Source organism: Triticum aestivum, chromosome 7B (assembly GCF_018294505.1).
Source record: "Triticum aestivum cultivar Chinese Spring chromosome 7B, IWGSC CS RefSeq v2.1, whole genome shotgun sequence".
NCBI lineage: Eukaryota > Viridiplantae > Streptophyta > Magnoliopsida > Poales > Poaceae > Triticum > Triticum aestivum.
In genome coordinates, this window is record NC_057813.1 from 189,025,625 (window position 1) to 189,097,713 (window position 72,089).

Below are 72,089 nucleotides of genomic sequence, written 5' to 3' on the forward strand. Positions count from 1 at the left end.
CTTCCATTTAGCTAATAATTTCTTAAGATCATATCTATCATTGCAAGCAAAGATTTCCCTAGCACCTTCGTCATTCATAACATAACCCTTAGGAACAATAGGCAATACATAATCATTGGGAGAACTTTCATCATCACTATCATCAAGCATCTTCAATATTTTCATTCCCCCTAACTCTAGCAAGTTGTTCATCAAGAAATTCACCTAATGGCAAAGTAGTATCACGCACAGAAGTAGTTTCATCATGCATAGCAGAAGTGGCATCATCAATAACATGCGACATATCAGAATTCATAGCAGTAGCAGGTTTAGGTGTCACAAGTTTACTAATAACAGAAGGAGAATCTAGTGTAGAGCTAGATGGCAGTTCCTTACCTCCCCTCGTAGTTAAGGGCAAAATCTTGGTTTTAGCGTATTTCAAGTTCTTCATAGTGATCAACAGATATAAATCCCAAGTGACTTAGAGAATAGAGCTATGCTCCCTCGCAACGGCGCCAGAAATTAGTCTTGATAACCCACAAGTGTAGGGGATCGCAACAGCTTTCGAGGGTGAAGTACAACCCAAATTTATTGATTCGACACAAGGGGAGCCAAAGAATATTCTTGAGTATTAGCAGTTGAGTTGTCAGTTCAACCACACCTGGATAACTTAGTATCTGCAGCAAAGTGTTTAGTAGCAAAAGTGGTATGATAATAAAGGTAACGGTGGCAACAGTAAAGATAATTGTTTTTGGGTTTTTTGTAGTAGTTGTAATAGTAGCAACAGAAAAGTAAATAAGCGAAGAACAATATGTGGAAAGCTCGTAGGCAATGGATCAGTGATGGATAATTATGCCGGATGCGATTCCTCATGTAATAGCTATAACATAGGGTGACACAGAACTAGCTCCAATTCATCAATGTAATGTAGGCATGTATTCCGTAAACAGTCATACATGCTTATGGAAAAGAACTTGCATGACATCTTTTGTCCTACCCTCCCATGGCAGCGGGGTCCTAGTGGAAACTAAGGGATATTAAGGCCTCCTTTTAATACAGAACCGTACCAAAGCATTAACACATAGTGAATACATGAACTCCTCAAACTACGGTCATCACCGAGAAGTATCCCGATTATTGTCACTTCGGGGTTGTCGGATCATAACACATAATAGGTGACTATAGACTTGCAAGATAGGATCAAGAACACACATATATTCATGAAAACATAATAGGTTCAAATCTAAAATCATGGCACTCGGGCCCTAGTGACAAGCATTAATCATAGCAAAGTCATAGCAACATCAATCTCAGAACATAGTGGATACTAGGGATCAAACCCTAACAAAACTAACTTGATTACATGGTAAATCTCATCCAACCCATCACCGTCCAGCAAGCCTACGATGGATTTACTTAGGCACAACGGTGAGCATCATAAAATTGGTGATGGAGGATGGTTGATGATGACGACGATGACGAATCCCCCTCTCTGGAGCCCCGAACGGACTCCAGATCAGCCCTCCAGAGGGAGATTAGGGCTTGGCGGAGGCTCCGTGTCGTAAAACGCGATGAAACTTTCTCACTGATTTTTTTCTCCGTGAGACGGAATATATGGAGTTGGAGTTGACGTCGGTGGAGGTCCAGGGGGCCCACGAGATAGGGGGGTGCGCCCTAGTGGGGGCGCCCCCCTGTCTCGTGGACAGGCCCTAGGCCCCCTGATGTATTTATTTCGCCCAGATATTCTAATTAATTCCAAAAAGTGCCTCCATGGATTTTCAGGACATTCCGAGAACTTTTCTTTTCTACACATAAAACAACATCATGGCAGTTCTGCTGAAAACAGCGTCAGTCTGGGTTAGTTTCATTCAAATCATGCAAGTTAGAGTCCAAAACAAGGGTAAAAGTGTTTGGAAAAGTAGATACGTTGGAGACGTATCAAGGATCACGATGAAAAATTTTAACAACAGAGCCGCCCATCGTCAGGTGGTGCGGACTCTGCAATCTGGCCGACGAGCAGTCCAGCCGAGGAGACATTGCGGAGCAGTGTGCCCGCAGGAGTTCGGCTCGGTAGAGCACACATCAGGGAGATTTTCGTTTCCTTTTTAAATTCTGCTCCTAGTCAGCTTCTATACCTCCACAACTTTTTTCTAAAAAGGCATGCAGAGCAAAAGTAGTATACTAACCCTTTTGAGTACACACTAATTTTGCAGCACATTACTCAAAATCAAGTCAGCTGTTAGTATTAGTACTCCACGTATCGGTGAATTCTCATAGTTAAGCCGATCCGGTTCTTGTTACCAATTCAGCACGATATAGTTCATCTGTTTACCTTGATCCGCTACTGCCATCGTCATCCAGAGATATTTTGCTGACGCACGTACATGCGTTTTCTGTTCAAAGAGTATTCTCTGCTGGTCAGCCTTTTTGTGCTGCAGGTTTTGCAATCAGGTCTACACTTCGGCCGCCGTTTCAGGGCAATCCGATATGCTGTCGCTGCCCTGTGCGCATTGCGTCCGTAACTCGGGCGCCCGTGCGAATTCGGATTTTGTCACCCCGCCACGCCAACGCCCAGTGTCGACAATGGCCTCGCGCCACGCCACATCTCTTTTAATAATTTATTTTACAGAAAGAATTTTGTAAAGAATGTTTATTTATTTATTTTTGCTATCTGCTTTATGCTACTTCATGCATGCAAATAATCGGCCTCCACTACGCCACGCCGCTGGGTGACGTCGTCGCCCACCTCCATCGACCAAATTGTGTCGTTGCCTTGGAGCGTGTCCCTGTGTTGGCAACCCCGCATCATCGCTTCATCAACCTACTCAGCCGGAGATTCCAGTGTCACCCGGAGACCTGCTCCATCACCTCGGCTAGACTGGGGGCTTCACCTCTTCGGAGTGCCGAGCTCTTCGCTCGGCCACATCGGGCTTGGGGGCTGAGACCTCCTCCCGCATCAAGCTCGGACCGCGTCATCAATGCCGAACACATTAACCAGCTAAGTCCCTTTCATGCTCAAAGTTTTAAAATTTTAAATTTTGTTTGGTCCGCCAAGCATTATACTTTTTTTAGCAAAAAGTTGTTTGTGAAAAACTTCCTTGTCCAAACTTTGTTTGTGACACACAAATTCAAATACCCCGTTTACTTGGGGGCTTCCTTTATGAAGCCTTTCCTCTTGCAAATGATTATACTTGTATGCCTTCGTTCCTTTTTCGTGTATTACGCCACAATATGCACCATGTTGACTTAAGCGATTTGCAAGCTGGGTTGCCTTGCTCCTGTGTTTACCCCTACGTTCCCGATTGTTCGGCTAGGGAGTAAAGGGAGCACCTCTGCGATTGTCACGATTGGGTCATCCGAGCCGGACCTCAGCCTGGGTGAAGCCAAAAGCTAGCGCTCTTACTGTTTTCAATAATGGTCGGCACACAACGGAAGTCATGAGTACAAAAAATCTATTGCACAAGTCTCACAATAATAATGAGCAACCGAAGAAAGGTATCGGCGGAGGTACTATTTTCTTCGAAGATGCTTCTTACACTTCATCGGTAATATAGCATAAGTTCCCTGAGCACGCTTTGTCTGTTACAGCCTTATGGCATGATTGCCTGGTTATCGGAAACACCGTCGATATTCTCGACAGGTGGAGTACATAACACTTTTCGGTCCTTGACCGAAGAGGGAGAAGCCGACGGTCGGTTAAGACGCGTATAAAGTTCGAGTGAACACATATATGATACAAGTACTTCAGTACATACAATCATTATACATAAAATTCTTTTACCCAAGTCACTCGAGGGCTCTTAAATTTATGTGAGTTGTTTTATAATAAGTGTTCTTCTTCTTAGTCGTTGCAAAGTCTTTTTTCTATCACTCCTTTTTTCGATGCGAGTGTGTGGTCAATAGCCGGGGAGCCTAATTTCTCTCTCAAAGCCGCTAAAGTTTGCTAAACTGGCCTAACGAGAAGTACTCCGCCTTCGGGATAGGAGGTTGAAGCCGTAGGCTGACCCGCTTGAAGTCTTGAGATAGGATGTGTCATGTTAAAGCACGACAGAAGCACAATTTTTTTCTAAGACCAATTTTCTGATTGGCACCGAACAATTGATCTAGTTCGGACATCGAGTTTTTCTTGACGTTTTTTTGGTTTTCCAATCCTATGGCACTTTTCAACTATTTGTGTGTTTTCCGCATAAGTCTCGCAGTGCAACCCGGACACCTTTAGAGATTCGGCAAAAATTCTCGGATATTGCTATATATGCATCAGTTTTGAATGTTGTCTTCGTCAATAGCTGGGTTGCCCGGCTCCTGTGCTTGCCTCCTATGTTCCGCTTTGTTCGGCTAGGTGTGCAAAGGGAGAACCACTGCGATTGTGCTTCCAGCTCGCATGGTTAAGCACCGCAGTGGAGAAAGCCGAAAACTGACTGTCATAATAAGCGTAAATTGGTCAGCGGTCCGATGACTGTATTAAATGACGGGCCGTTCATAACATTTGCCGAAGTGTTTACGGCTTGACCTCGGCTGTCGCCGAACACTAAGCGGGGGTCTACTTGCTGGCCTCCCAAATTAAGCTCCTATGACTAAGTGAAAGTTATAAACCCCGCATATCTGATTGCCTCGTTTCCGCCAACACAACCGCCTTCGGGCACCGAGATGTCGGCTAAGGGTTGTTTTGTTATTATGGAAACACCATGCATAGCATCTACAAGGGGGTAGAAGCCGACGATGGGCCACTTTCAGATTATAAACGGTCGCAACGGAAGTGAAAATTTGGGTTCATTTAGACCACAGAGTTTGGAATCTTTCCCCGAACTAAATCCTCAGTATTTTCCTCCCACATTGATCGGAGCTGAGGTTTCATGATCATGCTTACCATGACAACCCAAAGAAAGGAACCGATAGCGGGACTATTTCCTTTGGACGATGTTTCTTGTGTTAAACAATAATATAACATGTCGCTCTGCATACCTTTGTTTATAAAACCATATGGCCGGATTGCCTTGTTTGCCATAAATCTTTGTCCTCATAAAGGCTTTATAAAGTAGGATAAACACTCCTCGGCTGCTGGCCGAGGAGGTTGAAGCCGATGCTCGGTCAACAAAGTTTTGTACAATGCGGATCCGAGCATTAATGATGTAAAGTACTTGGATACATAGAGTCATTACACATAATTTGTGATTTTATTATGGATATCGATCCTTAATTCGGCCTCCCGCGCCCGCATTAAGACTCGAGGGGTACTAGGCTTCGGGCTTATTATTTACAAATATAAAAGGGCACATCGATCCCCTGATCTGGTGTTGCCACCCGACCAGTGTCTCGGGGGCTACTGCATTGACAATCCAATGCATAAAATTTAAAGTGCAATATAGTTTTCGAGGAGATTATTATCCTCAGGTTGGTCGGCCGCACCCAACCTGAGTCTCGAGGACTTTGCACACCGCGTTTCTATTCCTAAGTATGTTGCCGAGCTGGGAATTGATCCTCATGCTGGTTTTATGAATCGACCTGAGTCTCAGGGGCTACTAGGATCAGCGATTTGATTTTTCCTTCAGGTGCATCCCGGATATTAGGCCAACACGCACCTTGAGGGCTACTGGCTATACATCTCGCCAGAGATTATATTGCATAATTCGGAATTAAATTCATAAAAATCAGCCCATGGCTGAGGTGGTGCACCACCTCGGATACAGTCCGGTGTTGGTGCTCAACTACAATAGACACCCCGGAAGCAGTCCGGCATAAAGCTCGGACGCTAGTGGCTGGCTCTGTAGAGGGCATTTCTGGTATTAAGCTCGGCTAAACTCCTTCAACTTTTTTGAACCAAGGTGATCTATGACACCTCGGATACAGTCCGGCGTTGGAGCTTGGACACAGTCCGGCGTTGGAGCTTGGACACAGCCCGGCGTTGGAGCTTGGACATAGTCCGGCGTTGGCGCTCGGATACATTCCGGCGTTGGAGCTCGGAAGTGGTCCGGCGTTGGTGCTCGGCTGCTAAAGATACCTCGAATGCAGTCTGGCATTGGAGCTCGGACGCAAGAGGACGCTGCCGCCCGGGAACAACTGCAAACTCGAGGTGTGGCATAAAAATAACAAGGCATTGATAAAGGCCGGAAACTTAAAGGGGCTCCTTAGATACCCGACGTGTAAACTCTTCGGATGCAATTCGGCGATCCTCAAGATCGAAGATGAGAAGATTTGTTGAACCAGTTTTCAAGACCGACAACCGAGGATGAAGAACAGTTCGGAAGAACCAAGGAGCATCCCCAACTTGAAGACCGGTTCAGGGGGCTACTGACGGTGTCCTGGACTAGGGGTACTCACCACGTCGTCTCCCGGTCAGTTAGATTGGGCCGAGGACCCCCATGGCCGTGTACTCATGGGCCAGTTCGGACAGCTCCTGCCGCATACAAGGAAGACTCCACAAGACTTGGCGTCCAAGACAAGGACTCTCCTAAACCCTAGGCCTCCGGTGTCTTATATAAACCGAGGCCAGGCTAGTCAATAGACAATCTCATATTCATATGCAAACAATGAAATGTAATAGCAATCTGTCGAAACAGAATAGCCTATAAAGAATGCAAGAGGAATCATACTTCCCTAACTCCAAAAATTCTGGAAATTTACCAAACTGTATATAATTTATCATAGCTTTCTATGCAAAAATTTCAACATTTTATCACATTTTGACTTTCCTTGGGAATTGTTGCAACAACGATAAACTTTCTGTTTCCAAACAGCAACATATGGACTTGAAAAATAAGCATGGTAAATGCTATACTTGAACTTTTTATTGAACTAAAGATAGAAAAAATGTCTCTGAATAGCAAAAAGGAAATATAAACAAAATAAAATGACGCTCCAAGCAAAACACATATCATGCGGTGAATAAAAATATAGCTCCAAGTAAGGTTACCGATGAACGAAGACGAAAGAGGGGATGCCATCCAGGGCATCCCCAAGCTTAGTTTCTTGGGTATTCATTGAATATTACCTTGGGGTGACTTGGGCATCCCCAAGCTTAGGCTCTTGCCACTCCTTGTTCCTTAGTCCATCGAAACTTCACCCAAAACTTGAAAACTTCAAAACACAAAACTCAACAGAAAATCTTATGAGATCCGTTAGTATAAGAAAGCAAATCACCACTTAGGTACTGTTGTGAAGTCATTTTAAATTCATATTGGTCTTATATCTACTGTATTCCAACTTCTCCATGGTTCATACCCTCCGATACTACTCATAGATTCATCAAAATAAGCAAACAACACATAGAAAACAGAATCTGTTTTAAACAGAACAGTCTGTAGTAATCTGGAAACTTTCCGCACCTCTGTAACTCCAAAAAATCGAAAAGTAGGAAAATATAGAAAATTTGTATATCAATCTCGTGTAAAAAAATCCTATAAAAAACACATTCCAGTGAAATTTCAAAATTCCTATACTGAGAGCAAAAGTTTCTGTTTTTGCACAGAATCAAGTCAACTAGCATCCACACTATCGCAAAGGCTTTACTTGGCAATTTATTGAAACAAAAGCTATAAAACATGATTACTACAGTAGCCTAATCATCTGAACACACAAAAACAGTAGGTAATGATGTTGGGTTGTCTCCCAACAAGCGCTTTTCTTTAATGCCTTTCCAGCTAGGCATGATGATTTCAATGATGCTCGCATGAAAGATTAGAATTGAAACATAATGGGAGCATCATGAAGAATATTACTAGAACATTTAAGCCTAACCCACTTCCTATGCATAGGGATTTTGTAAGCAAACAATTTATGGGAACAAGAATCAACTAGCATAGGAAGACAAAATAGCATAACTTCAAAACTTTAAGCACATAGAGAGGAAACTTGATATTATTGCAACTCCTACAAGAATATATTCCTCCCTCATAATAATTTTAGTAGCATCATGAATGAATTTAACAATATAACCATCACATAAAGCATTACTTTCATGATCCATGAGCATAGAAATTTTACTACTCTCCTCATAAGGAAATTTCTTCCGATTCATAACTCAACAAAAAACTATCATGTGAGGCATAATCCAATTGAAAATTAAAATCATGATGACAAGTTTCATGGTTATCATTATTCTTTATATCATACATGTCCTCACAGTAATCATCATAGATAGCAAGCTTGTTCTCATAATCAATAGGAACCTCCTCCGAAATAGTGGATTCATCACTAAATAAAGTCATGACCTCTCAAAATCCACTTTCATAATCATTATAAGATTCAACACCCTCCAAAATAGTGAGATCATTAACTAAAGTTACCACTCTTCCAAACCCATTTTCAGCAATATAATCATCATAAATAGGAGGCATGCTATCATCATAATAAATTTTCTCATCAAAACTTGGCGGACAAAAAATATTATATTCATCAAACATAGCATCCCCAAGCTTGTGGCTTTGCATACCATTGGCATCATGGATATTCAAGGAATTCATACTAACAACATTGCAATCATGCTCATAATTCAAAGATTTAGTGTCAAACATTTTAATGCATTCTTCTTCTAACACTTTGGCACAATTTTCCTTTCCATCATTTTCACGAAAGACATTAAAAAGATGAAGCATATGAGGCAACCTCAATTCCATTTTTTGTAGTTTTCTTTTATAGACTAAACTAGTGATAAAACAAGAAACGAAAAGATTCGATTGCAAGATCTAAAGATATACCTTCAAGCACTAACCTTCCCGGTGACAACAACAGAAAAGAGCTTAATGTCTACTAACTTTATCCTGGTAGACGTTGTTGGGCCTCCAAGTGCAGAGTTTTGTAGGACAGTAGCAAACTTCCCTCAAGTGGATGACCTAAGGTTTATCAATCTGTGGGAGGTGTAGGATGATGATGGTCTCTCTCAAACAACCCTGCAACCAAATAACAAAGAGTCTCTTGTGTCCCCAACACACCCAATACAATGGTAAATTGTATAGGTGCACTAGTTCGGCGAAGAGATGGTGATACAAGTGCAATATGGATAGTATAAATAGGTTTTTGTAACATGAAAATATAAAAACAGCAATGTAACTAGTAACAAAAGTGAGCGAAAACGGTATTGCAATGCTTAGAAACAAGGCCTAGGGTTCATACTTTTACTAATCCAAGTTCTCTCAACAATGATAACATAATTGGATCATATAACAATCCCTCAACGTGCAACAAAGAGTCACTCCAAAGTCACTAATAGCGGAGAACAAACGAAGAGATTATTGTAGGGTACGAAACCACCTCAAAGTTATTCTTTCTGATCAATCTATTGGGCTATTCCTACAAGTGTCACTAAGATCCCTTGAGTTCGTACTAAAATAACACCTTAAGACACACATCAACCAAAACCCTAATGTCACCTAGATACTCCAATGTCACCACAAGTATCTGCGGGTTTGATTGTATGATATGCATCACACAATCTCAGGTTCATCTATTCAGACCAACAAAAAGAACTTCAAAGAGTGCCCCAAAGTTTCTACTGGAGAGTCAAGACGAAAACGTGTGCCAACCCCTATGCATAAGTTCACAAGGTCATGGAACCCGCAAGTTGATCACCAAAACATACATCAAGTAGATCACATGAATATCCCATTGTCACCACAGATAAGCACATGCAAGACATACATCAAGTGTTCTCAAATCCTTAAAGACTCAATCTGATAAGATAACTTCAAAGGGAAACTCAATCCATTATGAGAAGGTAGAGGAGGAGAAACATCATATGATTCAACTATAATAGCAAAGCTCACAGTACATCAAGATCGTGCCATATCAAGAACACGAGAAAGAGAGAGAGAGAGAGAGAGATCAAACACATAGCTACTAGTACATACCCTTAGCCCCGAGGGTGAACTACTCCCTGCTCATCATGGAGAGCGCCAGGATGATGAAGATGGCCACCGGTGATGATTCCCCCCTCCGGCAGGGTGCCAGAACAGGGTCCCGATTGGTTTTTGGTGTATACAGAGGCTTGCAGCGGCAGAACTCCCGATCTAGGTTCTTTTCTGGAGGTTTCGGGATTTATAGGAAGTGTTGGCGTTGGGGATAAGTCAAGGGGGCCCACGAGGTGACGACAAGGACGGGGGGCGCCCTCCACCCTTTTGGTGGCCTCGGGACTCTTCTCCAATATCATTTCGTTCCAGTATTTTTTATATTTTTCAAAAATAATCTCCGTAAATTTTCAGGTCAATTGGACTCCGTTTGATATTCCTTCTCTACGAAACTCAAAAACAAGGAAAAACAGAAACTGGCACTGGGCTCTAGGTTAATGGGTTAGTCCCAAAAATAATATAAAATAGCATATTAATGCATATACAACATCCAAAACAGATAATATAATAGCATGGAACATAAAAAATTATAGATACTTTGGAGATGTATCAAGCATCCCCAAGCTTATCCTGCTCGTCCTCGAGTAGGTAAATGATAAAAATAGAAATTTTGATGTGGAATGCTACCTAGCATATTTATCCATGTAATTTCTTTATTCATATATGTATGATTCAAAACAAAAGTTTAATATTGACATAAAAACAATAATACTTCAAGCATACTAACAAGACAATTATGTCTTCTCAAAATAACATGGCCAAAGAAAGCTTATCCCTACAAAATCATATAGTCTGGCTATACTCCATCTTCATCACATAAAATATTCAAATCATGCACAACCCCAGTTTTAGCCAAGCAATTGCTTCATACTTTTGTATTCTCAAAAAAAATTCAACTTTCACACAATACATGAGTGTGAGCCATGGACATAGCACTATAGGTGGAATAAAATGGTGGTTGTGGAGAAGACAAAAAGAGGGAGATAGTCTCACATCAACTAGGCATATCAACGGGCTATTAAGATGCCCATCAATAGATATCAATGTGAGTGAGTAGGGATTTCCATATCCAACGGATGCACTAGAGCTATAAGTTTATGAAAGCTCAAAAAGAAACTAAGTGGGTGTGCATCCAACTTGCTTGCTCGTGAAGACCTAGGGCAATTTGAGGAAGCCCGTCATTGGAATATACAAGCCAAGTTCTATAATGAAAATTTCCCACTAGTATATTAAAGTGACAATATAGGAGACTCTCTATCATGAAGATCATGGTGCTACTTTGAAGCACAAGTGTGGTAAAAGGATAGTAGCATTGCCCCTTCTCTCTTTTTTCTCTCATCTTTTTTTCTTTTTTTGGGTCTTCTCATTTTTTGGCCTATTTTTTTATTTTTCGTCCGGAGTCTCATCTCGACTTGTGGGGGAATCATAGTCTCCATCATCCTCTCCTCACAAGGGACAATGCTCTAATAATGAAGATCATCACACTTTTATTTACTTACAACTCAAGAATTACAACTCGATAGCTAGAACCAAATATGACTCTATGTGAATGCCTCCGGCGGTGTATCGGGATGTGCAATGAATCAATAGTGACATGTATGAAAGAATTATGAACGGTGGCTTTGCCACAAATACGATGTCAACTACATGATCATGCAAAGCAATACGACAATGATGGTGCGTGTCATAATAAACGGAACGGTGGAAAGTTGCATGACAATATATCTCGTAATGGCTATGGAAATGCCATAATAGTTAGATATGGTGGCTGTTTTGAGGAAGGTATATGGTGGGTGTATGGTATCGATAAATGTCACCACAAGTATCCCAGGTTTGATTATACGATATGCATCACACAATCTCAGATTCATCTATTTAAACCAACACAAAGAACTTCAAAGAGTGCCCCAAAGTTTCTACCGGAGAGTCAAGACGAAAATGTGTGCCAACCCCTATGCATAAGTGTAACATCCCAAAATTTTCCAAATTGTGGAATGTTAATAATAAGATATGATTGAGTGAGTTGTTGTGATTGTCAAGTAAAAAAACAAATTGGATTTCTTTGTTTTGGACTCCTATAAAATATTCTGAACCACCTTTAGATTTATGGAGTGAGAATAAAATGACTTTCTCAAATGTGGTGGATGGATATTTCATTTGAAGTTCTTTGAAATTATGAGTTTCAGTGATGTTGGATCTTATATGGAATTTTAATACCATTTAACTATTGCAAAGCATTCAAGTAAAAAATTAATGAGAGGAGATAATGTGACTTCTCCATAAGAAAAAGTTAGAAAATATTTAATAGGGCTCATTTGAATATTTGATTGAGTTTCAAATCATTGTGGTTCTTATAGGGAATTTATAATGACTTTAAAGTATTAAAAAACATATAAAATTGAATTGGGCCATTCCCCAATTTCTCGCACATTGTTTCTATCTCTCTCCAACCGAATTGGGCTAAGTCCACCTCACTTCCGTATTTACTTTTCTTTCTCTTGCTCCTTGGGCCTAGTATTTTCCACTAAAGCCCATCTAGCTTTCAACCGCCAAGCCCATGCAATGCTTCTTCTTCCTGTGTGCATGAACTAAAACAGAGAGTTACAGAAAACCTTCACCATGGCGCCTGTACCTCTTCCTCCTCCTCTAGAATTTCATTATTTCACCTTTTCGACTTGCCACCAGCATGAATAGTACAGAGGAATGTCAGGAGAACTCATTTAGGGAATTAAAACTCAACTTCGGTTCTTTAATTGGACGAATGGATCCGTGAAACGTTCCTGCACAATCAGCCATTAATGGCCATGGTGAGCTCCTTTGATCTCCCCATACCTACCCCCTCCTCCCCTATAAAAAGGACCCCGGAAAGCACATCATATCTCTCCATCCCTAAGCCCGAAGCCCCTCTCTATCTCGCTCTCCTACGCGAGCAATTGCTCGCCGGAGTTCATCATTCGCTGCTGCTTCCGACGAAGGTGGACCTGTCTCTGGTGAGCCCCTCGTCCCTCCAATTCTTTCTCCGGATGTGTATGATCCGTGTGAACCTCCTTGACCCCTTCAATCTCACGAATCCGCAGCCGGAGAGTGCCAACAACCACGATCACGTCCAAGGAAAACTCCGGCGAGCTCCAGCCGCGCATCCCCGACATCAGTGGAGAAGATCGAGCGTGTCTCCATCTCCAACATTTTCGCCTCGTTCACCTCTACACGGTGCACTACCCCATCGTTCCCGGAGCCGCCCGAAGCTTTGGAACCAAGAACGTCCGTACGCCGCCAATCTCCGGCGAACCCCACGGTGAGCACCCAGCCCGTACGTGCTCAAACTTGTTTTTACACCAAGGGGGTATCCACCAACCACGTGATGACAGATGGCATACAATATATAATCCCGTAATACATTTTCAGAAAAATAACCAAACTTCAAAAAATCGTATCTCTCAAACCGTATGTCCGGATTCGATAAATTTTATATCCCCAGATTCGTTAGAACATGTATTTTCTCACGGAACTGAAATATTTCACTTTTGAGCAAATTCAAATTTAGTTCTGATTTAAATAAGAAATTGAGTAATTTTGCTATATCTTTTAATCTATAAACCATATGAAAATATTCTTTGTACCAAAGTTGACCCTTGAGACCATACCTTTCAGTTAAAACACTTTCCATAATTTTTTAGCTACGTCTAGCTAGTCTTTTGTCCTCAACACTCCAAACTTCCTTTCTTTTATCGTACTTCAACTCCATCATTAGTTTAATTTTATTTCTTGTAACAATCTTCTTGAGTAGACCATCATGATTGTTCTCTGATCATATACCCATGGGATTTAACCGTGCACTTATAAAAGTTTAGTTCAATTCTTTTAACATGGACCTTTATTCCATCAAACTCCATAAACCCTATTTCATATGCTTTAAATCTATGATATATTCCCATTCTTGATATTATCTCAACCCGTAATCAAGTCCTAATAACTTCTGTAGGAATGTTATCCGCTAATTATTTTGTATTCTAATCTTTTTGGTACCTTTTTGGATGTTGTTGTGTGTTGAAGTATTTTCTTTGATCGTTAGATATGACGTAAAGTAAAGGAGTGACAATAACAAGTAGAGAATCAACTTCAAGACTCAGCCAAGTTGCAAATTGACCATGCTTCGACCTATATTTTCATACTACGCATATCTCCTTAAATTTTAATACTATGCATGTGAAAGGATCTAGAAGAGGTGTCTAGAGGGGGAGAATCAACTTCAAGACTCAGGCAACTTGCAAATTGACCATGCTTCGACCTATATTTTCATACTATGCATATCTCCTTAAATTTTGATACTATGCATGTGAAAGGATCTAGAAGAGGTGTCTAGAGGGGGGTGAATAGACCCTCAACACACAAAGTTGGCAGTTTTTAAGTTTTTCAAGTTTAGGTGGAGTTTAAGCACAAGTTTCATCATTCACAATACATATCAAGCAAGCATGCAAAGAGTATATGAGCAGCGGAAAGTAAAGCATGCAACCTGCAAGAAAGTAAAGGGATGGGATTGGAGTGTTGAAATGCAATTGGAGACACAAAGTTTTTTGAGCATGGTTTCGATAGGTGGTGCTATCGTACATCGACGTTGATGGAGACTTCAACCCACGAAGGGTAACGGTTGCGTGAGTCCACGGAGGTCTCCACCCACGAAGGGTTCACGAAGAAGCAACCTTGTCTATCCCACCATGGCCATCGCCCATGAAGGACTTGTCTCACTAGGGTAGATCTTCACGAAGTAGGTGATCTCCTTGCCCGTACAAACTCTTTGGTTCAACTCTACAATCTTGACGGAGGCTTCCAAGTGACACCTAACCAATCTAGGAGACACCACTCTCTAAAAGGTAATAGATGGTGTGTTGATGATGAACTCCTTGCTCTTGTGCTTCAAATGATAGTCTCCTCAACACTCAACTCTCTCTCATAGGATTGGATTTAGTGGAAAGATGATTTGAGTGGAAAGCAACTTGGGGAAGGCTAGAGATCAAGATTCATATGGTTGGATTGTAATATCTTGGCCTCAACACATGAGTAGGTGGTCCTCTCTTAGAAAATGAATATTGGAAGTGTACGTATGTTCTGATGGCTTCCCTCATGAATGAGGAGAGGGTGGAGGGGTATATATAGCCTACACACAAAATCTAACTGTTACACACAATTTACCAAACTCGGTGGGACCGAATCATAGAACTCGATCGGACCGATTTAGTTCATAATGTGACTGTTAGGCCATTTGGTGGGACCGATATGATCAACTCGGTGGGACCGATGTGCAAGGGTTAGGGTAAAACCACATCTCGGTTTGACCGATTACACAAACTCGGTGGGACCAATTTGGTAATAAGCAAAACAGAGAGTTGGCCAGGCAAACTCGGCAGGACCGATTGCATAATTTTGGTGAGACCGAAATTATTGCAATGGACAACAGGGAGATTGCAAGCCCATCTCGGTGAGAACAAGATCCCATCGGTGTGACTGAATTGATTAGGTTTTCTGGCAGTGGCTATGTCAAATGAACTCGGTGAGGCCGGATGGTTCAAATCAGTGGGGCCGAGTTTGACTTTTGGTTTGGGACATATGTGGATATGAGAGAGTGATAGAGGACTTTGGAGCATATCACTAAGCACTTTGAGCAAGCAAGTCATTAAGCAACACCTCATCCCCTTTTAATAGTATTGGCTTTCCTATGGACTCAATGTGATGTTGGATCACTGAATGTGAAATGTAGAGTCCTGAGCTTTGAGCTTGAGCCAATCCTTTGTCCTTAGCATCTTGAAGGGGTTCCACATCCTCTTGTCCAAGCCACTCCACTGTTGGACTTATCTGAAATATGCTAGATAAAAGTATTAGTCCAACAAGAGATATGTTGACATTAATTACCAAAATCACCCAGGGAGCACTTGTGGTTTCAATATCCCCCTTTTTGGTAATTGATGACAACATACATCAAAGCTTTAGATAAAGATATAGAGAAAGGCAAGTAAAGCTTTGGAAGGACATGTAACATGCATAGGCTCCCCCTACATGTATGCAATCATGTAAATATGGAACATAAGATTATGTGAGTGCATAATCATGACAGAGCAAGCAATGAGTTACATGTATCTTGGCTATATGCATCAGAGCAAATAATGTAAATCTAGGAGATGTACCTTCATGCTCATGAGTCCTTCTTACAAACAATATGTACATCAGCGCGAGATCCTCATGCACATGAGTGTGATGCATATACTTACCTTGTGGTCTTGAGCTAGCTTTGGAAGAGATGAACCTGAGTAAACAAGGTTAGACAACACAGAAATATCTACTAAACAGAACAAGAGCAGCAAACCACAAGAGTACCAAGATTGGGATGACATGTAGAGAATGAGTACTAGGTACTCTATTTGAGTGTAGACATGTCCCCAAAGGTAAAGATATGCAATGAATTCGAAGATTTCCCTCCCTTAGATGTCTTGCTCGCCCTGAATCTTATGTGGGATACTGGGAGAATATAAGGAATAGAAAATCAGAGCAAAGCAAACACACAAACAAAATGAACATGTCTTTCCCCTCTAAAGACATGTAACTTCTCTCCTCTTTGAATACCAAGCAACTGGGGTCTTTCTTTGATGTGATTATTTATCTCCCTTTCCCCCTTTTGATATGATTAAGCTTTGATGTGAGCTCTCTCTCCCCCTTTGACATGAATTTCCAAGAAGGGTCTTCTAGAGTGTGAGTCAAAATAGGTTTGGTCCTTGAGTCACATAGCAAAGTAGCAGGGAAAAATAAGGTGCTGGTAGAGGATAAGAATCATCGAGTGGAGCTGGAACAAAATATGCAGGATGCAAATGTCAAAGTGTCTCCTTAGCATGTGAATTCGGTAACACCAAGTTGTGATCTTCGGTGGCACCGAGATAATTTAGTTTGACCGAAAGTGACAAACCGGTGTGTCCGAGTTCATTGCAGAGAAAGGCACTTGTCACCTCAGCTCACTTAGGAAAATAAAATCTCACAAGAATTTGCAGGGAATGATCTAAAGGATTTTCAATGAATTGGATGCAGCAAATGCAGAACAGAAATCAAAGGAATAGAAATCTAGATGAAGTTTTTTTTTGAAAAGGAAAACAAATATGCATGAGACATATGCAAGAACACGGAGAAAGACTAGAGAACTTCATCTAGAATTGGTCGGCGACAAAGTCACCTATGTTAGAGTATATTGACTTAGGAGTCAAGTGAAGACACTTGATCATAGGTCATACTCATCGTTTAAGCTCAAAATGGGGTTGCCATTTTTCGTGTAAGCATTTTGATGTATTCACATCTTGTTGAGCTGCTTTGACCCAAGACTTGGGGTAAAGCTTCTCTAAGATGGAATAACATACCTTGGGTGGTGGTGTTGATCTTGATCATGTAGTTGAACTTGTGTGGGATGCCCAATGTGTTGGGATCTACGGTAGGGTGCGTTAACTGCAAATTAAAATTTTCCTACACGCAGAACAACAGGAACATGCTACGGGAGATGGATCACAGTTTGTTACCACTAGACGCGCAGTGCCGTGCAGCGGAAGAAGAGTTGGGGCAGCATGTTCGCATGGATCGTCTCCTCCTCATCCGATCTCCCTCGAACAGCCGGTTGTCTGCTCCCACGTACAAGTTCGCTGGAGCGGTGCAAATGCACCGCCTCTAACGGTATCCTCGTGTGCAGGAGGAACACCGTGCGGCGGACTGCTAGGTCCAATCACACAGTCGGCGGTGAGTGGAGGTGGCTATTCGCAACACATGCAAACCCTAGTCGCAGCGCCGAAGCGATCAACCTTATAAGTGTGCCGCACCTCCACTTTATATAGGCGTCCGTCGCAGGCTCAACACTTGGGCCTCGCACGGACCCTAAAGCCCAAAGTTTACTCAGCCACAATCCGAATACAGCTCGGATCACATCTGACCAGTGTCTTCGGATCCGACCTCGTAGGTTCCTTCCCTTAAGCATGCGACCCCTTAGGTTCAAGTCAGCTTGGTCGCAGTTCGGATCACCTCCGACCTGCACGGTTGGTAGCGGCCTCTAGCAAGGCGTGCCGACCACCAAGCAGACTATGAAGCTGGTTAGGCGAACCTGTACAACATGTCACACTTGTGTTCTCTTTGCCTCACGATATATGTTGTCGGGCTCAAGGCGAGACTGTCATCCTTATGCTAGCCCGACCTCTTTCTCGTTCCAGTGATACTGATCACAAACCAGATTATCTCATAATCCCTGTCGCATGGCCATGCTTATCCTGGTCGGATCACACGAGGGGCCCAGAGTATATCTCCTTATCGGAGGGGCAAATCCCATCTTGCTCGACCATGTCTCGCAGCATGGGACTAGACAAACCCGAAACCTACCTTTGTAACTACCCAGTCACGGAGTAGCGTTTGGCCGGCCCAAAGCAAGTCTGTCACCATCCCAAGTACATGCGTCAGCTCAGGTCTTAGGACATAAAACATATGTTGTACTAGAGACTCACAGATGACATATCGCTGCGTCTCATAGTTGGGTCTGTCCGACTCGGACCTTATCTCGACTCGGATCCGACTACGTCGAACCCGACCAGACCTTTCCAAGTCCATATTATCCGGTTAGCATCCAATGCTCCATGGCTAGTGAGACCAAGCCATCGACCATGTCATGTGCTAGTCTAGTCGGCTGCGCGTCCACACAGCCCTTTCGACTAGGGACCTTTTAGGACACTAATCATACAATGCATAGTCCCACAAACAAGTCACGTACTTGCTGATACACATCATTGATAATGTCCAAGGACTATCTTTATTCATAAACACATAGGAAATATCATCATACATGATTGCCTCTAGGGCATATCTCCAACACAATGTTGATGTAGTTCATTTGGAGCACCACTTGTAATTGGAGTTCATCTACCTACATGAATTAGTTTTGCAAGGAATAGCACTTGTGTATCCAAAGTGACAATCATGAAATTTGATATAGGAGTTTGTCAAAGGATATATTTGAAGGGTTTCATGCTTCCTTGTCTTCAACCACCATAATGTAGAGACTCGGTGATGTACAGATTGCTCAAGATGTGAGTGAATTGCAATCTCATAGATTTTGATTCATCCAAGTACCTACAATCACTACAAAAAAATACACTTCCATGATGATACGTGTTTGTCACAGTAGGTCGCGTTTTTTGTCATGCATGTACATCCATGACGATTTTATGACAGAATCAAGATAGTCATACCTGTGCTATCGTAGAAGTGTTCCATGACATTACCAAAATTATCATCACGGAAGTGTCCACTTCCATGACGATAAATCGCGTGTCACAGAAGTGCTTTCGTCAAGGGTGACCGACACGTGGCATCCACCGTAACGGAATGCCGTTAAGCTATCGGGTCGGGTTTTGGATCCGATAACCCGTTAAAAGCCCAGACCAATGGGAAATTTCCACGTGTAAAATTCTGATTGGCCGAAGGGAACATTTGTCAGCTCGTCAGTGGGCCAGATGTCGCCCGTCCATTGGAGGAGACATGCCTATGATACGTCGATACGTGGCTGGGCCCAACAGAGGCCCATATAGGTTAAAAAGGCCGACCCAGTCAAAGGCACGTAGTACTTAATCAGGTACTAGTGGGCCAGCCCAATAATGGCCTGCTTAATAAAGGCCCATTTACGGCCCAAAACCAGATCTGGCCTGTTAATTGTTCGCCCAATATTTGGGCCCATTTACGGCCCAAAGCCAGATCTGGCCCGTTAATTGTTCGCCCAATATTTGGGCCCATTTGCGGCCCGAAGCCATATCTGGCCCGTTAATTGTTCGCCAAATATTTGGGCCCAACTACAACCCAGTGACTTTCGGCCTGTTAGAGGCCTGATGTCCACATGGGCCCATTTCAGCCCAGTGTGACTTTCGGCCTGGGAATGGCCTGTGCTGCCCATGGGCCATATATGGTCCGACGGGACATCGGGCCCACTAACGGCCCATGCTAAAGGTGGCAACAGTTAAGCCCAGCGTGACTTTGGGCCTGTTAAAGGCCTGTTGCGTAATTCGGCCTGTTGATGCCTGTACTAAGCTTTCGGCCTCTTAAAGGCCCATGATATCAGTGGGCTAACTAAGGCCCGAGATATGTTTCGGCCTGGTAATGGCCCGTGAGCTAACTGGACCAAAAAGGCCCGGTCTACATTTTAGCTTGCTGAAGGCCCGTCGACGATTAGTGAAAATTGAGGCCCAACATGCACTTTGGCCTGTTAATAGCCCGTGGTTTCATCTCGGCCGTAACAGGCCAGTACAATATTCAGCCTGTTAATGGCCCAATGCTACCTGGGCCAAACTAAGCGTTGGGTCGACAAAAGGCCCAACTAAAATATAGGCCGGTGTAAGTTTGGGCCTGGCGCAATGTGTGAAGCCCCAATCATTCGGGCCCAAGAAAGACGCAGGCCGGCCCAATTGTGGCCCGCTAAAAACCAGGCCCGTTAGAGTCAAATGTTTCGGCCCGATCGACTACATCTGATTTTTTTTTCAGATAGCGAATGATGGTAGTAACTAGTAGGAATTAAGAACAAACTTACTCTATACAATAAAGAAATTACGACATAGTAACTAAGAATAAACCTACACTATACAATAAAGGATTTAAGGTATATTACATCCATTGGGCATCGAAGTTCGCCACCAGTGATCATAAAGCGCAACGAAGAAGCAGATTACAAAGACTGGGCACCATTGCAGCGTAACAAAATAATACTGAACCGAGACCACTTCCAAGACAGTTCAAGAAAGGTTAGCCTTGCGGGGGAACTGCTGCGCAAGCTGCTGAGCAAGGCTGTGCGACCGGCCTAGCATGTCGGTCATAGCTTCCAAGTGTAGCTGTTTAGCGATGAGGTTCTCATTGGTGTTCTCCGTAATCTTTCTTAGAGATAGGACTTCAAGTCGAAGTTGAGTTGCAGAATGCCTTTCTGCTAGAACTTGGGACTAAAGAAGTTGAACTGATTCAGACAACAAATTCTGTGAGCTTGTCTGACTGCTAGTCTCAAGTAACTTGAACACTGCATCAAGACAAGACTTTGGGGTTGTCTCGCTATCTTCAAGATGTTTTGCCTTCTTTGCTGCAATATATGTTGGGTTTGTCTCACAGCCTTCAGTAGACTTGTGCATGCCATCAGGCATATCACCCTAAAACAAAGCAGAGAGATGACAGGTTTTGCACGTGTATAAATAGAGATGATAACTATGCTGTCAATTCCATCCAATTTCAAATTAGAAAATAAAGAGTAAGTTCAAAATATCAATAGCATAATTTGGCATTGTTCATAATGCAGGGAGCTTCACCACACTACTGGATTACCATGTCAACATAACAAGCATAGATGAAGGGCAAAGAAAATCATTGTATCTATTTTGGATAATGTGCATGGCATGTTGTTCATATCATCAGCCACATCAGTAAGATAAAATAGAAGATGACAAGGTGCAAACGTGGGCTGCTTCACCACACACTGGATTATAGATCCACAAAAACAAGCATACATATAGGGAGTATTAAGTAATGTGCATGGTATGAATAAGGAATTTGGTTTTACAAGTAAAACTTAGAACTTACAGTTCTTGCGAACATGCATTTTGGTAGAAACAGCAAATTAAACAGTAGTAAACGATAGGGAGTATGAGCAAATTAAACAGCAGTTGAGGATAAAGGCTTTAGAAGGACTGACTTACATTAACAGTTAACACCAGCTTTATAATGCCCTTCTCCATGTCAAGGGAAGGATAACTCAAGAATTTCAGCACATAATTTTCTTCATAAGCATTGCCTGTACTCTACATTTTGTAGAGAGTAATTATAGATATGATAATACTGGAAGGGATAGAGGATAATGAAGATAAGATGCAGATTGATGCTACATAATCAACTACCAATCCCTGGAAGTACAAGTGTTACAGGACAAAATGTACTGACGAGAGCAATGGGCTACACTTTTGCACTGGCATTGTCTGTGTATTCTACTTGTTGGTAAGATTAAATATAGATCTGATCTTTTTTAGTATATGGTGGGCGAGGGAGATAAGATGCAGAATGCTACACAATGAACCAATCCCTCTTCCCATAATACAAGAGTGTTTTGAACACCGGTGTACTATACAAAACGTTCTTATATTATGGGATGGAGGGAGTAGCTGTTAATGTAAGTACAGTGATAGACCACGTTCAGTCCTTACAAGAGGACTACAGAGCTAAACCTCTTCAAAAGCATTGGGTTGATTCTAAATTTATGTAAGAGTCCATATGGATCTTATAATGTCCACCAAATGGACGATTATGAGGCTAACATGTGCAGTGATGCTACATAATCAAACAACTATGAAAGTAAGTATGGTCATACAGGGCAAGATGTACTCACAAGAGCAACGCAGTTTGCAGTATAGTTGCAAGATTCTGTGGTCCCTTGAGAATGAATGTTCTTCTGCTAACAGTTTTCGTACAAGTCAGACATTAAGGCAAATGCAGAAATGTAGTTCAAATTGTGATGTGATATCATAGACAGTACCTTACGTTGCAGCCGAGATCAATGTGTAACAAGATTATTCCAGTCACTATCGGATAAATGTAGCACCGGAGACTTTACAGAAATTTGTGCAGTATAGTTGCAAGATTCTGTGGTCCCTTGAGAATGAATGTTCTTCTGCTAACAGTTTTCGTACGTCAGACATTAAGGAAAATGCAGAAATGTAGTTCAAATTGTGATGTGATATCATAGACAGTACCTTACGCTGTAGCCGAGATCAATGTGTAACAAGATTATTCCAGTCACTGTCGGATAAATGTAGCACCGGAGACTTTACAGAAATTTCGTTCAGAGGCTTGCCATCAAGTGCGTTTGCCTCAGGTAGGAATGATACTTCATCAACGAGTGCTTGAAAAGCACAACCAACCCTTGCTCATCTTCACAATCTAGTTTGCTCCTCACCTATTTAAAAGAATGAAATCTCGTGTCTTCTGTCAGCAGAAACATATGCAGTAATGACCATGAATAACATTAGTACATTACTTACACGTAAGTTGCGGAGGAAGACTGGAAATTGTTCTATGTCTGCGGTATAATCTTCCCATGAAGAAAAGATGCGCACAAAGTTCTTGACAACAACATCAGCTTCGTCTTCTAAACTGGGAAGAAATGGAACCGGGGTCCTATTTGCTGCAATTGGGGCTCTCTCTGGTTCGAAAAGGGATTTGGCAACTGGATTTGGTGTACTCTTTGCTGGAATGGGGGTTTTGGGTCGTAGAATTGGTGCTATGTCAACTGGCATAATCATACGGTTTGCTGCAGTTGGGGTCTGCTGAGTTGGGGCATCAGAAATGACCAGTGTAGTAGGGCTAGAGTCTGCTAGAGTTGGGGTGTTTTGTGGGTCAGATGATATTGCAACTACACCTAATGGGCTATTTTATTTATCAGGTGCCACTACCTTTTCCAAATACTTTGCTTGTGCTCCTCCACGATCAACAATCGCCCTCTTCCTTTTGAACGTCTGATACACAAGAACAACATTTGAATGGATAAATATGGTATGATGACAGATAGAATATGTACTGAAAATGGATAGGCAGGGCGTATTCACATACACGATGTGTAAACTAAGCTAATGGCAGTTCAACAAAGTAGAAGCAATGCAAAGCATCAGTTGCAAGATATGTGCGAGCAATGTAACCTTGGAAAGTGAGAGCAAGGACCTTGATGGGTGAATAAGATAGGGCATCTTCCTCTGATTCCTTCACTAGGGAGCTACATTGACTTAGGTCTCCCTCTAGCTCAGAATCACTATTAGGATCATATTCTGAGCATGAATCTGTAGGTGGAGAGCGTTTGCATTGCATTGCATCCAGACTTGATTTCAGTCCCTTAATGCCAAGTTTGACAGCCATGGCATTGTTCTGCTTTATTCTTTTCATGCGCGGAAGCTCATAATCATTATGATGTTGTTCAGAATCTGAGATTCGTGAAAACAGAAAAAGTAGTCAGATTATCTATGGAATGCATTGCGGGTTCAACTCGAAGAGTGTCTCCCTATAAACCCCTGCATATGCAAAGTTCACGCCCCCAACCGTGCTGACCAGACCACACACAGAAATACAAACCCCTTATGTCTCTATAACAGGTAGGCACACATTTCGAAACTAAAGTAGGAACATTAGAATCATATGAAATTCGTATTTGAACAAATAAACTAGGCAATTATGAGTGGCATAATGTTTAGCTTCCAGGGTGGAGTGTTGGTAGTGCAACACAAAGGAAGTAGGCAGATTGTATTCCATGTAAAAGATCAAAACCTATGTAAAAGCTGGAAATGACACTTTCTTTCTATACAATGTAGTGTTCATTGCCCACACATGATGGAAGAGATCACATAGAGAAATACTATTCACTCATGTCTACGGTTCCAGTATTTAGAAACAGGGTGGTCCACCCTAAAAGAATATTGACAAGAAATATGACAAGGCAAGCATAGATGTAGTGAATCAATCATTTACTTGTGAGCTTACTAGGACAAGTATGCAGAATTGTAACTGCAGTAAGAGACCATCCAAAATCTGAATGTAGATGTTTGTCTAGCACTTATTGTTTGCAACTAATCGACGTGAATAATTGGATATTATATCGAATGAGTAAGAAAGACAAGTAAAATTGTCAACAAACCTGGCTTGCGGTAGTAATCTGGGTCAATGTCACTACGACCAACAATCCAAAATGACTAGTGTCTATTCCGAGGGACGGAATTTTGAAAACCCTATGAACTTTAGAGGTACTAAAGATTACCGAAATACATTTGAACCATTAAGTGTAGGTAGCACTGAGCACACAACAAACCCTAATGACAGTCCTGCCTAATGAGTAACAAATCAATTAGAAAATGGGTGATGAGGAGTGGTTGCTGAGTGTTGAGGACGTATCTCAGGATAAATCGGGTTGGCTTGGTGGGTGTTGCACGCCTGAGCCCTGAACGGACTGGGAAGGTAGGCACGGCGGCGTGCCCGGGCAGCGGTGACGCTGTTGGGTGAGCGGCTCCTGGCCTCCTGTTAGTTCGGCGTCTCCTCCTAGAGTCATGCCGTCTGGGGACGGCAAGTCGCCGGCGAGGCAGGCGGCTTGGGGCGAGTAGAGATCGGAAGTGCACAACAGAACAGAGGGGAATCGAGGCCTGGGACGACCCAAAATCCCAGGGTGGGCCGACGAACATGCATTTTTGAAACTAATTTAGGAACATTTAGCTGACCAATTAAACAACTCTGTTTTAATAATATCAGATTCGTATTTGAACAACTAAGCTTGTTTTGCTGGATGGGTGGAGCAGTGTTATTATACACGAAGCACGTATTCTGATCGTATAGTGATCATAAAAGGGGGAAACTCTAAACATATTTTTTTAGCAAAAGAGGGGTTCCCCTCCGATTTCTATTAAAGAAACCACTACGGAACCAACATGATGAATTAAACCCTAAGCGTGATCAATTAAACCGTATTATGGCTGTGCCATGGCAGATTTGAAGCTGCAAACCGGAGAAATGATATTTAGCATCCATTGTTTGCTTCGAACTAAGAACTCTAAGAGCTTAAAAGAAAGTAGAGTAACCAAGTTAAGATCTATTTTCTGGTTGAGATCAAAAAGTTGAGGAGATATGAAGTACCACCTCTCTTGCGGCGCCGTGTAGGCATCAAGGGTGTCATGGCTGTCGGTGGCGTTGAAGCAGATTTGCGACGGTAGACGGGTGCATCGGGGGATAAGTCCCGTTGTGGTGGAAGAGAAGGTCGTGTGAGCGGCCCCGGCAAAGAGGACGACGGCGCCGATGAAGCGAGAGGACGTGATGCAAGGCTATTGGTCCGTTGCCATGGATGAAAACGTCCGTCTCTAGCAGTGGACGATGCGGTCTTGGTAGGCGCTCCGGCATGGTGGAGGACGGTGGCGATGGATGTGGTGGAGGACGGCGGCGATGGATGGGGTGGCGGACGAAGGCTGGTGTGGGGATGGGGTGTTCTAGCGCGGACGGTGTATGAATGGGAAAATGGAGGGAGAGGTACGGGGAACCATGTTTTTGGGATGCGCCTGTCTGAAATATGGGAAAGTTACGAACATAGCCCCCGTTTAAAATTTGGACGTCTCGTCAGTTGGGGATAGGACGGTAATCTCGCATGTCGCTAATATTTGCCCAGAGCGATTTCGGGCGAGGAGAGGGTGGTTGGCGCCCATGGTTGGCGCCCACGGTGTCTGAACGGGGCTGACAGGTAGGGCGGTTGTGTCACGTCTGAGTGATGTTACAAACCTGCCCCTATTGAAAATATTTGCCTACATCGATTCTGGCCGAGTCGAGTTTGTTTTGGCGCCCACCGTGTATGAATGGGGAATGGAGGGAGAAACAGAGGTCTTTCGGACGAGCTTGAATCAAATGTGTTTTGCTGCCCATGTTTGATGCCCACCGTGTCGGAATGGGCTCAGAGGCGGTCGTGTCACGTCTAATTGAAGTTACTAACCTACCCCTATTTAGAGTAGTGGAAATCGGGCCGATGGATTGTCCGTGTAATGGGTAGACAGTAATTTCCATCTCCCAAACACTTGGCTTCGGGCAGCCGACGTGGGAGTGGACATTTTGTCGCTTCTTTTGAATTTTGGGACAACAAGCATCCACGTTTACCCTGGCAACTAAATTCGAATCCATTTTGTATTCCTATATGAATCTTTATAAATCATTCTATGTGTTTTTATATATCTTCAAAAGGACAACAAAGATGTATTCCACTGTCATATATGAATATGGTTTACAAATGCCGATACTCAAATTCAGAAGCTAGAATCTAGTTTAAGGTGAATTCAAATATTCGGAACACTTCATGTCCAACTCAAATATCACACGCAGCATAATGTGTACTCCCATTTAGATATGTACACAAGCGATGTATCAAGATTCAAATACCGAGTCAATCAACCAAGAATGTACAGAACTAATAGACATATAAACACTTATAGAGTATATGGATCAATAGTATCAACTAACATACATAAGCCAGACCGCTGTACTTTTTTTTGCTACATCAGCATCCTTTTTTTTAGCCAGCATCTTGGCCCTTTCCGACGCGTTCCACTTATGGTCCATCTATACTTCTATTAGTGTTGAATGCACATTCATCCCGATTGGCATATTTGTAGGTCTGGCACAACAATCCAAATGAAATGTCTCCGAGTCTTATCAATTAATACAAACTTGTGCTCAAATAAAATTACAAACCAAAAAACAAAAAAAAACAATTATTACATGATCTCTAAAACAAATGGTTTGATTGATTACATGAACAAACAACACAAAGGTTATTCAACGATGGAAAGAACATTTAACCTATTATTTACCAAGTGGGAATTTAATTTCCTTTTTTCCTTCAGGGCCTTAACAATGTGGTCAGTCTCAGCTTGCTTCGTTTTGAAATCCACCAAATATTTAATGGTTGTCTTGAGTACTACTTGTGATTGTGCTGTTTGCTTCTTCAACATGTCAACTTCATCTCTAAGTGCAGAAGCAGAATCTCTTTCTACCACTACTTTAGCCTCTAGAGTATCAGCAGTTGGCAATTCATAATGCACGATTGGGCCGGTGCCACTGCTGTGGGATGATGCAACGTCCATGGGGACCTCGCTCTTTGATCTTGGACTAACCTGTTTTGCCATTAAAGTTCCGATTGGATTCAGAAAAGTTGAAGTTAGCAAAACATCTCAACTGGGAGTTATAACAGCAAATCAGTTAAACAAACAAGGAATTAAAGAGTTTCAATTGGATGCTGAAAAGTAGTTATTAACATCATTGTAACCCGCTATTGCAGTAGCAAAGCAGTTAAACAAACAAGTAGATATTTAAGTTAAGGCAAACAGGTAATTCTTAACAGTAAGTATCAAACACATAGATAGGCGCAGTCTACAATAGGATTAACAGGTTGTGGCATTATGTAATCAGTAGCAAACTAAATTAAGCCAAGCAACGTAATTGAACAATTTTGCAATAAGTGGCTAACTAAAATTCCGAGAAGCAGGTAACTGAACTTACTCTAGTTCTTTGTACAGGCACACTGCAACTTCTTTTTCGCTTACAAGGTTGTACAAAGGAGTCCCTGGCATCAATTGCTTGGATACGCAGTCCCAATACTTCTTTCTTCCCACGCTGTATTGGTAAGTCAAATGGTTAATCTGGTAAGATGGTGCGTCCTTGATATGTTATATGAGGAAGTGTAGTCAGACTAGTTGTAGCCACACACATTACACTAGCTTTCACTGTATATTTCATGCGATTACTTTAGACATATCGAGATCTAAGTAATCTACAATAGGATGAAAATACTGGCATCCTTCCCATTATTGGCGAACTCAGTTCATAGAAACAAGCAATTCAACCATTCTGTGGGTAAATCAAAAGCTCCACTGAAATATTTTTCACTACCCAATCATACACGCAAAAAGGGGCGACGCCACCATAGGGGCTGGTATGGGCGGCCGCCTTAGGAGGCTGGAAAGTGTGCACATAGTTTGAGTCATCCAGGTTGGCCCAGGCTAGTTTTTTTCGTCCCAACGCACGAGCAGACAATTAAAAAATGAAGAAAAATGTTTCAATTTGGATGGGCCAATAACATAAGTGCAAGGCAGGCCCTATAGTAGGCTCGCGGCCCAAACGAGCGCCTCCCATATCGATCGATAGTAGGAAAAATCCCAATTCATTCGCTCCATCCTCCAGTCTGGTTCGCTCCTAACCTAGCCACCGCTAGACAGACCGACACAGCACTTCCTCGCGCCCTCGTTGGAGGGCGGTCGCCGGGCTTCAAGCAAACGGAAGGACAAGAAGATGAAGATCCAACCCTGGGTGTAGCCTGCGTGGGAGGCAGCGGCGGCAGCACGGGCATGGCATCGAGCTTGCGCAAACGGACAGTCGCAGCTTGCAAGAGTAGCATGCGCAACGAGCAGGTACATCACATCCCTAATTATATCTAATTCAACTCTTCAATTCTGGCCAATATTTAAACCTGACGGTGTTGTAAAACTTCTTGTACGTAGGGAATCTATGAGAAAATGAAACCAATTTCTACTTATTTTATAACTCCCACAATCAATACTGAACTGACTGAATCTGATTTATCTAATCAAGTTTCCGATGCAAACATACAAGCTCATGTTGTTCTTGAGCCTGAAGTGTCTAATGAATAGCCTGCTAATGAAGGATTTGATGCAAACATTTTACATGCTCCTGGTGATGAACATATAGTGTCTAATGAGGGATCTAATGAAAGCATTTTGCAAGCTCATTGAAGGATTTAGTGTCTAATGATGATCTGCTATGTTGAGAGAGACAGAGATTTGCAGGCATTGATGACAAGCAAATTATAGTGCATTTTCATAGCTTGAGGAAACGTCGAGGTCATCTACCAGAAAGTCCCCGTATCATGACAACATAGCATAAATATTTCTCTAATATGTTGTTTGAAACTATTAGCATACTTGTGCAGGATAGATATATTGATATGCAGTTTGCGCACTGGTTATAGGTGCAATTACACTTCGATATTTTCAGCCAGAGAACGAATAATTCAAGCAGGTACAGACCATGTTTGTAGTCCTTGTACACCATGTTGCATTTTGTGTTTTTTGGTGCTTCCATCATTTAGCGTTTATAATCTGAACTACTTTGGATCATTAGCTGGTTTTCAAAGTGCATGTAGCTTCACATTTCTCAAGTTATGTTGATTTCTGGAGTGCAAGTGCCTTCATATTTTTTAAGTTAAATGTTCGCCCCTGGTAACTTGAATTCGTGGATCCGCCACTGCACACAAATCATACACGAATGCCAGTACGAATTAAATGAAATGCAGGGACTTACGCTAGCTCATTCTACAGGCTCACTGCAGCTCTGCTTGCGCTTGGGATGTTCCATGTACAAGTCCATGTTACCACTTGCTTGTATGTGCAGGCCTTGTGCTCCTTGCATCCCCCTCTGTATTTTTTACACGGCAAATGGTTAATCAAATAAGAGGAATCGACCTTGATGTTGTACCGGAGGACAGATACTTACAAGGTTATACGGGTGTGCAGGATGTGTACCAGATCCCGTAGCACCGTCATGCTTCGCTAAAAAATGGATTTGCTTGTTTTAGATGATATCTCCAGAATAAATAAGAGTTAAAGTCAGAGTTGGATAGGCGTGTAAGCTAAGAGAGCAGTGAAAGGATATCCAAACATTGTCGAAACAATGCACAGGGGAGTGATGTGTGGATACCTAGTTCGGGCCGGCGTTTGGGCATGCTCGCCTAGCTAGAGTGCGGGTCACTTCAGAGCCATTGAGGGTAATGCACTGGCGTGGGCTGGCCGTGCACTGATGCAGATCTTGAGTGGCAGCGGAGCGCTACGATGCGGTGGATGAGACCGTTGGTGAAACCCCAAGGGCCTCGGGGGGCGGAGGTGCGATTATGTGCTCGGTGAAGTTGCCCCGGTGAGGTAGGAGACGGCATCGGTGAAGCGCACCTGATGCGGTGGAACTCGGTGTCTGTGAGGCACGTCAGTTGCGGTGGCCGACGTTGTCGGTGGACCACCCGGTGCGGTGGACGAGGGCGTAGATGAGGTAGCTCCGGTGCGGTGGTGAAGCGCGACCATCGTCTTCGTCGTTGTCGTACGACACAGAGGTGGGGAAAGAGACGAGATGAGGGGCGATTCGAACTTTGCTTGGGTTGTCGGTGAATTAGGGATTTGAGCAATCTTGGCGCGGAAGGGGACGATGGAGAAGAGAGATTTTGCAGGGCTGGAATTGGGGCCGCCAGATATTTCAATCTGAAACGTGGAAGCGCAAACTTATTTTGTCGTCGTCCTTTTTGGGGGGGAGGGAGTGGGGGGTGCTACGCGTCCGTCCGACACACGTGACCACCCCGACGGGACTATGCTTTGGTGCCTTAAGGCACCTGCCTTTGTCTCCATGACATGTGGGCCCAACAGGTGGCTGGCCCACATGTCAGTGACCCAAAGGCGGGTGCCTTTAAGTCACCGAAGCAGCGTCCACCGCGACACGACCTTGGCCTGCCTGGTGCACCTACATTTGAGAATGCAAACGAATCTTCTTTCATTTGCAAACGAATCTGTATGTATTACCATGCCCGTGTTTTCCTTGCAATAATTAGTCATTCAAAACGAGATACTCCCTCCGTTCACTTTTGTAAGTCATTTCAGACAACTTAAAATGAACTGTTTTGCACATTGTCTGAAATGTCTTCAAGGTCTTATAAAAGTGAACAGAGGGAGTACTATAAAATAATTAATGAGGAGTTATCTGGAAAAAAATCGAAACGGTATCCATGCTAACGTGGATTAGAGTGTGTGTCACATAATTAGTTATTGGAATTAGAGTGTGTGTCACGTAGCGATCTCTAATTCTAACGTGGATTTCGCATTTCACTGTATCCACGCTACTTTTTAATACAAATTCATATGTATATGATGAACACCATGGTAGTGAGAAAACTTTTGGATGGATTCAAACATATGACCTACAAAAAAGCACAACAAATTGAGTCAATGTCAACTTTTCGAAACTTAGTATGGCACGAATTCGAAATAATTACCCGTATGCATGGTCCTCAGTTCAAATCTTACAATGTAAACCGAATTGAAACATCGATATTAAGTCTCGTACTATGTACATTCAAATGTTGTTTTTAGCCCCCCCCCCCCCCCGCACAACGCTACATACTTCCTGTATCGGTCAATCTTCCTCTCCTAACCACCTTAGGAAGCTATCGGTTTCCAACACACGTTCATTCGGCCATGTTTCAATCTCTAAGTCTCTCAACTACACAACCCCTTTTTCCACTCTGTTACCAAATGTATTTACCTCACAAACCCGCCATTGCACCCCATGCCGAGCTCTCTCTCTTCTCCCCCTCTCCCTCTCACCCTCTCGCGCTAAATACATGCATTGCCTATCTAGCCCCCCAACCTCTCGTGCGCACGCACGCACGTTGTATATCTAGGTCACTCCCTCGAGACTGTCTCACTCTTTCTTCCGCACGGCGGGCCACACTCGCTCAATCTCGCTCTCTTTATCTGAGTCTCGTTTAACCTCGTTTTCTTTCACACACAAATGATATATCTCCCTGTTCGGGCCTCGATCGACACACTCTATACTCTCTCACGCAGATTGTCTATCTAGGTCAGTCCATCCAAGCCGCCGCCACTCTTTCGACCTCATGGCGGGCCACGCTCACTCAATCTCTCTCTCTCTCTCTCTCTCTCTCTCTCTCTCTTTGTATGTCTTCGATTGACCTCGCTCTTTCTCGGACAAAAACGATATATCACCATGTTTGAGCCCAATTCGACCTATTCACATTGTATACTCTCTCACGCACATTGTCTATCTAGGTCACTCTCTCCAACCCGTCTCACTCTTTCGATCGCACGACGACCCTATGTGATCGATTGACCTTGCTTCCTCCCACGCACAAAATATATCTACACGTCTGTGACTGGATCATCTCTCAAGCTCTATCTTACAGCCCTCACCCTTGCCAAAAGCTCAATCGGACAATATCTCTCCAGAGCATATATATCTGTTCAATGAATGTCGGACCACACTCACTTTGTCTCTCTATCTATATGTCTCTCGATTGACCTCGCTTTCTCACACCGTATCTTCCACGCATTGAAGCTACTACCTCTCATCCCTCGCAAAGCCGGAGCTATTTACATTGCGAGGGGCACTCCAACCTTGGATTAATTTGTGTAGGCATTTATTCCGGTCGGTTTAGATTATATTTTCGTAGCATTCGGCCCACAACTACTCCAAACACCGTTGCAACCCCCGCAACTCCCCTAGTTGATTTCCCTCTGGCTCGGTCATCGCTCTCTCGCACGTCCTTTCTCGCCTTCAACGTCGCACCATGGTATTATTGCAAAAAACTATGTTGTTCTCTTTAATTATTATAAATAAGCTACAAAACTACACACCGATAGTCCACTTGGAATGGAACAAATTTCGACCCACAAATTAAAGTGCTACAAACTACACACCGAGGGGCCCACATGTCATGAAACAAATTTGGACCCATATACAAATTAAAAAATAAAGGACGAGGATCGAACATGCGACCAGGGCCTTCAAGCCGCACGTCAATAGGCAACATACGTAGAACAACAATGTTTGTTGTACCCCCCTTTGTTCACATAATGTTTTTATATTACCACAGCCTATTTAATGGATAACATGTAATATTATTTTTAGTACTATTCACCTTCACTTACTGGTGGGTTCCATGTGTGCTCTCTCTCTCTCCTTCCCTTCTGCGTTTAGACGCACGGGCAAACACGAAGAACTCGCGGGCGATGTTGCCGTTGACCATATCTGGACGCGTTCACAAGTCACGGCACCAGTTTCACGTACTAGCAGCACTAGTCAGTGTGTACGTGCAATGCACGTTAATTTGGAAGTATATTAAGTGCATGCGGATATTAAGTACTGGATATTATTTGCGTGTTATTATGTGATTAGCACTATTTTTGGCATGAAATTAACTGCACGCTAAACATGTTGAGCGCTCGACATTGAAGCAGTCTAGGTCGTTGGATGACAAGGAATACATGTGGCTTGATGACGTTTTATATTTAATGTGATACGGCTCTAGCAGAATATTCAATCGATCAAACCATAGATTTCGTTCAGTCTGACTCCAACTTTAAATTATACGACGATCGGTATAAAATAAACAGAAATGATAAACATTCGGATTTTAAGCATGGCAATCCGAATGTTTTTCATGGCAAATTTAGATTACTCGGCGGCGGCGGGGGCGTCTTGCGGTGGGAAGAGGCTCCTCTACCATGCTCTGTGTGTCGTCGGGCCACTAACCGATGGCGCCGGCGGCGTCTTGCACCGTTGTTGGCATACTCCTGGATGTTGGCCTAGCTTCAAGGAAGGCCAAAATGTTCTGGACTTTGGAGCGAGTGAACTGGCGGGAGGAGGCAACTGGCATTGGTGCAAGGAAGCGGTCGACGGCGGCCATCCATGCCGTTGAGGGGGGCACTGGCACCCACGCGGGGACAGGCACTGTCAACGGCGTGGTGGAGACATTCGTGTGCACGGGCACCGGCACGGGCGCGCACGTCAGCGCACGCGCAGGCGCATGCGCTGGCAGGTGCATGGGCACGTGAAAGTCGGCGGGGACCTCGTGGAACCCCGTGGGATCAAGCTCGGCGACAATGTACGGCTCCCATCCCATCAATTCCACAGGGATGGGCACTGGCGCAGTCGGGGCGACGGGAGCCGGAACGGGAGCAGGGACAGGCGCGGCGTCTTCCCGCAATGCCAGTTAAAGATCGTTCCAAAGAGCCTTATGTTCTTGAGACTCCGGCTGGGTGTCTTCCTCAGGAAACTGGAACACTAAGGGCAGACCATCGTGATGCGGCATGGCGTACATTTAGGTCAGGCTAGTTGGAGGTAGACGACAGGAGAATCGGAGAGGAAGAGAGAAGATTGTAGCGATACCGGGTAGTGCGGGGTTGATTTGAAACTGCGGCGTCGGCGACATTAAAAGTGGGAGCAGTTGGGATGAAGGTGGGAGGCGGAGCCAGGTCAAAGGGCTCGCCTCCCGGTGAGCCTACACAGCGGTCTGCTCGCATGCCTCCCTGTCAGCCGGCGCAGCGGTCTGCTTGCACGCCTCCCGTTGACTCACACGCTTGCTCGGACGGCACCTTCCGATGAGAAGCAGGGACTCGTGGTGGCACATAAACGCCCACGGTTTCAATAGTGAAAGTGTTCGCCCTAATGTGACAGGTCTTTGTTCCAAAATACCTTGGCTCTTCATTTGTGCAACTTGTCATAAGTAGCTTGTCTCAAATTGAAGAAAAAACTTACAAAGTAATATTTGTGCCATATCACGTGACCATGCTCAGTTTCAAGAATTTATGCTCACTTTTGGATTTTCTGAAATTTAAGATCCAGGATTCGAAACAATATCATAACCTGCATCATGCAATAAATTTTCAAGCCGTACATCTGTCCTGTTGTATTTCTTAAGAAAGGATTTGGTCAAATATTTTGCTTAGTTAGACTTCAGAAAAGTTATGTATGCAGAGTAAAAGGATAATCCCTCCGTTCCAGTGCATTGCCTGATATATTAACTCGAGTACTAGGCACGAACAAATGGGCTCAATTCTGTGCTCATCCTGGTGTAGTAGTAGTAGTACTAGGCAATGCAGTTGACGGGTGACCTTGACGAGCGGCGATCGAGGGAATTGAACCATGCTCGGCACGGTAGGTAACGTTGTCTAGTTACTAAAGTATCCCTCCGTTGTTCATCGGTGGTCATTATCGACCAGGGACATGAGGGGAATTTCCTAGGTCTGGAATTCTGGCCGCCAGATATTTCGACTTGAAACGCTGAGGCTCGACTGGTTGGGGTTGCCTAATGTGCGTACCACGCACGCCACCGAAGGACACGAGTCAAGTTTTTATTTTTTTTATTTTTTTTAGGATCAACACGAGCCAAGGTCTGTCTGGTACGCCGTTGGGTCCTACCATTCGAGAATATGAAAGGAACCTTTTAAATTGCCGAACGAATATATGTGTATTACCATTCCTTGCAAATACTAATCTCAATGTGGTAATTGATTTATGACGAGTTGTTGAATTAGAGTGAGTTTGTGATAAAGTTATCTCAACGTGGATTTCACATTTCATGGTATCGCTAGTAAGTTTTCCAATGCAAATTCAAATTTAAAAGATGAACAATATGGAGGTGAGAAAACTTTGTATGTATCAAGCATATGACCACACACACACACACACACAGAGACACACACGCATGAACACAACAACAATCCAATAAGTATAGTGCATCTATTTTTCCAAACCATGCATGTATGATACGAATTCGAAAATACTCCTTCTATTCCTAAATTTTAGTCTTTTAGAGAGTTCAACAAGTGACTACATACGGAGAAAAATGAGTGAATCTAGACTCTAAAATTTGTCTATATACATCTGTATGTGCTAGTCCATTTGAAATCTCTAAAAAGACTAATATTTAGGAATGAAGGGAGTAAAATGTAAGACATGCATGGTACTCAGTTCAATATTTAAAATGAACATGAAATTGAAACATCAATATTAATTCTAGTACTACAGTACATGCAAATGTTGTGTTTAGGCGGAGCTATGATTGCCGGGGGTCAACCCTCGACCTTAGATAAAATTGTGGAGCTCTGTTTAGGGTTGTTTAGATTATATTTGTCCCCACCCTCCCAATCACCGATTGGTTGTGTACCCCCCTACCCCTCCTCCCTGGGAGAATATCATGCGCCCCCATACCTTAGATGCTATATGCCGATACGAGTTGCTTGGAGCTTGTAGATCTGATATATACCAGCTCACATGATGTGTCTTAATATTTTTACAGCAAACCTTGATGAGTTTGAGAATTGCACACAATTTGTACAAAAACTACTCAGATGCCCTTGGATCCCATATCCAACAACCTCGAAGCTCGTATCACCGTAGCATCGAAGATGAAGGAGGACATCATATTCTCCTGTATGTAAGAATATCATGTGCTACCACACCTTAGATGCTTTGGTGATATAAGCTCTTCGGAGCCGTTGGATTTGTGACCCAACAACTCCTCGGTGGTTCGAATGGTTTTTGCAGAAAAGCCCCAAAAGAGTGCGGCCACTACTTACAAGCACAAAGACTGCTCAGATGCCATTGGATCTTAGATCAAATGACCTCGAAGCTCATATCACCGTAGCATCCAAGCTGCGATAGCACCTTATGTTTTCTCGCATGGGAGAATACGAGGTGCTCCCGCACCGTAGATTCTATGGTGATACGAGTTCACTGAGATCTAACAGCCCACAGTAGGAGGTTTGAATGTTTTTGCAATATACGGTTGATAGAGTTTGGGAAATGCGCTGTAAGTACAAGTACTACGCATGTGCCATCTGATCACTGATCATACGACCTAGATGCTCATATCACCGTAGCGGGTAATTAAGCTACGGGGAGCACCTAATATGAGCAACGGGGAGCCGTTGGATCGAAGATGCAGCGGCACACACGAGGCCTGAATGTTTTATTTGCAAAAAAACCTTTGGAGAGTTTGGAAATTGCGCATAATTACAAAGACTACTCCCAAGCCATTGGATCTCACTTCCAACGGTGTAAAAACTCGTATCACCATAGTATCTAAGCTGCGGGGTGGATGTGATATTCTATGTCGCTGTCATTTTTGTTCGTAAACTTGCAAAATACGTGTAACTCGTGCCGTTACTTGTCTAACCGCGCAAAGTGTTTGTTCAAAAAAACCATCCTACACTGAAATATCGGAACAACACACGGGGGTCCCACTTGCCATTAATCAAATTTGGACCTAAAACTAACAAATCTGAAAGACGAGATTCGAACTGGCAACCTGTACTACAAAGCGTAAGTCGATAGCCTGAAACAACAATGGTTGTTGGCTTTGTCCCATAACTTGATTTTATACATTATTACATTGAGTAGAGTAGAGGGAGTGCCTCGTCAACCCATGCATGACCGTTGTCTCACTTACTGGTGGGTCCCAGGTCTGCGATCTCAATCTCTCTTCTCTCCATTGTCTAACCTTTGCACGGGCACACATGAAGAGCGGCGCTAGCTTGCCGTGGTGTTATTACAACTAAAAAAAGCTTGGAAAATAGAAGAATCGCCTAGAACAAGAGATGTTGTGGCTAGTCGAGACGGAGCTAACCACATCTATCCTCCATGCCATGTTTGCATGATGAAGCTGTGTGGCTAGTAGGGTGTTTTCGACCGACTGGCTGGGTCCCGAGGTCAAACCATAGGTACTAGAGTTACTGCCGATGTCTGATTCAGTATATTTTTACACGCGCATTTTTCCTCCGTGTCGAGACGTGGCACACCCTACCGCACAGTTTCGGGGTCCTCCCGGGTGGTGCACGCATATTTTCTTCCTGACGTGGGATGCCCTACCGCGCGTTTTCTGGGTCCTCCTCAGTCATAGCGCCGAAGCAAGTAAATGAGTCGTCAAATCACGAAAGACCACCTTTCCCGCCGAGTACATCAGTGAAGCACGGTGGCTAGCTAGTTGGGCTAGTTCGATTGATTAGCTAGGCCGCCGCCACATTTGTTTTTTCACCCCTTTTTTTATCTACTTGCCGGCAGGTAAATTTAAATATCCATCGTGGCATTGCTCTGGTGTTTGGATGCGGCAGGATTTTTAATTTTTTGATTGACGGGAGCAGACGCGGCAGGATTTTTAATTTTTTGATTGACGGGAGCAGGCACGACAACAATTAGTCATGATGAATCTGCCTATAAAACCCACTGCTCCCTGATGTGAGAATTCGTCGACTGGTGTTTTACCTGGTGAAAACCAAAAGATTCCCGCTCCTCGGCTGGCTCCCTCTGCCTTCCCGTAGATTGCATTGCCTTTCAGCCGTTTCACCCCCTTTGCTTCCTCTCCCCATTGCTTCTAGCTGGTGCCATGGCGGCACAACAGATCACGGAGTACGAGGTGAGGCGCCTGACACAGGAGCTCCATGCCAAGGATGCGGAGCTCATGGCCAAGGATGTGGAGCTCCATGAGCTCAAGGAGGAGAGGAGTGCCATGCTCCTCCGTTATGTGCCGGTGTTCATAGAGCTTCAAAAGCGGCAGGCGTCCACCACAAAGATGCTCGAGGCGTTGGTGGTGTTGCTGCAGAAAGCAGGAGATACGATAGGCCGTCAGGGGAGCTGGCTGGAGCGCGAGCGGGCCGATCGTGACGAGGTCCAGGATTGCCTCAGCCACTTGGTGAACCAAGCCGCCACGCACGTGTTGCGGCTGCGCGATGCCTACCGTCGTGCCAGCGCGACGATGCCGGCCATTGGGCTAAACCCGTTCGACCACCCGGTCGACTTCAACGACCTGCGGCTTCCTGACCAGGTCTCATTCTTCACCTATATCTCCGAGGAGCTGAGCCGTCTCCGCGCGATGGTGGGGGCTAAGCTGGACAAGGAGGGGTTGCGGGCTGCCGTCGCCTTGCCGGGTGAATCCTTTCAGGGCTCCGTCACCGGAATCTATTCGTGCCATTGGACGCCATCTTTGACGAGCTGGCTCCCGTCGATCGAGAGCGGGCTCTGCGGGCGGTTGCACCCTGCATCACCGACGTCGTGCGCCTCAAGAAGTAGAGGGACTTCGGTGGTGTTTAGGCGCCCTCTGCATGGGCATGTCCATGTCTCGGCGCAACCTGACCGTTCGATCAAACTCAGACGGTGCAGATTAGTCGTTGTAGCACAAAGCGTGTGGGTGTGTTTGGTTGCATTCTCATCTCAATATAGTTGTTTCCTCTTCGTGTATTTTTGTTAACCTACTAGTGTGGACTCATGCACCCTTCATGCACTCTGCCAAACACCCAAAAGTGGATCGAGAAGGGAACTTTTGCTCCCATCCCGTGCACCCTTCATACACCCTGCCTAACACTATTCGTGCTTCATATGGTTCATGTTTCGTGGAGTACTGTAGCACCGTACTCTCCGTGCACTGTAGACCTAGTTCTGTTAACATTGATCTCACCGTTCATTCTCAACCGGACAGTTCAAAAGCAGTACTATGTTAAATATAGGAGCAGTTGACATGCGCACAACATCATTTGTTATCGTCACATCTTACTACACTAGCAACAAGATTGTGTAGTACTGACGTATGAACCACTGCACATGCCTAGTAGTAGGAGCACTGTGTATGTTCAAGTGGCTGCCGTGTTTCGCACTCCTCCGTCGTAAGAGTGGAAACGCTTGCTGTAATCATTTTTTTCTTCAGAAAAACAGTGGACATGCTCTACCGTGCGGATCCTCCTCCATCCATGCACTAAATTACTCACTTTCGCCGATGTGTGGGACAGCAAGCACCTGGGTCCACCAGCCATGCACTAAATTACTTCGTAGTAGAGTGACGGTAGACTACCCCGATCGAAGCGCCGCAGTAATGCCCAATGAGCCGCCAAATCACAAAACCCCTACTCTTCTCTCTCAGCTTCCTCTCTTGAAGAAAACCCCCACTCGCTTCGCTTCTCCCTCATCTCGTTCCTCCTTTCACTCTTCTCTCTCAGCTTCCTCTCTTGGATGGAAGCTGGAGCAACGGACGACATGATGTCTATGGCTCTGGCCAAAACCGTCGAGGCTCATGGTACGAAGAAGCGCAAGCACCCCGCCGAGACTACCATAGACAAGCTGAAAGCCATCGCCCTGTCCAAGCCCCCTCTCCATGATCCCTCATTAAGCAAGTCCAGGTAATGTCTCTTGTTGACGATCTTTTTCTCGATCTTGATCGTGTTTTTTCATCTAACACACAGTACTAGTACTGGTAGTACAACTTTCTGGGTGATCTTGCATGTGATTTTAGTGTGCCAAATGAAGGTTCTAAATTCCTCTTTTGACCAAAACATGCGAGAGGTTGACACTGATTTCTTATAGATTACTTTCAACTACTCCCTCTATCCCAAATTTCTTGTCTTAGATTTGTCTAGATATGGATGTATCTAATATTAAAATGTGACTTGATACATCCATATATAGACAAATCTAAGACAAGAATTTTGGGACGGAGGGAGTACTTTATGAACATCAATGCTACCTTTGAAGAGGGTATATTTGCCTCAGTAACTTGTGTTATGGATATTGCAAGTAATCCCTCTGCTCTCATGCCTTTGAAGACATGTTCTAGTGTCTTTGTTCACTCATTTCTGTGCGTATATGTAGTCATATATGGAGTATAATATCGAAAATCATCTTATATTTCTGAATGGAGGTAGTAATAAAATATGGTTTCTGTTTGAATTAGAACCAGGTCCGCGGTGGAGATGAAGTTCTCAAAGTCATGCCGTGTGAACTGTAAGACCTGATGATGAGTTCTTCTGCTAAACTATCCAGCTTTGGTGTCCTTGTCACCACGTGTCCTGAACTAGTGTTTTCCTATAGCTTTGTTGTCAGGCGTGTTCTCGAGGTTGTACTTGACCATAACAATTTCCTCGTTGTGCCTTCGATTATGAAGGGTGTGGTTCTTGTAAAGCTTCCCAACAAATCTGATGCGGCTTGTCTTCATCATCATGTTTATGAGTGGAAAGACCACTCTGTTAGGTTCTCCAAGGTTGACAAGATGGTGATGGTGCATGTAGACATCTCTCACGAAGTCCATGGCCTAGTCAGTTATGCGGGGTTCATCCCATAGGTCGGTGGCAGGAAATAGTCTGCAAAGTTTAATTAGTGCAACTTTGCTTGTCTGTAGTAAGTACTATTGTTCAGTACTTGATTTGTGTTTGTGAACCCTGTATTGTTTATTAGTACTGCCGCTTTTGGTGTGTGGTCAGTCCTGAGAACGGTCTATGTTAATGTCTGTCCACTCAATTCAGTCTGTATATTTTGAAGTATCCAGATCATCTTTTTTGTGAGGATAGTTTATCAATTATGGTTACACTCCAATATCTGTATGCATTGCAGGGTTTATTGCACCCACCAGGATTTCCAGTCCCATGGATGTTCGGTCCATATGATTTGTCACGACCTTTGGACTGTCCTGCTTGTGGGAGTAGGCGGGGCCCCTGCATGCCACCCGTATTTGGACGATCAATCTTCTGTTTAGTACTTCAACATATTGATTTCCTGGTAAGGATTCACTCGTGTCACATCAAGTAAATCTTATTGATTTACTGTCTAAATCTTATTGATTTCATGTCATGTTTTCTTTCTTTTCCTGCAATTTTATGATGCAGGTTTTGCCATGTGACATTCATCACAGAATAAACCGTTTGGTTTGCTCTACGATGGCTATTTTTGCAGGTTTTACTTCTTATGTCGTGTTAGTAACAAAGGCACTGTCCATCACTTATGTTACTAGAAAAAATTGTAGTAGTCTGTTGTCTGAGTACAAGCTGAATCCCTATGATGAACTGCAGTTTGGTTTAACAAAAACGCCACAATTAGTCCTTCTCGCGTTTAAAAGAAATGAAGAAAAAAACTAGATCACGGTCACGGATCCTAGTCAAGTTAGAAAGTTGATCATAGCAGACCAGACACGATCGCCGCTGTCTCGCACATCGGTACCACGTTCAACAACGGATCGAGCACCAGCAGTTGCTCTAGCACTGACAATGGCAACAGCTCAAGCTGATCTAGCTGAGGATTGGGCACCGACCGCGTCAGCGGATCAGTCTGATCTACCGGAGGATCGTGCATCGACACCGGCACCAGCTCTACAAGGAGCACCATCTCCGGCAGCAGCAGCAGCTTCGGCACCTGCACCAACACTTGCACTTGCATCTGCTATGGCCCGTGCAATTCACCAACAACAGACTGGGCTGCAGTTCACACTTCATATAGCAAAGTACTTACAAAAACCAACATGTCCACCTTCTTGGTAAGCATTGGCCGCCCAAGTGCTTCATTCTTTTTTCTTTCCATGTTGTCTCACATGATTCACTGTGTTGATCTAACTGTTTGGGTATGTCTTCTTGTTTGCAAACAGAGAATTCCTAGAGCAACGAGGGAGTCGTTCAACAATCCGGGCGACCGCGGCCAAGTTTCTCTTATCATGCGCAGCCTTGGTGTGAATGAACCTGCTCAATATACCATAAGTACAAAGGATGATCGCATGATGATTGATGCTAAAGGATGGTCAAGGTTCAAATCAAAATCATATCTTGCAGTAGGGGATGATGTCAAAATTGAACTTTCTCGGCAAGGAGAGCTGGTCCAAATCAACTTTGAAATTCTTCAGTAGCAGCACGCAACTGCCGAACTGATCTATCCTCCGAGAGATGTTGATGTAATAATCTGGCATGGTGAAACAAGTGACTTGTGTGTATAAGTAGTATGAAAGTATTATTTATCACATGGTATATCGTTGATAGAATTGCAGCTCTGATTGCTGGTTAGGAACTGTCGTTCGATTTCATTCCAACAGCTGCCGTGCTTTATTCAATTTTGTGTATTCGCCTTGCGACAACATCTAAAACTAGCGCCGTACTGATCGCTTGCAATATGAAAAGCGCTAAGGTAGAACACATGGGCCCCCAAACATGCAGGGTGGGCCTGCGGCCCAAAGTCCAGAACCGTGAGCCTGTCTGAGTATTATATTCTCAGCTGAACCCCCATAAAAAAAGCTGAACCCCCATAATGCCCGTGCGTTGCACGTAACATCAAGATGCATTTGTATGAGTATTTTATCTTGTGAGAGAAAAGGATGAACGAGGGAAGGCCTTATTTGCAAATGTGGAGAGGTGTGTGGGTACCTTTTTGCAAAATTGCCATAGTTTCCTTCCTATCCGTCAGATATAAATCAGACGGCCTATATTGCAGGATGGCAGGCACACCATCATCACCAACTCATCTATACTGTGTTAAAAACAACTATGTTTCTTATAATTATATATGTTATATATATTCCCCTTGATTTTTCTTATGTATAAAGTTGTGATATCAAAGATTTGTATATTTCTTTACAGAGGGAGTATCTTTCTGTCAAAAAAAATATTTATGTGTAACTAGTTACTCCTGTCTTTCTACTTCCTTTGGCTGATATGTGGGGCAACCGGCAACGGGGTCCATGTGCCATATGCACAAATTAGAGTGCACAACTGCACGGTAGACACACCCCGCTCGTAGCACCGCAGTAATGCCCAATGAGCCGTCAAATCACAACCCCCCCTTTCCAGCTTTAGCAGTAAGCTGGACGGACGAAGCGGGAATATTTCACTGGGCCTGAATCCCCTTCTCCCTCGTCTGCTTGTTCAGAGAAAACCCCCTCTCGGCGGTTGCATAGGGTTTTCTCATGGAGAACCAGGTACGAATTCTTCATCCATCCCCGATAAATCCAAGTCCCTTGGTTGCAAGTAATCCTAGGATGGCAGCTGCCGCCGTTGATGCATTTATCTTCCTACTGAATCTAGTGTGTTTCATTTGCAGTGCCCAAAGTGCGAGTATCCTACAGGTTTCTGCACCCTCGGCGAGACGCCACACTTGTTCCTTCTCATCCTAACATAGGATTTTGAAACGCACACAGTATGTTCCTAGAATCCTCTTTTCTATCCAGGAGGGTGGTTTTTTTTAACATACTGTCGACTAATTTGGAAATTTGGATTGCTATATTTGGATAAAGGTACTACTAGTGCGATGGTCAACACTGACGTGAAGGAGGAAGTTATTTCTAGATTTGGATAGGGAATACATTGTGTTCTCATATTATTTTTCCTGCAGTGTATTATTTGCTCTGCCAGAACACATGTACTCAAGATGCTCGGCCTTGCCATAACTGAATACACTAGTTTAATTGTCACAGTGAAGACAAGCCATGGATATAAGTTCCGAGTTGGGTTCATGAACCAAGAAGATCGCTGCTTTTTTTTACGGCCGAACTTGGATAAACTTTCTCAAGTGTTACAGACTGAAAGTTGGCGCATGAATGTTGATGGAAATAGCAGAACCTGGTCTCATCTTCACTGCGATCTTCCACCCTGACGTCGTTCCAATTGTTCATCCATGTTAGTTTTGTATCTGGTTCTTGCTTGTTGCCTCGATTACTTCTTAATCCACCTATTCTGTCTAACTAATCACAATTTAACTTTAGAAGTAGCAACGAATCTCTCACGAAGATGCTACTGCTAACTAATATTTTCTTATAATTGGTGGAATGTGTAGGTCTTTTCAGAGTTAAGCAGGCTACTCGTTTGTTATTCTGTAATAACTCGGCTGTTACTGATGGCACTGAAGTTGACTGGGTCGACATCCACAAGTTCCTACACTTTATTGATCGTCTTGAGGTCCTTGTGGGGCGTTTCAATGGTGGAAGGCCATGTGGGATATGTATGCCACTAATGCACTCATTGAACAGGTCCAACTGTGTCGAGAAACTTATGGTACGAGCTGTTTTCTGTTATATATGTTGTTCATAAACTATTGCTTATACATAGTTTTACAATTGTGATCTTCTTGAAACGGAAACTGCCCAGTCCTATTGTTTCTATATAGATGCCTGACCATGGTCGGGTCAGACTTGCGCTTGGTCACAACATGATGTTTATGTCGACCTACTCAATTCCCCTTGGAGGTGAAAAGATACTTATTCATGGGTGGTCTCAAATAATAAAGGCCCGTCCATCTTGGAGAATAGGACAGAAGACTATGTTCATACTTTTCCATGGCTCTAAAGCGAATATCCTGTTTATTGACCACATTGCGAGATGAAGCCGATTTCAGAAGGTTGTGGATGCGCGGGGTGGCGCCTGGGCCTTGTCCTGGGGCTTGGCGGCCTCACCCTTGGTTAACTGTAGGCAAAGTAGCATTGTTCGAGGCGTGCTTTGTACGGTTGAACCTGTATAGGTACTCATACTGCTTTCAGCTTTGGTTGTTAAGTGCCCCTGCTGGTTTCAGTTAAGGTTGTTAAGTACTCCTGCTGCTTTTACAGTCTGTCGTGTTTCTTCAGTCCTGTCTTCCTCCAACCGCCAAAACCAAACCAGCACCGGCGGGGCCACCTGCTTCCGCCTCCTACGGCTCGCTACACCTCAGCGCATGCATCGCTGCCCCACCGTCTCCTAAATCGTTAACGTCGACGTCCTCCGCGCGCTTTGGTGCGCTCGCTGCGGCGCTGCCCTCTCGCGTTGTCAACATGGTCAACAAACAACAGGAATCGACAGAAGTACATGGAGAGGATGACAGTAGGGGCCCACCACGTCAGCGTATGGAAAAATAAAATGCTTCCTCCTAGTGTTTTCCATGGGACCCATGACATTGTGAGTGTATATAGTCAATAGACAAGAGAACATCACAAGATCGGTTGACACCTGGGACGTAGCTGCTCGAGCAGTATGTTTTTTGTTATTGTTGAGACGGAGCAGGGTTTGAACTGGGATGTGGCTCGTCTAGCCCAGGCTTATATTTTATGTTCACCATGTGACCAGCCAGCTATTTTTTCTTTGTGAAAATGAGCTCGGTTTATTTTTTCTGAAGAATACCCAATCTAGGCCTACTTATTTTTCTACGCCCTGATGGGCTGCAACTCTTTCAAGACGCCTGCAAATCTTGAAAGTAATATGAAATGGGTTGTAAATATAAAAACAGATGACAAATTGGCAATTACTTTATAATTTCTGAATTTTTTCACATTTTCAGATTCCTATTTCACTGGGCATTAACCTAATTTAAATATATCTTCAAAGTACTTTAAATCTGGCTCGACATTTCAGTATTAAAAATAGTTTGGAACCCACAGAAATATGCAAAATTGGCCCTAGCCAACCAAAAAAACGACTGCATTAAATTGCATAAAAAGTTGCCATGAGCTATATATAAATTATTAAAAAAAAGAGGGAGTGGTCTGACTTGTGGGCCTGTTTAGTTGACGCGTATGCAAGATTTTTTTAGTTATTATATACGACAACAAACGATTCTAGCAGACGTAACCGTTGTATGTCAATCCAACGGCCGGCGTGTTTCTTCAATCTCTGATCTTCTTGCTCCAGCCGCCAAAGCAGCGCCGGCGGGACCGCCTGCTCCCGCCTCCCGTGGCCGGCTGTGCTGCCGTGCAGGCCTCAGCGCCCCCTACTACTCCCACCGCTGGCCAGGGCATCCCTCTACTCACCCACACCCCCTGTTATTCTGCGGCGACGGCAGCCTCACACCGCAGCCGAACCGGTGAACCCTCGGACTCCTCTCCGCGCGGGCTTCCTCTGCCGCGTCTTCCCCGGCTCCGCGTCGTCCCCTTCCTAGGCCTCGCCGTCATCCACCGCCGTGGTGCTCTCGGCATGGCATGGTCAATGTGGTCAACGACCGACTTCCATCAGAAGAGTACTGTACGTGGAGAGGCTGACAGCTGGGTCCATGGCAGCCGCAAGTAAGTGCCTCCTTATTACGCGAAAAATAATTATTCCTCCACCTGACAGCAGGGACCCACCGGACGGGCCACCAGTATTTCGTGAAAAAACATTTCCCCTGACTGCTGGGACCCACCGGACGGGCCACCGTATTTCGTGAAAAAAACGTTCCCCCCGCTGTTAGCTCAGACCCACCGGAAGTGCCTCCTTATTACGCACAAAAAAAATGAATACCCCTTGCTAGCTGGGACCCACCTTGGTGGGAGGCTGACTTGTGGGCCTACTAAGTTGACTGGGACGGAGGCCTTTGTCAACTTTAGTCAATATATGAACGATTCTAGCTCCAGTGACCGTACGATGTCCATCCAACGGTTGTAATGCTTCTTCAACCTCTCGTCTTCTTGCTCCAACCGCCCAAAGCAGCACCGGTCGTGCCGCATGCTCCTGCTGCCCATGGCCGGCTATGATGTCACAGAGGCCTCACCGCACCCTACTACTCCCACCGTTGGCCAGGCCATCCCTCTACTCACCCACACCCCTATTATTCTGCGGCGACGGCAGCCTCACACCGCAGCTGAACGAGTGAATCCTCATACTCCTCTACGCGTGGGCATCCACTGCCGCGTCTTCCCCAGCTCCACGTTGTCCCCTTCCTAGCCTCGCCGTCGTCCACCACCCTGGTGCTCTCGGCGTGGCGTGGTCAACATGGTCAAGGAACGACTTCCATCGGACGTGGACTGTACGTGGAGAGGCTGACAGCTGGGTCCACGGCCACAGCAAGGAAGTGCCTCCTTATTACGTGGAAAATAATGATTCCTCCACCTGACAGCAGGGACCCACCGGTCGGGCCACCGTATTTCGTGAAAAAAATGTTTCCCCCCTGACTGCTGGGACCCACGAGCTACATCTTCGCACGCAAGGAAGTGCGTCTAGAAAAAAACGATTCGCCCCTGACTGCTGGGACCCACCAGCTACATCTTCGCACGCAAGGAATTGCCTGATAGTCGGGACCCACCTGGTTGAAGCATACGCAGCGTTTTCATTCTGGTCGCGAACGTGTACATACATACTGGTCGATGTAGAGGCGCGCACGTGTCGTAGTAGAGGCGTGCACATGACATGTACATGTACGTACAGCGGCCAGTGTGCAAGAAATAAAATACGGCCACGTATGTGTACATACGGGCAGGGTCTCGAACACCTACTCGCGCATACGTACGGCCAGGGCTCGTGTACATGGCTGGGTCAGAACGGAGAAATAGCATCATTGTCGTGTTCATGGGGAGGCAACCGGCTGGGTCAGAATGGAATGTGTCGTCGTGTTCATCGGGAGGGCTTGGACAGAACAGGCAATGGAAACGAGGCCTAGCGTACCGCAGAACAGAGGAAACGGCCTTGTGTTTAACCGTCCACGTTCGAAACGAGATCCTGTTCATCGGGAGGGGTCTGGCGTACCGCAAAACGGAGGAAACGGACCTCCTACGGTCGAAACGGGGGTCCTGTTGATCGGGAGGGGTGTGGTGTACTGCAAAACGGACAAAACGGACTTGTGTTGGAGCGCTACGGTCGAAACGGGGGTCCGGTTCATCGGGAGGGGTGTGGCGTACCGCAAAACGGGACTCCACGGGATACTGTTCATCTCCACCGTCGACCTCCTCCAGCCTCCACGGGCTCCTGTTCATCCAGCCTCCATCGCGCGCTACTCCACCGGCTACTGTTCAACCACCCCTCCACGGGCACCCCTCCATCGTCTATTGTCCATCCAGCCCTCCACGTGGTCGTCCTGTTCATCCAGCCCTCCACGGGGTCCTGTTCATCCAGCCCCTACCGGCTCGATCGATCGGAGTCATGTTCATCCAGAGGCAACACCACGGGGTCCTATTCATCCACCCCACTGCTCACTGTTCATCCAAACCCCCCGCAACGCTCACTGTTCATCCAACCCCCCCTGCAACGCTCACTGTTCATCCAGAGGCAGCATCGATTGGCTTCAGTTAGCAGCAGTAGCGAAGGAATTGATCGATCGCTCGGGTTCAGTAACACGTAGCCTGCAGTGCAATCACTCGGGTTCAGTTAGAGCCCAACGCCTCACTCGGGTTCAATTAGAGCCAACGCCTTGCACACACGCACGTACGTGTATGAGAGAAACACGCATCACTCGGCCCCCGACCACCCACCGTAATCGGGAACTCCCCAAAATTTTCCTCGTCCTCGCTTCTACCATGGTTTTTTCCGTCATGGACGTCCCAAAGAATGTCATGCAGCTGCGTCTCCGGCCCGCCTAGGAAGAAAAGCCCATTTTCTGTCATGATTTTTTGTCATAGAAGTAGGAGCCCACCACATCTATGATGATGCCGGGTTTTGTCACAATTATCGTCATAGAATTGTCATAAGTATGACATAATTTTTTTTCGCTCGACCCAAAATGGCACAGATGTGTCTTTTTTTTGTAGTGAAGGGTTAGATAACATGCAAGGGTGCAAATATATCCAAGACATATCATTATCATCATAAGAGAAATATCAAGGATTAGTCATAGGCTCGTGTGTTGCATGTATCCAAATGGAGTTCCTACTCCAAGTTTGAAGCATCAATGATGTTAAATTCACCTCTCAACCTACAAAACACTTTCTCATCAAGTGGTTTAGTGAATATATCCGCCAATTGCTTGTCGGTACGAACATGCTTAAGGTTAATATCACCCTTAGCAACACGATCTCAAATTAAATGATGACGAACTTCAATATGCTTAGTTCAAGAATGTTGCACGGGATTGTGGGCAATCTTAATAGTACTTTCATTGTCACAAAGCAATGGAACATGTTTCACATATATCCCATAATCTTTAAGAGTTTGGGTCATCCAAGTTAATTGAGCACAACATGAACCGGCTGCAATGTATTCCGCTTCGGCGGTGGATAAGGATACCAACTTTTGTTTCTTGGAGGACCAAGACACAAGAGATCTACCAAGAAATTGACAAGTACCTGAAGTGGACTTTCTATCAACCTTGTCACCGGCATAGTCCGAATCGGAGTAGCCAACAAGATCAAAAGAAGACCTCTTAGGATACCAAATGCCAAAATTTGGTGTATGTATTAAGTATCTCACTATCCTTTTCACAGCTTTAAGATGACATTCTTTGGGGGCTGGTTGATATCGTGCATGCATGCACACGCTTAGCATAATATCAGGATGAGAGGCACATAGATATAACAATGAACCAATCATAGAGCGATAAACTTTTTGATCAACGGGTTCACCATCTTTAGTCAAGTCAAGATGTCCACTAGTAGGCATGGGTGTACTCATACCTTTGCATTCTTGCATATGGAACTTCTTGAACAAGTCCTTGGTATACTTTGTTTGAGAGACAAAGGTAACTTCCTTAGTTGCTTGATTTGCAAACCAAGAAAGAACTTGAGTTCACTCATCATAGACATCTCAAACTTCTTCGACATAAGCTTTCCAAACTTCTTACTAAAATGAGGGTTAGTTGAACCAAATATAATATCATCAACATAAATTTAGCACACAAATAATTCTCCATTAAGCCTTTTAGTGAAAAGATTAGAATCAATTTTTCCAATCTCAAAGCCTTTTTCTATAAGGAACTTGGTCAAGCATTTATACCACGCTCTAGGAGCTTGTTTAAGACGATAAAGAGCTTTGTGAAGTTTGTAAACATGATTGGGTTTCTTAGGATTAACAAAGCCGGGAGTTTGTCTAACATAGACTTTCTCCTCAATTTCACCATTTAGAAAATCACTTTTAATGTCCATTTGGTATAATGTGATATCATGGTGATTAGCATAGGCAAGTAAGATGCGAATGGACTCAAGTCTACAAACGGGGGCATGTGTGTAGCAACCAGACCTCAAATAGTCTGATCTCTGTGCATCAGTGTCATCCCTGGATCGGTAATGCTGACACGCACAGTACTTGAAGGATTTATAACAGAGTAGAAATCACACACTTATTACATTGAATGTCTCCAGAGACAACTTATTACAATAAATATGGCTTAAGGCCATCTAATAACGATAACAGCGGAAGGCTTGGAAGATAAAGTGAGTCCATCAACTCCAACGGCATCACTGAGTGAAAGATCACGACCTAAGACACCTTACTCGTCGTCTGAAAAGTCTGCAACATGAACGTTGCAGCCCGAAAACGGGTCAGCACATGGAATATGCTGGCAATGTAACACATAGAGAGTAATGAACAGAATAATGCTATCACTACATGCATATATGGCTGGTGGAAAGCTCTATGGTTACAGTTTTGCATAAAGCCATTTTTTCCCTACAACAAAGGAATAGATTTTATTTAACTATCATGGTGGTTGTTAATCATTGAGAAGGTTCCTCCAACTCAATCCCAATTAGGCATCATCACTAACCCAATCAAATTAAACTAAGTAACATGATGAGATTCACATGATAATCCAATTACTAGATACTCAAAACGTCCATAACCGGGGACACGGCTATCCATGATTAGTTTATACACTCTGCAGAGGTTTGCGCACTTTTCCCCGCAAGACTCGATCTCCTCCGTTGGATTTCTCGCACTACATGATGTTTGAGAAACGGATGACCGAGACACAGTCTTTTAGAAGCATTAACTCTTTACTCTGGGTAGACAGTACCAACCTACATCCCCTACATCTGCTAGTCTACCACTGAAAGAGGTCACACAACATACTCAACTATGCTAGAGCCCATAGTAGCTTGCAGCTGCACACAGAAGTTTCTAGCATGAATAATCTCATGATCCCTTTGAGCCTGGGTGGCGGTCCATAGGAGAATCACACGGTACCCCGGGATTTCCAAAAATACAGGCAACACTGGGTTCCCCAGGTCCCTCAATCCACCCACATGTGTATTAAAGTTGCCAACTTAAGTAAACCCTTAATTAACAATCTCACATCTGTCATGGATACACTCACCCAATCCATGTCTACTAGCATAGCATAGCAATATAACAAAACGTAGAAGTAACTCCCAAAGGTTTGATAATAAACAGGTAATAGGCACTACCTCATCTACTTCCCAAAACCCACATATTAATCAGATCCTACACACAAAATTGTTTGAGGATTGATCTAATGCAATAAAATTGGGTAGTAAAGAGGTATCATCAAAGTGTTACTTGCCTTGCTGATGATCCGTGAAACCTAGAGACTCATAGTAGCAAGCGGGGCACTTTGGGTACTCTATCGCAAACAAGCAAGCATACAATAAGTACTCATCTAATGCACGGGTAAAACTCAAATAAGAGGTCTAACCAGAAAGTTCAACTTAAGAACTCTGGTTTGCAAAAAGAATCAAATCAAACGAAGCAACGAAACTCAAACGGCGAGAGAAACAAGCTTCGTTTACTAATCTGGACCTAAGTCAATATTTTACAGTAGTAAAAACTTATTTGAGTTGGTTAAACGGAAAGAGGGCTTCGTGACGAACTCTAGGCACTTGAATCGCCTGATTCTGATAAACGAGCGAAAAGTTATACTAGAACGAAAATCGGATCAGAAATCGCGATCGAAAATAATCGCGAAAAATCCGAGAAAAAGAAAAACTGACGAACAGGCTAACGAACGAGCGTTCGCTGTCTGCGGCTAAACAACGAAAACCATTCGTTAAAACGAAAGTACATGCGAATGTCCGCTAAATAACTAAACCGAGAAAAAACCGACGAATTGATCTAAAAAAACGGATCTAGGATTTTGAAAAAAAACGGTTTAAAAAAAACCGGTGGCTACCTCGACGGTGGGATCGACGGCGGTGGGACGGTGGTGGCTCCGGCAGCGCGGGGCAGCGACAGGTGGCGGCGGGGTCGAGTGGCGGCGGGCCTCCGGCGGCGGCGGCGGGACGTGCGACGGCGGTGGCTCGCGGCGGCGCGGGCGGCGGCTGGTGGCGGCGGCGGATCAGGCGGGGCGGAGCTAGGGTTTGAGGTGGCGGCGGCTCGCGGCGGCGCGGGCGGCGGCTGGCGGCGGCGGCTGGTGGCGGCGGCGGATCAGGAGGGGCATGGAGCTAGGGTTTGAGGCGGCTCGGGCCTCGCCTCTTAATGGCCGGCCGGGCTGGAGTCCTAGTCGGGCACGGCCCGGCTAGGTCGGTTGACTTTAAAAAAAATTACGACGTGCAGAGAAAGAATGAAAAGAAATACTAAATGGACTCCAAAAATCCCGAAATAAATTTTTCCCGTCATCTAAAAATAAGCCATACAAGATGAACAATTATTTGGGCCCTAAATGCAATTTTGAAAAATGCGTATTTTTCCTAATTCAAATAAAACAGCGATAAAACTCCGAAATAAAATCTTATTTGATTTTATTATTAAAGCACCAATATTTCTTTATTTTGGGAAAGCCATTTTATTCCCTCTCTCTTATTTTTATAATATAAATATTCAAAGATAAAATAATTAAAATCAAATGATCCTTTTTTCTAAATTTGAGAAAAACTCAAATATGAAAATAACAAAATCCCCAACTCTCTCCGTGGGTCCTTGAGTTGCGTAGAATTTCTAGGTTCAAACCAAAAATGCAACAAAATATGATATGCAATGATGATGTAATGTATAACATTCCAAATTGAAAATTTGGGATGTTACAAACCTACCCCCCTTAAGATGAATCTCGCCCTCGAGATTCGGGTGGGCTAGAAAATAGGTGAGGGTGGTCCTTCAGTAGGTTTTCCTCTCACTCCCAGGTGGCTTCATCTTCGGTATGGTGGCTCACTGAACTTTGCAAAACTTGATAACCTTGCTGCGCGTGACTCGGCTGGCAAACTCGAGAATCTTGACTAGTTTCTCCTCATAGGTCAAATCGCTATCCAACTGAATCACTTCCAGTGGTACTGTATCTCTCAGCGGTATATCGGCCATCTCTGCGTGGCACTTCTTCAACTGGGAAACGTGGAACACATCATGAACTCCTGACAATCCTTCGGGCAATTCCAACTTGTAAGCAACTTCTCCCATACGCTCCAAAACTTTGTATGGTCCCACAAAACGTGGTGCTAACTTTCCCTTAACTCCAAAACGCTTAACTCCTCGAAGTGGGGATACACGAATATAATCTCTGTCTCCGACTTCGTAAACTGTCTCCTTGCATTTAGAATCTGCATAGCTCTTCTGCCTAGACTGGGCTACCTTGAGCCTATCGCGAATTAGCTTAACCTTCTTCTCCACTAGAAGCACTAGTGAACCCCAAGGTGACGAACTTTGGCGAATATAGCCTTTATCCAGTAACTCCTTAATCTGCTTCTTAATTTCCTCCAAATCCTTTGCAGGCATCCTGTACGGTCTCTTAGATATCGGCCCTGTGCCTGGCAAAAGCTCAATCAAGAACTCAATGTCTCTATCCGGTGGCATGCCTCGCAACTCTTATGGAAATAGGTCAGGGAAATCCTTCACCACTGGTACTTCTTCCTGTACAACTCCTGATAAGGAATTTACTTGAGTCCTCTTCGGCACATGCCGTGATACATACTTGATCCTTCTTCCTTCTGGGGTGGTAAGCAAAATCGACTTACTGGCGCATTCAAGGTTCCCTCCATACTTCGATAACCAATCCAAGCCTAATATCACATCCAGTCCTAGCGACTCCAATACTATTAGGTCTTAGGGGAACACATAGTTACCAATCCTTAATGGTAACCGATCACTCCATAGACTAGCCATATACTCTGCTCCTGGCGAGGTTACTAACATGGGTGACCTAAGGGCTTGGGTTGGTAGTTTATACTTATCCACAAATCCCCTTGATATGTATGAATGCGATGCACCAATATCAAAAAGAACGGTTGCAGTAAATGACTTAACCAAAAACTTACCTATTACTGCATCTGGCTGGGCTTCAACCTCCTCCATGTTAACGTGGTTCACCTGTCCCCTGTTAAAAGGGTTGGGCTTCTTCCCAGAGCTTCCATTACCATTTCCATTCTTAGCTTCAGGACATTCAGTGGCATAATGTCCAGTCTTCTGGCACTTGAAACAAGTAATGTGGCTTAGATCCCTCTTGGCTGGTGTTGATGGGTTGGTACGGTTCTGTCCGTTGCTTCCTCCATTCCCATTGCCATTCTTGGGGCCACTATTGTTTTGCGAACTCCCTCCATTATGATTGTGGCCTCCATGGGTATGTTAAAAAGGTCATCCCGAGTTTGGGGTAAAACGAGGCTTCTGCTGAGCTCCAGAATTGTACTTCCCTTGTCCATACTTCCTCTTGCGGCTGTCAATCTGTTGATGCTTCCCTTCAATCATGAGAGCTCTATCTACCAACTCCTGGTAGTTGTTGAAGGTTGCCACCATCAACTGCATGCTTAGCTCATCATTCAGTCCTTCCAGGAACTTCTCCTGCTTAGCTGCATCCGTAGCAACGTCATCTGGGGCATAATGTGCTAGCTTACTAAAATCATCCAAATACTGGCCAACAGTACGTCCTCCTTGGTGCAAGTTGCAAAACTCATGCTTCTTCATGGCCATAGCTCCTACTGAAACATGGGCAGTATGGAAAGCCTACTGAAACTGGTCCATGTGACAGTGTCGATGGGATAAGTGGTTGTGAAATTCTCCCACCATGATGCTGCGGGTCCATCAAGCTGATGTGCGGCAAAACACACCTTCTTCGCATCTGTGCATCCTGCAGTGGTCAACTCCCTTCCCATCTTGCGGAGCCAATCATCTGCAACTATCGGCTTGGTGCTACTGGAGAACACCGATGGATTTAGCCTCAAGAAACGGGCGAAGTGATCAACAGGTGGTGGTGGTGGGTTGTTGTTGTTGTTGTTCCCCTGATTCTAATTCTGGACTAGCATCTGCATCAATGCATTCTGCTGCTGGATCAACTGAGTGAGCTCCGGTGGGAAAGCAAATCCATTGTCACGTCTCGGAGGCATCTGAGGGTTTAGAAAAGATGAGAATACAGAATAGAGTGAGGTCTAGAGAGAAAAACACTACCCATATGCACATGAGACAAACACAATCATATCACTTCAATCAATTCAAACAAGGGCATACAATGGTCTAACTATCATTACAAAAGTGCTCGGACTATACTATATACATGGGGAAATACTACTGCTGTTATGGTGGTCATCTAGAAAAATTGATTGGTCGAAGACTCCATGATATCTGCTCCAACTTCATCAACAAAGTCATCATCACTATTGTCAGGGTCTGAGTCGGTGTCGTTGATGATGATGTAGTTCTCCGGGCAAGTGCAATCGTCGTCTTCTCCTCTTGGCGCGGGGAATCCCATGAATACCTTTAGCTTCTTCTTCAGATCTTCATTCTTCTCCACGAGTGTCGTCATTTCCTCCTCATATCCATCGCGTGTAGACTTGAGTTCTTCCTCCACCTCCGTGATCTTGGTCATTGCCTTCTTCAGATCTATCATGCCGGCGCACATCTGGTTCTCCTGGCGGAGAATGTGCTGGTTTAACTCCTGGATGAAAGATGCAAAGGACCTATCCTTCCTGGTGTTGATCATCTCCCATTGCTCATCTCAGCGCCCACAAATTTGGTAGATAGTATCCTCGAGATCCTTGTGGTAAACTTCTCCAACGCGTCCCATGGTGATGTGGGCTGCCATGCTCTTTCCTAGACTCCAGGTTGGTGCATCAAAGGAAAACTCTATGGGCTCAGTGACGGGCATGAACATCCTTCCTGGAACTTGAACTTGAATCATTCAACGCTCCTCTTCTGGTAAAGTGGTGATGTAGGTCCCGGTGAAGCTTGGTACTTCGATGTTCAGGTATCTAGTGATTTCCTTCAAGTGGCGTCCAAAGGGTGTATCTTCATCCGGTTGCGTGAACTTGTTCCTTGCATCCGCCATCCTAAAAGAGTAGAAAAGGTGAGGAGTCAGAAATGAGAAGAGAGTAATGAACTAGGGATTTAGCTTAGTGGTCATGTCCTACAGTCAGCGTGTGCTCTGATACCATCTTGTAGCGACCAGACCTCAAACAGTCTGATCTCTATGCATCAGTGTCATCCCTGGATCGGTAATGCTGACACGCACAGTACTTGAAGGATTTATAACAGAGTAGCAATCACACAGTTATTACATCGAATGTCTCCAGAGAGAACTTATTACAATAAATATGGCTTAAGGCCATCTAATAACGATAACAGCGGAAGGCTTGGAAGATAAAGTGAGTCCATCAACTCCAACGACATCACTGAGTGAAAGATCACGACCTAAGGCACCTTACTCATCGTATGAAAAGTCTGCAACATGAACGTTGCAGCCCGAAAACGGGTCAGCACATGGAATATGCTGGCAATGTAACACATAGAGAGTAATGAACAGAATAATGCTATCACTGCATGCATATATGGCTGGTGGAAAGCTCTATGGTTACAGTTTTGCATAAAGCCAATTTTTTCCTACAACAAAGGAATAAATTTTATTTAACTATCATGGTGGTTGTTAATTATTGAGAAGGTTCCTCCAACTAGATCCCAATTAGGCATCATCATTAACCCAATCAAATTAAATTAAGTAACATGATGAGATTCACATGATAATCCAAGTACTAGATACTCAAAACGTCCATAACCGGGGACACGGCTAACCATGATTAGTTTATACACTCTGCAGAGGTTTGCGCACTTTTCCCCGCAAGACTCGATCTCCTCCGTTGGATTTCTCGCACTACATGATGTTTGAGAAACGGATGACCGAGACACGGTCTTTCAGAAGCATTAACTCTTTACTCTGGGTAGACAGCACCAACCTACATCCCCTACATCTGCTAGTCTACCAATGAAAGAGGTCACACAACATACTCAACTATGCTAGAGCCCATAGTAGCTTGCGGCTACACACGGAAGTTTCTAGCATGAATAATCTCATGATCCCTTTGAGCCTGGGTGGCGGTCCATAGGAGAGTCACACGGTACCCCGGGATTTCCAAAAATATAGGCAACACTGGGTTCCCCAGGTGCCTCAATCCACCCAGATGTGTATTAAAGTTGTCACCTTAAGTAAAGCATTAATTAACAATCTCACATATGTCATGGATACACTCACCCAATCCACGTCTACTAGCATAGCATAGCAATATAAGAAAACGTAGAAGTAACTCCCAAAGGTTTGATAATAAACATGTAATAGGTACTACCTCATCTACTTCCCAAAACCCACATATTAATCAGATCCTAACCATGCTATTGTTTGAGGATTGATCTAATGCAATAAAATTGGGTAGTAAAGAGGTATGATCAAAGTGTTACTTTCCTTGCTGATGATCCGTGAAACCTAGAGACTCGTAGTAGCAAGCGGGTAAAACTCAAATAAGAGGTCTAACCAGAAAGTTCAACTTAAGAAATCTGGTTTGCAAAAAGAATCAAATCAAACGAAGCAACGAAACTCAAACGGCGAAAGAAACAAGCTGCATTTACTAATCTGGACCTAAGTCAAAATTTTACAATAGTAAAAACTTGTTTGAGTTGGTTAAACAGAAAGAGGGCTTCAAGACGAAACTCTAGGCGCTTGAATCGCGTGATTTCGATAAACGAGCGAAAAGTTATACTCGAACGAAAATCGGATCAGAAATCGCGATCGGAAATAATCGCGAAAAATCCGAGAAAAAGAAAAAGTGATGAATAGGCTAACGAATGAACGTTCGCTGTCTGCGGCTAAACGACGAAAACCGTTTGTTAAAACGAACTTACGGACGAACGTCCGCTAAATAACTAAACCAAGAAAAAAAACGAACCGATCTAAAAAAACGGATCTAGGGTTTTGAAAAAAACGAACGGTTTTTAAAAACACGGCGGCTGATCCGGTGGCTACCTCGACGGCGGGATCGGCGGCGGCAGGAGGGCGGCTCCAGTGGTGCGGGGCTCTGGTGGTGTGGGGCTCTGGCGACGGTGGTGGGACTCGCGGCGGTGGCGGCTGGCGGCGGCGCGGGCGGCGGCTGGCGGCGGTGGCGGATCGGGCGAGGCGAGGCTAGGGTTTGAGGCGGCTCGGGCCTCGCCTCTTAAAGGTCTGTCGGGCTGGAGTCCTAGTCAGGCACGGCCCGGCTAGGTCGGTTGACTTTTTTTTAAAATAATTATGACATGCAGAAAAAGAAAGAAAAGAAATACTAAACGGACTCCAAAAATACCGAAATAAATTTTTCCAGTCCTCTAAAAATAAGCCGGACAAGATGAACATTTATTTGGGCCCTAAATGCAATTTTGAAAAACGCGTCTTTTCCTAATTCAAATAAAATAGCGATAAAACTGCGGGAGTTGGGAGGAACTCAAAGACTCTTTCAGGGCCAACTTTCAAGGGACTTATGTCCGGCCTCCGGATGCAGACAATCTAAGTCACATAATCCAACAGCCCGGAGAGTCCTCCCGCAAGCTTTGGAATAGATTCCTCACTAAGAAGAATCAAATTGTCGACTGTCCGGACGCCGAAGCCTTAGCGGCTTTCAAACACAGCATCTGTGACGAATGGCTTGCCCGACACCTCGGCCAAGAAAAGCCAAGGACAATGGCAGCCTTAACAAGCCTTATGACCCGCTTTTTCGCGGGTAAGGATAGCTGGTTGGCCCGTAAAGGCACCAGCGACCCCAGCACATCCGAACTAAGGGATGGCAACGGTAAGCCACGACGTAATAAAAACAAAGGCCAAAACAAGGAAGAGAGCCCGGATAGCACGACGGTTAATGCTGGATTTAGGGGCTCTCAACCTGATCAGAATAAGAAGTCATTCAAAGGCACTAAAGACGGACCGTCTGATCTGAACAGAGTCCTAGACAGACTATGCCAAATTCATGGCACCCCTGAAAAACCTGCAAACCACACCCATAGAGAGTGCTAGGTTTTCAAGCAGGTCGGCAAATTAAACGCCGAACACAAGGGGAGGGGCGCACCAAGCGAAGACGAGGATGAACCTCACCAGCCGAACATTGGGGTACAGAAAAAATTCCCGCCAGAGGTTAAAACAGTAAACATGATCCACGTGACTCGCACATCCACGAGAGGGCATAAACGCGCGTCCATAGAAGTGCACGATGTAAAGCCCGTCGTACCCACGTCTCACTACTGGATATCTCGTCCGATCACTTACGATCACACGGATGGCCGAACTACTATTCGGCGCGGAGGATCACAGGCCTTGGTGCTTGACCCACTAATCGACGGATACCGTCTCACCTATGTCCTCATGGACGGCAGCAGTGGGCTCAATTTAATATACAAGGACACTATCCGCAGAATGGGGATAGACCCATCCAGAATTAAACAAAGCAACACCACCTTTGAAGGGGTGATACCAGGCGTTGCAGCCCGCGCCAGGGGCTCTGTCATGCTGGAAGTAACATTCGGCTCCCCAGGCAACTCCAGAAGTGAGGAGCTGCTCTTCATTATCGCACCCTTCCAAAGCAGCTATCATGCATTGCTAGGAAGGACAGCCTTCGCCCGCTTCAACGCATTGCCGCACTATGGCCACCTTACTCTCAAGATGCCCGGTCCCCGTGGCGTCATCACCGTTAGCGGAATCATAAAGCGCCCTTCACGCGCAGAGGAATATGCGACGGCCCTGGCGGCCGGACTATAAGCGGCCTCCAGTTTTAGAAAACATGATTGGTCATTACGACCACAGACACGGTTAGACGAGTCCGGTAGCCCGGATAGATTCAAACAGGGCACTGTATATGTAATCCCATAAGGGAAACCAGGGGCTGTCTATGTTTAATACAGCCCCACGCTTGGCTCAACCTTATTGGCAGGCCAACAGCTTACAATCTTATTACTGATCGCATACTTACGTTGCACCCTCCTACGAGTTTTTTCCTTTTTGCAGACAATGTTCGTGCGATACCCTTCCAAGATACGGCACAACGGAGACAAAGGCACAGACGTGCAGCAGGGCCCCGTGCAACAGGTTTCTTTTTAGATTAAACCCCTATGTAAACCTTTTTTACTGCCTCTTGTTGTTTAACCATCCCATGGGTTCTATACCCACAGAGGATACTGCCGTTTTTGGCATTTGGCCATGGCAGACTAAATTGCACGTACCTAGAAATAAAGGGCTTAAAATAGGCTCTTGTTCGCCTATCTTCTTTTACGAAAGACCGAATACCCTCGAGAGTGTTTGGCGTCACGAGTTTGGCCGTATATGCATCAGCTCCGAATCATGTCTTTGGTCAAAATGTTGGGTTTGCCCGGCTCCTGGGTTTGCCGCCTTACGTTCCGCTATCATCCGGCTAAGGCAGGCCAAAGGAGAACTACTGCGATTGTGCCCTGGTTATTGCGGATGAGCGCCTCAGTAGAGAAAGCCAAAAACTGACCGTCATGATATAGCGAGAGACTATTCAACCACTCGAAGACTCACCGGAATCCCTAAAGATTCCTCCGCCTTAACAAAGGGCCGTTTCACGGCCATGTACACACACGCCCGTATTCGGATGCACATGGAGGTACAAGGGGATAAATAGTAGCCCCACCATTAGACTCCCATGACTAAGCGAAAGTGTTACAGCTATATAGTCCGGTTGCCTAGTTCGGTGTGCGATCACCTCCTTAACAGACCAAGACGTTGGATAAAGTGTGATTATGCATATTTTTTTCGCAAACACCCCCGCATTGTCCGCGAGGGGGCTGAAGCCAACGACTGCTATCTTTCAGACTACTTATACATATAAGAATAGCCACAAAGGGAGGACAATCATACTTCCAGGCACAAGTATAAACATAGCCTCATAATTAAACTAAACATTGTTTTCTACAATGATTCGACTTATCACTCGAATAAAACACTCTTCGAGCACTGCGCCTCTATTAGGCGGGCACCTTCTGTGACTTGCGCCAAGTAGTGCTCGGCCGGATGTTGGACTCCCGCCGGATCCTGGCTCACTATTACAGTGGCCTCCATATCCGTCTAGTATGCTTTAACGCGGGCTAGAGCCATCCGCGCACCTTCTATGCACGCCGCCCTTCTCACGGCGTCAATCCGGGACACGGCTCCAAGGAATTGTTGCACCAAACCAAAGTAGTTGTCCGGCTTAGGCCCCTTCGGCCAAAGATGGTCTATCACAGACTGCATTGCAAGTCCGGACAACCTGTGGAGCTCCGCCATAGCAGCCACCTTCTCATTCAGTGGCAGCGGGCGAGTGGGAGCATTGAATTGCGACCAGAAAAGCTTCTCCACTTCTTCATCGCCTTGACCCTTGAAGAACTTGACAGCATCAGCTGTATTATTAGCCAAGTCCGCATATGTGTCTGCAGGACTCATGCGACCCGCCAGGGGAGCATACTTCGGATCCAAGAACTTCTTCCGCAGTAAGTACGAGCCCCCAGCCACGATTTTGTCAGCTTGTTGGAGCTCCTCCTGCATACTCCGGATCCCGGTCCGCATCTCCTTGGCGGCATTACATGCCTTGTCCAGCTTCGCTGAACTAGCCTTATTCTCCTTTTCAAGGAGTGTGTACCGGTCGGCGGCATTTTTTAACTCTTCAACCATTTCGGCTATCTTTTCCTCGCTTCAGCGACGAGCAGCCTGTTCGGCTCTCAACTCTTTGGCCGCCTTTAGGGCAGCCGCATTGGTAGCTCGACCCTGTTCCTTGGCTTGAGCAAGTTTTGCCCTCAGGGCCTCCACGGCAGCGGCACCATCTGCAGTGCACACATATTGCATTAACATTATGCCGCTTTGGCATTTTCTTACACATTATAATAAAAACCAAGCACATACCCTGGGACTCCTCAAGTCGTTTATTCACCAGCGTGATATCGGCATCGATGGATCCGATTTTCCTCCTTAGCTCGGTAACTGCGACAGACTGGTCGGCTGCCGGATCCTTGTATACCTGCGCACATGTACGGCGCAGCCATCAGTATACGATCCCCCGTTTGCCGCCTATGGCGGACAACCAGAGTCTCAGGGGCTACTATCTATAGGAAGCACACCTAGCGCGTGCTTCATAACCAAAAAGTTGTGCATTTTTTACATACCTCAAAGTCTTTGAGCAGGCTTGTAAATGCCTCATGCAAGCCACTGGTAGCAGATGAAATCTTCATGAGCATCGTGCTCATTAAAGAGCGGTGCTCCTCTGAGAGCGCGGCTTGCTCCAGACGGCCCATCAGTATGTCCGGCCGGACACTAAACTGCCGGACCCTTCTCATCGCCCCCCGCGGGAGCCAAATGCTCCGGGCTCAGGGCGGCTGACGTACTTGCCTTCGGCTTTGGTATATCCGGACTCCTCCGTGATGACACCTCTGTGTCGCCCGCCTCATGAGGCGGAGAGTTGGGTGGGGTTTCGCTCTCCATCATCTCCGGAAAGGTCCCCCGAAGACGAACTCTGTTGAGAAGAGCTGCTTGCTAGACTACAAAAAACGAAGTCCTGGTTATGGATCTCGGAGTAACATCTCACCTTCGAATTAATGAATGACTTACGGCTCGTTGGAGGGCTGGCCCGTTGGTGGGCATGACGTGGTAAGGGCGCCCGTTGTGGCAGATCCCCTTGGTGATGATTTCTTCCCTTGCTTGGGCGTCTCCGCCTCCAAATCTTCGGAGGCGGCCCTCTTCTTCCCGCATGGGGAGGAGGCTTTGACCTTCTCTTCCCGACTATCCTCCATAAGAGGATTAGCGGTTTCCCCGATCTGGATGCACAGCGCGTGAAGTTCGGCTTCACTGCCCTTTCCTTCGTCCTTCTCTGATGGGATTTTGCTGAGCGCCCGGTCCAGCATATTTGCAATGGTGGGACCAGGCGAGCCTTCAGGAAGTGGGGCCGGACACCTGATTCTCTTCGCCTTGTCAAGCCATTCCTGGCCGCGGAGAGAGTGTTAGAATAATAATCATTATGAATATAAATGAAGTGTCCGACTTTAAGGTTACTTACTTGGGCATCTAGGCTATTGCAGCTTAGGCCCGCATCCTCGGTGGTGTCCGGACACTTTGCTTGTGGTCCAAAAAATAATTTACACATCCCTTCGAGCGTCAAGCCGAAGAAGTGCTTCATAGTCCGCGGACCTTCCAGATTAAACTCCCACATGCGGAGAGACCGACGTTTGCACGGCAATCTCCGCCGGACTAGCATTACTTGAATTATGCTGACAAGATTTATGTCTCTCCTAATAAGCTCCTGGATGCAGTTCTGGTACATCGCCAGCAGGCCCATAACTCCGTCCCACATCGGTCCAAGACGCCAACTGTGATGGAGGGCCTGAGCGGAACTCAGGGGCAGCTACCCACTTCGTGCCTCTGGGAGCGGTGACATAGAACCATCTCCGCTGCCATACGTCGGACACTTCCGAAAAAGAACCCTCTAGCCATGGGGCATCGGCGTTCCTGCTTATTATGGCGCCTCCGCACTCCACATGTCGCCCCCCGATCATCTTCGGCTTCACATTGAAGGTCTTTAGCCATAGGCCGAAGTGTGGGTTGACATGGAGGAAAGCCTCGCACACGATAATGAAAGACGAGATATGGAGGATGGCGTCCGGAGCCATATCATGGAAATCCAAGCCATAGTAGAACATAAGCCCCCTCACAAAGGGGTCGAGGATGAGGCCTAGGCCTCGAAGGAAGTGAGGAGTAAACACGACGCTCTCATTGAGCTCCGGCGTGGGGATGACTTGCCCCGGAGCAGGAAGCCTGTGCTGGATATCAGCAGACAGGTATCCAACCTCCCTCATCTTTGCAATATCCTCCTCCTGAATTGAGGAGGCCACCCACCGGCCTGCTGCGTCAGATCCAGACATACTGGAGGATCTGGGGGGTTGGAGCTTAGGTTTTGAGCGATGGAGCTCGAGGTGCGAGAAGGAGCAGGAGAGGTGGAAACAAGGCGTAGGCCTTGGCCCCTTTATAAAAGGGATGAATACCAAGAGTCCTTAGCGTGACCGCTTGAGACTTATCTAAAAAGAAACACGGAATTATACCAACAGTCGCCGTGGGGTCACATACGCCCATATTGATGAAAGATCATGTATTAAGAGGGACACGATCTCTACTTTGGCAGGACGTGCCGATAAAACCGCCTCGCAACGCGAATCGAGGTGGAGCAGGAAACGCTAGTTTGTATTGGACCAGGTCACGATGCAAGGGCACGACGTACGAAGATTGCCAGCGGAGCGGATTTATGCTAAGAGTGTGTGAAGATCATCTTGGAGATCCGGACACAACCTACATGTTCGATAATCACCTTCGACTATTCAGAGGAGGAACCCGCCTTGCAATGCCGAAGACAAGATTGTGCGCCGGACTCATCGCCATTGAAGCCTGGTTTAGGGGCTACTGAGGGAGTCCTGGATAAGGGGGTATCCGGACAGCCGGACTGTATTCATCGTCCGGACTATAGAAGCGTCCAGATACAAGACTCAAGACTTCGGCTCGTGTCCGGATGGGACTCTCCTTTGCGTGGAAGAGAAGCTTGGCAATCCGAATATTATATTTCCTTCCTTGTAACCGACTCCATGTAAACCCTAGCTCTCCGGTGTCTATATAAACCGGAGAGCATGGTCCTTAGAAGGCCGATCACAATTACAATCATACCATCATAGGCTAGCTCTTAGGGTTTAGCCTCTACGATCTCGTGGTAGATCTACTCTTGTATTCCACATATCTTCAATATTAATCAAGCAGGAAGTAGGGTTTTACCTCCATCGAGAGGGCCCGAACCTGGGTAAACATTGTGTCCCTTGCTTCCTGTTACCATCAGCCTAAGATGCACAAATTGGGACCCCCTACCCGAGATCTGCCGGTTTTGACACCGACATTGGGACTGAAGAGATCCATGTGAAGTAGCTCGAGCGGTCTTCTCGTGGTCATGATGTTCTTCACGGGGTGGCTTCCTCCAACCTGTTTTCCTGCTTGGCAAGTGCTGCAAAGTCTATCCTTATCAAATATAACATCTTTAACACCAAGGATATGATCACCTTTAATAAGCTTGTCAAGGTTTCGCATGCCCACATGACCCAGCCGTCTATGCCACAACCAGCCTTTAGAAGATTTAGCAATTAAGCAAGTTCTAGGTTGAGCCTTTTTAGTGAAATCAACAATGTATAGATCACCTCTACGTATGCCGGTAAAGACCATTTTATGATTATCTCTACGAAACACTTGGCAATCTACTTTAGTAAATAGGACATTGAAACCAAAGTCAGCTAGTCTAGATACAGAAAGCAGATTATAGCCAAGAGATTCAACGAGTATAACATTTTTTATGGAGCTATCATGTGAGATGGCCACCTTACCGAGGCCAACCACCTTACCCTTTGAGTTATCACCAAAAGTGACATACTTTCAAGGGTCGTTGTTTTCAGCAAGCTCACGAAACATATCTTTATCTCTGGTCATGTGATCGGCACATCCACTATCAAGGACCCACTCCTTTCCTCCTACCATGTAGCCGAGAAGATTTGCCATAAGACCAAAGTGTCTCATTGCATCATCAAGATCATAGTCACTATCATCATCCTCATCATAGTATCCATGTTCAACATCGTCATGTGGTGGATCAATTCCTAGAGAGGGTAATTCATTAGATAAATGATCATGACAATATTCATCTCTATGAATTCTAATATCTTCAGAAATAATATTGCTAATAATTCCAACATCTCCTTTGGCACGCATAAGATTCGTAAGCTCAAATAGACAATCACCAAACTTAGGATCATTGGAATTCATCTTACTCAAGGCAATGGACTTATGAAGGATTTCATCTAAGTTTTGCAAGGAATAGTTTGGAAAATGTTCCTCAAGAAATCTCCATATAGTGTAGGCACAATCAAGAGTAGGCAAGCAACCAATCAAGTTTCTAGGCAAACCTCTAGTGATAAGATTAACAGTTCTAAGATTGCGAATCATGTCAATGGACTCATCAAGGGTAGGATGCATAGGGTCAACATGAGGTGCACAAGGGCTAGGAATGTACTTGTTCAAATGAATATTCATTGAAAATCACAAGCATCTCATTTTTCCACTCATGAAAGTACTCTCCATCAAGTATAGGCACTCTATGTCTAAGACTCCCCAATGTAGACTCATCCATCTTCCTCCAATGGTGATTAAACCAAAGCAATGGAGACCAAAGCTATGAGACCAATTGAAAGGATCGATAAGAGGTGTCTAGAGGGGGGTGAATAGACCCTCAGCACACAAAGTTGGCAGTTTTTAAGCTTTTCAAGTTGAGGTGGAGTTTAAGCACAAGTTTCACCATTCACAATACATATCAAGCAAGCATTCAAAGATTATATGAGCAGCGGAAAGTAAAGCATGCAACTTGCAAGAAACTAAACGGATGGGATTGGAGTGTGCAAACACAATTGGAGACACGGAGATTTTTGGCGTGGTTCCGATAGGTGGTGCTATCGTACATCCACGTTGATGGAGACTTCAACCCACGAAGGGTAACGGTTGCGCGAGTCCACGGACGGCTCCACTCACGAAGGGTCCACAAAGAAGCAACTTTTCTATCCCACCATGGTCGTCGCCCATGAAGGACTTGCCTCACTAGGGTAGATATTCACGAAGTAGGCGATCTCCTTGCCCGTACAAACTCCTTGGTTCAACTCCACAATCTTGACAGAGGCTCCCAAGTGACACCTAACCAATCTAGGAGACACCACTCTCCAAAAGGTAATAGATGGTGTGTTGATGATGAACTCCTTGCTCTTGTGCTTCAAATGATAGTCTCCCCAACACTCAACTCTCTCTCATAGGATTGGATTTGGTGGAAAGATGATTTGAGTGGAAAGCAACTTGGGGAAGGCTAGAGATCAAGATTCATATGGTTGGATTGGAATATCTTGGCCTTAACACATGAGTAGGTGGTTCTCTCTCAGAAAATGAATGATGTAAGTGTACGTATGTTCTGATGGCTTCCCTCACGAATCAGGAGAGGCTGGAGGAGTATATATAGCCTCCACACAAAAACTAACCGTTAGACACAATTTACCAAACTCGGTGGGACCGAATCATAGAACTCAGTCGGACCGATTTAGTTCATAATGTGACCATTAGGCATTTCGGTGGGACCGATATGATCAACTCGGTGGGACCGATGTGCAAGGGTTAGGGTAAAACCTCATCTCGGTCTGACCGATTACACAAACTCGGTGGGACCGATTTGGTAATAAGAAAAACAAAGAGTTGGTCAGGCAAACTCGGTGGGACCGATTGCATAATTTTGGTGAGACCGAAATTATTGCAATGGAGAACCGAGAGATTGGAATCCCATCTCGGTGAGAACGAGATCCCATCGATGTGACCAAATTGATTAGGGTCTCTGGCAGTGGCTATGTCAAATGAACTCAGTGAGGCCGAATGGTTCAAATTGATGGGGCCGAGTTTGACTTTTGGTTTGGGACATATGTGGATATGAGAAAGTGGCTGGGGGCTTTGGAGCATATCACTAAGCACTTTGAGCAAGCAAGCCATTAAGCAACACCTCATCCCCTTTTAATAGTATTGGCTTTCCTATGGACTCAATGTGATCTTGGATCACTAAAGTGAAATGTATAGTCCTGAGCTTTGAACTTGAGCCAATCCTTTGTCCTTAGCATCTTGAAGGGGTTCCACATCCTCTTGTCCAACCCACTCCACTGTTGGACTTATCTGAAATATGCTAGATGAAAGTATTAGTCCAACAAGAGATATGTTGACATTAATTACCAAAATCACCCAGGGAGCACTTGTGCTTTCAGCATGTTTTATAAAAGTTTTGCAAATATTAATTTTAGCTAGAGCCATAGGTTCAAGACCACCACCATGCTTGGCCACGCTTGCACAAAATGGGTGGGATGAAAACCAAACTTGTTTTAAACCTTAAACTTGCTCTCTTTGGAGCAAAGTTTTGAGAAAATCTTTTTAAAACAAAATTATATATTATTTTACTTCTACTCCCTGGGCGGAATGGTATGACGGGAGCGTCTACAAGTGATTGTGCCCATCGGGGTCTTGTAGTGAATGCGCCCGACTAGGGTCTTGCACACAGGTTTTTGGTGGGGACTGTCGTCCAGGGGAATGAGATCTTCCAAGTACAGATCGATGTAGCTTCCAGTACAGCCACATGCTACTATGGTCTCTGGCTTAGCTTAGTACTAATGGGAAACCCTTACCGTAGGACCGCCATCGGAGAGGGGCTTTCGTTGCCTAAGTTGCGGGCGGCTTGGTCAGGTATAGGGGGCTGTTACGGAAAGGCTTCGTCACAATCTCCTCCTAGTCGTACACCCAAGTGTGTAACGATAAACGGGGTTGGTTGTGTCATGTGGGGAACGTGTACGACCTCTGCAGAGGGTTAAACCTAATCGATTAGCCATGCCCTCGGTTATGGGCAATTTGAGCAACTGAAGACTTGGACTGAATAAGAATCTCCCCTCTCGTTTCTAAAAATATGTTTAAGAGTTAAGTTGAGGATTGAGCACAGTGATTGTGTTTCACTTCAACCTAGATGTTTTCACTAATTTTGGAGAATGAGCACTGGTGCGTATATCCATGTGTCACTCTGACTTTTATACTAAAAACTATTTTATTTCAAAATAAGTTTACAAAATTTAGTATAGGAGAAAGTTGGCTTTATGCAAAGGAAACGTCCACCAATACTTGCCCTGCATATATAATCTATTATACTTTTCTTTGCAACTTGCGAGTACATTCCACGTACTCATCTGCACCTATCATGTGCAGATCTCGACAGATTAAGAGACGATAGGGTTATGGTCTACACTCCATGAGCCCAGTGGCGTTGATGGAGCCTAACTTAGCGACTACGTATAATTCCGCTGTATTATCTGCCAGCTTGAGCTGTGCCTAAGGTATGACTTATATATATCTGGATCTACCATCGTAGTAGATCTTACTGATATTCATTTTTGTTACTGTGTGTGCTAGCTATGATCCAGGGATAGCACATTAAGCAGAGAGACTTGGATTCTACCAAATCCGGGTTGTTACAATAAGTTCACAAGGTCACGGAACCCGCAAGTTGATCACCAAAACGTACATCAAGTAGATCACGTGAATATCCCATTGTCACCACAGATAAGCACATGCAAGACATACATCAAGTGTTCTCAAATCCTTAAAGACTCAATCCGATAAGATAACTTCAAAGGGAAAACCCAATCCATTACAAGAAGGTAGAGGGGGAGAAACCCCATATGATTCAACTATAATTGCAAAGCTCGTGGTACATCAAGATCGTGCCATATCAAGAACACGAGAGAGAGAGAGAGAGAGAGATCAAATACATAGCTACTGGTACATACCCTCAGCCCCGAGGGTGAACTACACCCTCCTTGTCATGGAGACCGCCGAGATGATGAAGATGGCCACCGGTTGATTCCCCCCTCCAGCGGGGTGCCAGGACAGGGTCCTGATTGGTTTTTGGTGGCTGCAGAGGCTTGCGGCGGCGGAACTCTCGATCTAGGTTCTGTTCTAGAGGTTTTGGGATTTATAGGAAGTGTTGGCGTCAGGGAAAAGTCAAGGGGGCCCATGAGGCGACGATAAGGACGGAGGGCACGCCCTAGGGGGGCACCCTCCACCCTTGTGGTGGCCTCGGGACTCTTCTCCGATATCTTTTCATTCCAGTATTTTTTTATATTTTCCAAAAATAATCTCCGTAAATTTTCAGGTCAATTGGACTCCGTTTGAAATTCCTTCTCTGCGAAACTCAAAAACAAGGAAAAAGCAGAAACTGGCACTGGGCTCTAGGTTGATAGGTTAGTCCCAAAAATAATATAAAATATCATATTAATGCATATAAAACACCCAAAACAGATAATATAATAGCATGGAACAATCAAAAATTATAGATACGCTGGAGACGTATTAGACCATTCCTAGTTGACAATGGTCATTTTTTGGCAGTTAAAAAATTACGGCCAGGAAGTATAAGGTGGTGAGTTGGAGCTATACTATTGACTAAAGGTGAATATGACAATTCAAATGACTGCAAATTAATTATGAATACATGACGGGTCATAGCTATGAGTGCATCACAAGACGTTTGTGCATTGAAGGGCGGGACAAATACAACTAAGAAATACCTTAATTATAAGGTGTGATTGTCAAGTTATGAGCAACACATTGATGAGTCAAATTGCAGAAACGTTTTCGGAGCCCGGACGGATTACATGTTACAGTTAAGCTAGTTCAAAGACTGGCGGGTTATGAGATTATTATCTAAGGCGCCTGAATAGCATTGGCAGGGCGGTCATATATGAATCTAAGATTGATGAAATTCTGCTGAGTGTGGGACAAACAAGTTTCAAAATTTTTGCCGAAAATTTTGGATCTACTGTAGCTCTAAAAATAAAAAAATGGCTAAATTAAAGCATGGCAGTGAAGAACTGAAGACCTAACTGTTTGGTTGGTTAAGGAGATGGGATCTACACAGGATATGACGGAAGGGATAAAAGCTACTACCATACAACCTCTGTTTTTTTGGGAAGTTATACATTCTCAAGCAATAAATGGTTGGATTGGGACGAGCTCTGAAGAACTCTGACGAACCCTATGAACAAGACTGATCTAATGTGGATCTGATAAAGGGGAGAAGAAGTACATGGGGATGTTGTGAAGAGCGGAAGTATGCTACCGTGCTCTAGTCCGATCAAGTTGATGCAGCGGTCTGGATGGAGCCGTTTGCGGCGGTCAACTGGGGCGGCAGAGCTCCGACAATGGTGGTTGACGCCAGGAGGAAGAAGAAGAGAGAGGGGCGGGGTAAAAGTGAAATGAAAGGACCCATGTCCCTATTTATAAGGAAATGGTAAAATGGCATGCGTGGAAATCGAGGGGGCAACATGATTATCTCAACGGTGCAGGCGCCTCAATTCACGGAGTGGCTGATTAATAAAAAGATCTATTATGATGTCATGGGTTTTTTCTGAAATTAATAATGTGAAGTCACCTTTCGTCATGGCGGGTCATGAAGGTTTGTCAGTTTAAATGTTGAAAGGGTTTAAGAGATTCGCCAACCAAAGGATGAAGATTGACATGAATAGGTTCAAATCAATCTGGGGCCCAATGTTGGGGATATAAACCCACGATGTGACCTGCCCAGGAGGAGCCGGGTTATACAGTTGGCGATTTATGGCAACGGGCCCAAGCGGGCCCAAGAAGGACGTGAAGATGACGATTCATAGGCAGGCTTATTGGAGGCCCAAGACCCGGAGGCGACTCTAGACCCTGAAGTTATGAGCTGCCCGATGATGACTTGCTCTGTAAGGCAAGGAAGTTAGAACCAGAGTCGGTTACATTGTGTGACCCGACGTGGACTCTTGTAAGCCGCTGGACCTCGACCTGTGTATATAAAGGCGAGACCTGGTGGCGGATTAACTCAAGAAACAATTGATAGATAGCTAGGTCAAGCGTAATCGCTCCCTTGTAATCGATACTCGAGCAATACAACTAGAAGCAAGGCAT